The sequence below is a fragment of the Callorhinchus milii genome, unplaced genomic scaffold (genome assembly GCF_018977255.1).
Source record: "Callorhinchus milii isolate IMCB2004 unplaced genomic scaffold, IMCB_Cmil_1.0 Scaffold94, whole genome shotgun sequence".
NCBI classification, from domain to species: domain Eukaryota; kingdom Metazoa; phylum Chordata; class Chondrichthyes; order Chimaeriformes; family Callorhinchidae; genus Callorhinchus; species Callorhinchus milii.
The window spans coordinates 118,348-187,425 of NW_024704835.1; the positions used below are offsets into that span (position 1 = coordinate 118,348).

At 44.7% G+C, this 69,078-nt stretch overlaps 3 non-coding genes across 3 annotated transcripts; 2 read left to right on the forward strand and 1 right to left on the reverse strand.

Moving 5' to 3' along the window:
* The first annotated feature begins 22,896 nt into the window (after positions 1 to 22,896).
* On the forward strand, positions 22,897 to 22,968 carry trnad-guc. The gene has a single exon. It is a non-coding gene; the product is annotated as a tRNA-Asp (tRNA).
* A 1,918-nt stretch (positions 22,969 to 24,886) lies between these two features.
* On the reverse strand, positions 24,887 to 24,958 carry trnae-cuc. Its single transcript has one exon. It is a non-coding gene; the product is annotated as a tRNA-Glu (tRNA).
* Positions 24,959 to 32,850: 7,892 nt separating this feature from the next.
* trnav-cac lies at positions 32,851 to 32,923 on the forward strand. Its single transcript has one exon. It is a non-coding gene; the product is annotated as a tRNA-Val (tRNA).
* The last annotated feature ends 36,155 nt before the right edge of the window (positions 32,924 to 69,078 follow it).

The following is a 69,078-nucleotide window of genomic DNA, read 5'->3' on the forward strand; positions in this document are numbered from 1 at the left end:
CCACTTACCCATCCTTGAGGAGTTATAAATTCCTGCTGATTCGTGGTCATTATTTTCACGTGCTGCCTGAAACAAAATGAATAACAGTTATTCAGCTCCAACTGGCGTCGCCCATAGCTATCAAACCATACTGTAAAGAATGTTTTTATTGGCACACGCTGCAACTAAAGAGCCATCAAGCGAATGATCAACTTTATCCTGGAGGCTGTTGCCCAACACAACCAAAGAAATTCGCTTCTCTTTTCGATTGTGTCATAACAACTTTAACATCCAAATAGGCAAGTCGGACTTTTCGTATCAAGTTGTTATGCGAATCACGGCTCCTCGAGCAATGTTCAATGTCCCGACAAGAGGCTGGAAACCACAACTTTCCGAGTCAGAGGGGAAAGAGCTATCAGCCGCGTTGGCCTGAAACAATTAACTTACAGCGAATTAATCTAACTGATGAATTGGTTAAAAAGGGCAAAATATTGCAGATGCCGGTTCTGGTATCAACACAAACGTCACTGGGAACACGGTCTCTCAGGCAGCACCCATGCAGAGAGGAAAATAAGTTAACGTTTTAGGTCAATGAGCTTTCGTCAGAACTACAGAACTATATTAAATTGCTTAAACAACTTGCCAGGAACTCCAAAGGCAGCGAGAATGGGGTAGTAAATTCGCATTATCATGTGCATTAGCGCGATTGCCATCCTTGCAGAGAACCGATGGTGTATCCTCTCGGCACAGTTTGGAGCTCACATTAACAAGACGGTGTTTAAGAGCAAAAAATAGAGACTGATTTATGTTAACGGTTAACGCTTCATTGAGCAGATTTATTGCATGATCACGGCTGAGTTTCATCCATGTGGAAAACGTGTACGCTCCGCTGGGATGTGCCACTTACCTCAATTGTTTATTTTTCTACAGTTTGATGTCTCATCCATGCGGAAACCCATGGCCAAACTTTCCACATCAGTGAGACTGCCCTGCGTGGACTGCAATATACCAATATCAATTGTTGTTGCGGAAATATCCAAACAGAATAACAGATCCACATATATCCCCATTTACAGATGGAAATCAACCCGTGTTTCGAAAGGAAGGCACATTCTCTGAAGGAGACACGAATCCTCCTTAACTAATTTTGGGCATATTGAGTACCGGGTGGCAAGTACCAGTTTGGGGACCCGAGCGTGGGCGCTGAAGTACAGTTGGTGATTAACCAGCTTAGGAGAAAACTCTTGCCACAGCGAAAAATACCCTGAACTATTCCACATGACTTCTGCTCATTCCATGCATTTTGTTACAAATTTTTGTTTTATCCCCAAAACAGAAAGGTGTCAATTTGCTGAACGGCAAAACTCTGGCCTCTGTTTCGGAAAGTCGTGGGTCCTCTCCCTCTTTCTGTTGTCGATCGCTCTGTCTGCGTGTTTATGTCTCTCAGTGTGAGTGTCTCTCCCTAATTTGCTCTGTGTATGTCGCTTCCCTGTATCTCTCTCCCTGTGACCCTGTACCTCTCTCTCTCTGATTATCTGAATCTGTTTGTATTTGTCTTCCTCCATCTCTCTATCTGTCTGCGTGTATACGTATGACATATAAATCTGTATTTCTATCCATCTGTGTACTCATCTCCCCGTCTCGCTCTGCCAGTGTCTATATCTCTCTATGACTGTCTGTGTGTATCTCTCTCTCTGACTTTGTCTATCTTCGTCTCTCTCTCTCCCTCTCTCCCTCCCTTTCTGTCTGTCTACGTGTATCTTTCTCTGTCTCTGTCTATCCATGTGTATCTCCCTCTGTCTCTGTATGTCTATATGGAGCTATCCCTGATATATTTTGAATGTAATTGACAGTTCCTGCTGCTGTATCACTCTTGGAATTCACAAGAGTAGGTTAGAGGTGGGAGCGGCTACTGCTGTCCAGTGATTGATTGATTGATTGATTTCTTTCTTCCTTTCTTTAACTAACCAGGTGTTGTTTCTGATCTGTCTTGTTACGTTCAAATTTTATCATTATGTGACTATTGATTGTGAAAATCTGAGAACAAAACTTTGCACTGAAAAAAAACAGCTTCTACAGAAATAGCTTTGGATGTGATTTTGGTTATGATAGAATCATAGAATCATACAGCAAAGAAAGAGGCCATTCGACCTATCATGTTTGCGCTCACTCCAAAAACTCAATCCCACTGTTTTCTCTCCATAGCCCTGCAATCTTGTCCTCCACAAATAATCAATAATCATCTCTTAAAAGTTGTTATTGAATCGACTTCCACTACACTTTTACGTATTGCATTCCAGATTCGAAAATTCTGCTGTGAAAACATTTTTCCTAAACTCCCCTCTGTTTCTGTTCACAACTAACTGAAATCGGTTTCCTCGGGTCACTGACGCATATGCCAGCGAAAACAGTTTTTCCCAGTTTAACCGATCAAATCCTCTCATGATCTTGAAAACTGCTATTAAATCTCTCTTAATTTTCTCTGTTCTATCGAGAATAATCCTACTTTCGCTAACCTCTCCTCATAACTATGGGCCTTCATTCCTGGTACCATCCTGGTAAACCTCCTTTGCACCCTTTCCAATGCTCTAACTTCTTTCCTGAATTGCGGTACCCAGAACTGCAACTGAGGCCTAACCGGCATTTTAGAAATATTCGACCTAAGCTCCTGACTTTTGAATTGTATGCCCCTATTTATAATACCTAGTATCCCGTATGTTTTTTTAACGGCATTATCTACCTGTACTGCCTTCTTCCGAGATTTCGTTATGTGGACACCCAGATCTCCCAGATCATTTGCCCCATTTAAGATTTTACCATCTAGATTATACTGGCTCTCCTCATCTTTCCTACCAAAATGCACCATTTCGCATTTCTCCGCATTAAATCTCATCTGCCACATTTCTGCCCATTTTACCAATCTGTCTAAGTGCTCTTGGAGTCTGGTGCTATCCTCCTCACCATTAACTACTTTTCTTATCTTAGCATCATCTGCAAATTTGGAAATTGTGCTCTCTATATCCAGATCCATATCATTAATGTAGACCAAAAAGAGCAGTTGTCCCAATACCGACCCCTGAGATAGGAAAACACAGCTTCCTCCAAACAGAAAAGCAAACTTTTAATACTACTCTGCTTGAAATCTCCAAGCCAATTCTGTATCCATGTTGCTACAATCCCTTTAATAACGTGGGCTTCCATTTTGCTTACAATTCTCTGAGGCGGCACTTTGTCAAATATCTTTCCAAAATTTAGAAAACTACATCTACTACACTACATTCATGCTCCATCTCAGTCACTTCATCAAAAAATTCTATTAGAATTGTCATACACGAAAAGCCTTTAACAAATCTATGTTGACGGTCTCTTATTAAACCATATTTTTCCAAGTGAGGATCTATATTATCCTGAATTATAGTCTCCAGAAGTTTCCTTACTACTGGTGTAAGGTTTATTGGCCTGTAGTTCTCAGGTTATCCTTCTGCCCCTTTTTTTAAAGGGGAATAACATATGCAACCTTCCATTCATGTGTCATCACTCCAGTTTCCAAAGAGGATTGAAAGATTGTGGCCCTCTAATTCTACCCTTGCTTCCCGTAGTACCCCAGGATGCATCCCCATCCGGACCAGGTAACCTATCTATGTTGAGCACTGACAGCCTATTTAGTACCTCCTCTCCGTTGATTTTTAACATATCCAATTTCTGTTCACACGCCTTCGATATTATGCATTTTTTCCATCGTTTTATTTTGTGAAGACATTTGTAACATACTTATTCAGGACATCAACCATGACCTCTACCTCAACTAGAAGATTTCCACTCGTGTCCTTTATTGGACCCATCCTACCTTTGACTATGCTTTTACTCTTGATATGCTTATAAAATACCTTAGTTACCATACATATTGCCTGCTAATCTTTTCTCATACAAATTCTTCGCCCTTCTTATTTTCTTTTTCACTTCTCCTCTGTATTTCCTATATTGTGTTTATACTATTTATTTTGGATCTGACATTTACCATAAGCCTCCTTGTTCTGTTTTATTTTAATCCCAATTTTCTTCTAAATTTGGAAAAGTGTACCTAGTGAATAAAATAGAATGGGAGTGTAAATGTAAAGTTAGCATTGACTTGTCTCGTATTGGCATTGTTTGACCATATCGCCCTTATTTCAACCTTGATTCTCCCATTAATTCTTGGTCTGATGCTCAACGCCCTGACTGTCCGGCACATACTGATGGCCTTTCGAGACCGCAGTAGATTGTGTGCATACAATAGTGGGGATAAGTATTTAAGCCCAAATGGCAGTGATCCAGAAATGAAGAACAAAATTAAATCCATCATTTATTGTTTGCTATATCGGCAATTTTTTTATTATTATCAAGATGGCATATGTTGTATACTTCTTTAACTGGAGGATGTCAAGCTCAAGCACCAATGACTCAATTTCTGCATATAGTATTTCAAATTGGCTACATACTGGTGTTTTAGAGTTGCCATGCACCCAAGTGTATTTACACTGTTACTCAGATTAAATTCAACGATATTGTGCGTGGAAGCCATGAAATTTCCAATTATCCTAATTGATGAATTATTTAATTAGCAAAACGTTGCCAGAAATGCTGATAATCTGTTGGGTGGATTAAATCCAGGAAATTCTACATTCCCCATCCAATTTGCCTGGACAAGCTCCCTCTGCTCTATCGGTACACGCTTCCAGGTCCGGGTTAGACACATTGAAGCATCCGCCACACTGCCTATCTATACACACAGGTAACGGAAGACACAAAGAACATCTTCATCCACACTGTCTGCCTGCACTCACTGGCCAAGGTTGGAGGTGCAGTAAACCGCTCTCTATAATAAAGCTGTATGGTTTTTGACTTGAAATTAGTAGTTCAATAAATGTGCGAGATATCCAAGGGTTACATTATCGATAAGCCACTTTTTGGAGCAAGTGTTTTCTTCATCTTTTATTACGACTATGTTTTGCAAAATAAACTATAACAGCCATGTAGCTGCAGAAAATGGCCGTCTCAAAGTTGCTGAAGATTAAGTATTATAGCTGTATGGTGCAGCCTGTCAAGCCATGAATCCGCCATTAGAGACAGACAGAAATTCTGGAACGCCGAACAGTCTTTTTCAAAAATATGTCAAATTAATTGTTTGGTTGCTGCTAAAGTAGATTTTGGGGACTCATAATGTAGTTGAATTTCCGGATGAACCGTACTTTCCAAATCAGTATCCGAAGGACACATTGAAGCTGAAATTGCCTCAAGTCTAGCAAAATTGTAGAACATCCGTAGGCTAGGCGTAATTTGTCAACAACAACAACAAGATTCCATTTATAAAGCGCCTTTCACGTCAGGAGGACGTCCCAAGGCGCTGCACAGTTGGGTCATGACCCGAGCATTGGGGAAATGGTCAGGGTGAGGGGAGGGAAGGGTGGGAGCGAGGAGGGGGAAGAGAGTCGAGAGGGGAGCTGAAGGCTCGTTTGTCAAGACAATTTCCTTTACTTAAATAAAGAACTGCTTTCCAAATTAACTGTGACATTTGGATTGTTCAACAATCTTTACAATCTTAAATTGTAAACACAACTTTATCCAAAAGGCAAGAGAATTATAGCCTTATATTTTAGACTTATAGAATTAAACAACTAAACCTCATAGGGTGGTAAAACCCCGATGGCCTCATACAAGGCAGCAATATCTTGTACAAAACTGCAACACAAAAACAGCAACATATTTTTATAGCGAATGTCGGTTGGCGCATTGAAACACGCTGTTTGGGTTGGGAATCAACTGTAATGTTGGGATCATGCCATACGGCAATTGGTGGAAAGCAGTAGGAACATCTATTTGCTTAAATGAGGACATTGATTAAGCAACTTGTAACAAGTAAATTTGGCATATTCGCCAACAATATACAAATTCACTACAATTCACAATATGTTCTGTGAAGTGCATTGAGACATGTAACAACAAAAACAACACGTTCCATTTGTATAGCTCCTTTCACGTTAGGAGGACGTTCCAGGTCACTGGACAACAGTCAGGGATCAGAACTCAAGGTGATGGTTGGGAACAGGGCGGGTGGAGGGATGGTAGTATGGGGGAAAGAGAGTAACTGAAGAAGTGGTTGAGGAGAAGGGCCTTAAAGGAAGCAAAGGAGGTGGCGAGGTGGGGACTGCAGGATCGAGTTTAAGAGTATGGAACAAGAGAAGCTGATGGACCTCACATCAGTTCTGTAGCTGGCTCACCGGGTGTTCAGATTCGCAGTTTTAATACAAAATGATATGTTGAAATAAAGAGCAGGAAAGTTTGAACTATGCGCTAAGAGGAAAAGAACAGTTAATTTGGAAACCTAGCTGCACTTAAGATTGAATAGGTAGAATCGATAGATGGAACTATGTGCAACAGATGGATAATAAGGATAAGGAAGTAGAGTAAAGAAGCAGAACAAAGGGTGGTCGTAACCCGCCCCCGGTGTGGGGAGGGTTACGAAAACAAGATTTGCGGCCCTGCACTACACATCCTGAGATATTTTTGAGACCTTGGTGACCTGGTTATATCGCTCAAGGTTTGACAAATGATTGGATGGAAGGGGGCATTAAAAACCCTGTTGAAACACTTTGGAAAAGAAGAAGGAAGATTGCAGCAGTCTGCCGGCCAGATAGAAGATTGAACGCTGGAAGACCTCGAACTGCTTTGCTTAAGACAGAAGATTGAAAGCTATAAGATTCGAAAGTGCTTTGCTTTAGACAGAAGATTGAAAGCTGGAAAATCTGAAACAACCTACTAGAACTTGGTAGTATGGTTTGATGATTTGTATACAAGTATATAGTCTTATGTAACCTTATATGTGTGAGTAGCAGGCAATTGGCTGAGTGTATTAACCGATTGGGATTCTGAGTATTAAAAGAACCAATATAATCCATTTGAGCGTGCGTCTCTTATTTAGATTTTCTAACAGGTGTTCAAGTAAGCAAATCATTAAAGTGGTGGGGCAGGTAGATGAGGCAGTACAAAAGGCATTTGGTGTACTGAGCTTTATTAGTAGGGCATAAAGTATAAATGTAGGGAGGTTATGTTAATCTATACAAATCACTGGTCAGGCCTCAGTTGGAGTACTGTGTCCAGTTCTGGGCACCTTACCTCAGGAAGGATATTAAGGCACTGGAAAGGGTTCAGAGGAGATTCACGAGAATGATACCAGGAATGGGGAACCTTAGTTATGAGGACAGGCTGGAGAAATTTAGGTCTTTTCCCATTAGAGCAGAGAAGGTTACGCGGGGACCTGATAGAGGTCTTCAAGATCATGAAAGGTTTCGATAGGCGAGATAGGGAAAAGCTGTTTCCGCTGGGAGGTGTTGGTAACTCGTGGTCAGAGTCTGAAGATATCTACCAGAAGATTTTTTTTCACTCAGTGAGTTGTTGGAATTTGGAATGATCTGCCTGAAAGCGCAGTGAAGTCCAATTCGATAACAGTTTTTAAGAGAGAACTGGACAGGTATCTGCGGAAGACGGGTTTGAAAGGTTATGGGGAGAAAGCTGGTGATTGGGGTTAGTGAAAGTGACGCTCAATCAAAGAGCCACACAGACTCGATGGGCTGAATGGCCTCCTTCTGTGCCGTAACATTCTATGAATCTATGAATCTATGAATATCAACTTGTAGCATCATTTTTGTGAATAGCCGAACGCCCTGCCCGATTACCTCTCCGAAAAAAACCTGTGCATTTTTTAAAACATCCTGGTTGACAAGCACAGACATATGCTGCAATATTGTGCATGTCAAAAGAAATGCGGAGCTCAGGATTATATTTCACTCTCTCCCCCTAAAGTACACAGTCATACCACTTCACAGCAAACCCATGGAATGTTTTGAGATATCCTGCCAGCACAAAACAAGAAGTATTACATTATAAGTTATGGATTGTAACATGTAAGCTTTACCGTGAAGGAGTTACTGCAGTTAGATCGCACCAAAGAGAGAGTTTCTAAATGTGTTTCCGTGGTGGGTCACCAAGAACAAGAAGTCTGATACGTTACACGTAATTAGTTATAAATTTTGGGGGATATTTGATTTTCTCAAAACAATTTAACAAGTTGGAAATGTTGCGCTCACTGTCAGTGCAGTGCTGAATCATCTTCCGAAAGGTTATTACTATTTGCTATTAAATATTTGCCTTAAAATTCCTTCCTCTGTAATATGTTTGTTGTTCTAAATGATCGAGGGATTAAGGTACATGGGGATAAGGCGGGCAGATGGAGTCAGTTTAGAAAATCAAACATGAACTTACTGAAAGGCAGGGCAGGCTCGAGGGGCCGAACGGCCTACTCCTGCTTTTGATTCCTATGTTCATATGATCCTATATATAATTGAAATATTGTGAATTTCTGTGGGGAAACGATTCTTTGCTGACCAAAAATATGCAAAGAATCAGACCATTGAACAGTGGTAATGGAGTTTATCCTCTTGGTTGGCGACATTAGATTATAATCACTGAATTGAATAACAAATATTTGGCTTCTGTCTTCACGTCAGAGGACACTGAACACTTGAGCCTAAAGTTAGTAGGGAACTTAAAGTAATGAACATAGAAAAGCAATAGTATTAGAGAAATTGATAGGATTAAAAACCGAGAAATCCACTGGACCTGATTGACTGCATCCTATAGTGTTAAAAGAGGTGGCTGCAGAGACAGTGGATGCTTTGTTTTTGATCCTCCAAAATTCCCTGGATTGTGAAATGTTTCCCATTGATTCGAGGGTCGCAAAAGTAATGCCGCAATTTAAGAAGGGTGGGAGACAAAAAAATGGTGATCTATTGACCAGTTAGTTTGACATCAGTGGTACGGAAAATTCTAGAGTCCTTAATTAGGGATTTCTTCATGGGGTACTTAGAAAATCATAACATTATTAGACAGATTCAACTTGGGTTTACGAAAGGAAAATCTTGTTCAACAAATCTTTTTTAGTTTCTTGAGGATGTACATAGCAGGTTAGATGGGGGAACCAGACGTGGTGTATTTGAGATTTCAAGAAAGCACTTTACAAGGTGCCGCATAAAAGCCTGTGGCATAAGATTAGAGCCCATGCAATTCAATGTCGTATATTAGAACGGATTGGAAATTGACTAACAGGAAGAAAACAAAGAGTGGGGATAAACTTGTCCTCCTCAGATTGGTAGGTTGTGACTAGTGGAATATCACAAGTATCAGCGCGTGGGCCTCAAATATTTAATAATAATAATCCTTGCATTTGATATAGCGCTTTTCACGTCTTCTGGACGTCTCAAAGCACTTCACAGAATAGGTTGTAAAATGAATTGACTGTATATTTCTGTGCGAAATGCGGCAGCCAATTGTGCACAGCATGTAATAATAATAATAATAATTCTTGCATTTGGTATAGCGCTTTCCACGTCAGGAGGATGTCCCAAAGCGCTTCACAGAACACACTGTAAAGTGAATTGGCTGTATATTTGTGGGTGACCGCGGCAGCCAATTGCGCACAGCAATGTCCTACAAACAGTCATAGATTGAAAGTGACCAATTTATTATTGTTTTTGATTTTGGAGGGATTATTATTAGGTGTGTGGAGTAAGGAGACTTGGCCAAGGTTTCGCCCTCTGCCTGGAATTGAACTCAGGTCTCTCGCTTGCAAATCGAGTGCTCTAACCCCTGAGTTACAGGACTCCACGTAGATTGAAATGACAAATTTATAATTTTTTCATGGATTATTATCAGACGTGTGGAGCAACGCACATTGCCCAAGATTTTATCCTGCCAGGAGTCGAATCTGGGTCTCTAAACACTGATCTACAGGCCTCCACCATATCGATGGTTTAGATGAGGAAATAGAACTTAACATATCTAAATTTGTGGACGATACGAAGATAGGTGGGAGAGTAAGCTGTGAGGATGACACACGAAGAATGCAAGGGGAAAATGAACAGGCCAAGTGATTGGGCAAGAAGGGGCAGATGGAGGATATGGGAAGTGTGAAGTTATTCATCTAGGTAGTCAAAACAGACAAGAGGATTATTTTCTAGAGGTGGAGATGAGGTAGTGTTAGTGATCCGAGGGATTTATGTGTCCTTGTACACACGTCACAAAAGGTTAGTGTACATGTACAACAAGCTACTTGAAGGGCTAATGACATGTTGGCGTCGATTGCAAATGCATTAGAGTAAAAGAGCAGGGAAGATTTGCTGCTGTTGTATAAGACCTGGGTGTGACCGCATCTAGAATATTTTGTGCTGCTTTGGTCTCCTTATTTAAGGAAGGACATATTCGCATTCGAGGCGGTGAAGTGAGGATTCACTAGGTTGGTGGCTGCGATAACAGTGTTGACCTATGAGCACAGGTTGAGCAGACTAGGCCTATAGTCTCTAGAATATAGAAGAATTGGATGTGATCTAATGGAAATCTGTTAGATTCTTAAGGGTTTTGACAGGTTAGATACCGTGAAACAGTTTCCCTGTTTGGAGAATCTAAAACTAGGGGTCTTAGCTTCAGGATTAAAGGTCAGCTCTTTAGAACTTAGTTCAGAAAATATTTCTTCACTCAGAGGGTAGTGTATTTGTTGTATTCTCTAAGCCAGATGGCTGTGGATGCACTGACTTGATCATATTCAAGACTGAGGTTGATAGATTTCTAAAGGATAGAGGGTTTAGGGAATACGGGGATATGGCGTGTTATTAGAATTAGGTTAGAAGTTCAGCCATGATCTTATTAAATGGCGGGTGAGGCTTAAACGGCCGATCGGCCTAATCCTGCTCCTACGTATTATGGTCTCAAGAATTTGTAATCAGTTTTATCGTGTGAACTGCATTAACAGAGCAACGCTTGTCACACATTAATCTCATATTGTGAGATAGTGGAATCTTTCCTCAGTTTCAGAATATGAGGATTGAGACTGAAAATCGTAATTACAAACTGTATTTTTAGTTCAATGACGAAAACCAAATTGATGAATACGGATACATATATAATATAGAATGGATTATATACAGGTCGAGCAAAATGTCGTAATACCCTTCAGTGTGAGCATACTATCTGTGAAGAGAGTATTAAGGAATACTCCGTAATACTCTACTTTCCCAATTCTGAAGATTATTGAGGAAAAGGGGATTTCAGAGAGTGTGCATTAGGTTACTGCTTTGAGTTTAACCAGAAAAAACACATAGATTGCCATTGAAGCACTGTCTGCCAAGCTTCCTACGATTTGTCTAGCTGGGACCATCCAAAAATGTGGGGTTTGGGAACTCATTCAGGGACCAGGCAGTATTTTTAAGTGCCTTGGGATATCCTCCTGACATTCAACCCAGCTAAGCAAATACAGTTATACAATATAGTCACACATATTTTGATAAATCTATCAACTTCAATTTCAAGATCTTCGTCCTCACCTTTAAGACCATCCATGTCCTTGCCCCCTCCTACCACTCTGACCTTCTGACTCCCTACCAGTGTGCTCGCTCCCTCCGTTCATCGGGTTCCGCCTGCTCCATGTCTCCAGCCCGACTCGCCATACCATCTGTGGCCCGGCTTTCAGCCTCTCTGCCCCCATACCATGGAAATTCATACCACAGTCCCTTCGCCTCGCTTGCTCCCTTGCAGGAGCAGGGCCTGGCTCAACACCATTCTCTTCGATGGTGCCTTTGGTCTCCTTCCCACTTCTCTGCCTTCCCTCAACTCAACACCACCCCTCTTCCATGCTCGGGTCCCGACACCTGACTGTTCAGCGCTTTAGGACGTCCTCCCGACGTGAAAGGCGCTCTGTAAAAGTCATTTTGTACTTCTTGTTTTTGTTGTTGTTGTATTTCTTCATTTCACTTTATCAACAGTTTTCAATCCACGATTGTTTGCAGGACACTGCAGTGCGCAATTGGCTGCCGCATTTTGGGAAGTTTTGGTCACACTGTGTTAGATACATTTAAATGTAAATATTTTATCACCCATCTTGGTCTTCGAAATAAATCAATAATATAGTTTAACTCGGGTGAGAACGGGAAATTATTTTGGCTACGTTAACAGCATTCTTGGTCTCAATCAGAGGAAGTTGGCTGATGCCCCAATTAATGATCTTTAATCTCACAGTCTAAATTGAGGAAGAATGGTGTGTAAGAATGTATTTGTGATGATTTTTTTGAAGGATTTTCAATTAGTTTAATTTTAAATTATAAACAAGCACTTTTAATCAATTTAGTATAGCGTCCTTAGTTACTAGGGCATACATATCTGTGCATGTGTGTTTAATGACCAAGTTAGGCCCGCAGAGAGGATACATGTGTCAATTAATGTTATAAAAGTTAAACATATATAGTCTTGACTGCGATTTAGCTCAGGTCCTGATAGTTTTCCTTCGATCGATGTCTAGATTACATGTCATGTTTCCATTTAAGAATTGGGTTATGATTTACTTTAGTGTAGATGGGAAAACAAACGCGGCTCAACTGCTTATCTCAAGACAAAGGAACAATAAGATGGCAGATCTCACAACAGGCACTTCAAGAAAATAGTAACAAATGTGGAGGGCACACATATATTAATGTAATATATTGAAGCTAATTCTACAAATTTTATATTCATTAATTTATGTCTTTCAATCAGTGCCGCGATCTTTAAAGGAAAACTTTTTTCCTGAAAATTTAATTTCAATCAATGTATTGATAAAGGTTGTAGGATAGTGCACCTGATACATATTGCTGACGTGTCTGAAGTTGTTTGTTCCACCATCCGTTACCAATGTGATGATCTCACCTGATAGCAATCTCCATGGAGGTTTATACATGCAATAAACATGTGACAGCACTATTTAAATATGATAGAAGGCGCCGCTGTTTTTTACTTCACAGCACAGTTTATCGCTGCCCGGAAAGATGCAGGGAAGAGCCAAACTGCTGAAGATACAAGTCATTTATTATCCTGTACTTGCAGCTATTGGAATTCCTGGTGAGTGGCTATTTGCTGTTTCTTAATATGTGTAGCTCATCATTTCACTGCACAGTATTCATCTCACTGTTAGATATCAGATAATGTAAAATGTGTTAATTTGTTTGCATTTGCAGCTAAATATAATTTGCGTATTGACAGGGATCACAATGCTATTGCTGCATTAACATCGACAGCTCAACTGTCAATTACTTTCAATGCAATTGTAACTGAGAATATCGCCCTACACGTTCCCACTTCTAGTCACGACTTCACTCCTACCGATGTCCTGATTGCGTCCTTATCTGACATTCATGTCCGGATGAGCATCAACTTTTTGCAGCTGAACATTGACAAGAAAGAAACAATCATCTTCGTGTCCCGTCAGTGTTTTCTCAACTTCTTAACTTTCCTGTCGTATTCCCCAGACCCACCTAACCTGTAAGCAAACTTAGCATCAATGCCCATTGATACTTTCTACTCAACATCCAGTCTCTCACCGCGATTTTATTTCTTCAATAAACACATTTTCTGCCTTCGCCTCTAATCTTAATTTAAACGCTACTAAAAATTGCATTCATACATTCATCACCTCCTGTCTCGTTTATTCCTAAGCACACAAACGGAATCTCCCATCCTTCACTTCCATGTCAATACCCACAGCAACCTTCAGTACGCACTTCCCCGTTCTTGCGCCCCCACCCCCACCCCCCTCCCCCCCCACCCCAATCCGCCTTCGATCCCTGATATTTCATGTGCCGCAAAGGTACTCTGGATTCATATGATCTCTCCGGGAATACTGCTGTATTTGTTTGAATTCCAACTGCATCCCAATCAGAAGCAGTGCCGTATTTGTTTCTCTTACAGTTAATTTACTGGCGATTGGGATCCTGTCCCGAGGAAAGTGCGGACTGTCCAAGTGTATGACCCGCTACATGGTGGCCATGGCAGCGGCGGATCTGTCAGTCATTGTCTCTGAAGTAATCCTGAAACAAATCGTTGATATTTATTTCCATACCCCATATTTGTTCTCCACTCCTGTCTGCAGCTTCATTCATGTCACTTCTGCAGCCGCCGTGGACTCTGCTGTGTGGCTAACGGTGGCTTTCACCTTTGATCGCTTTGTGGCCATTTGTTGTCAGAAACTGAAACAAAAATACTGCACTGAGAGAACAGCGTCTGCGGTTATAGGAACTTTAATTGCGTTGCTCTGCTTAGAAAATATTCCCTTGTATTTTACATTCCACTCTCACTTTGAAATTCATCATTTACCCTGGGGCTGCTTTGTCAAAGCAAAATTCGCTATCAGCCCGCGTGGATCGCATTTTATTGGTTTGAACAGATTTTGGTCCCTTTGCTCCCATTCGTGTTGATTTTGCTGCTCAACGCTCTGACCGTCAGACACATTCTTGTGGCCAGTCAAGTCCGCGCCAAATTGCGGGGATTAAGCGTCAGCGCTGATCATCGCAATGATCCGCAAATGGAGAACAGAAAGAAATCCATCATTTTACTATTCACTGTATCACTCAGTTTCATATTGTTGTGGGTGACATCCGTTGCACATTACATACAATATAGAGTTAAAGTGACTTACAAGTCAAGAGGCTTCTTTAACCCTTTGGCAATATTTGAAGAAACAGGATTTATGCTTCAGCTGCTGAGTTCCTGCACAAACACAGCCATCTATGCTGTCACCCAGACTAAATTCAGAGAGGAGCTGAAGAATGCAATTAAATATCCTTTCACAATAATTAGTAAATGTTTTAAACAGTGAAAAGGGAGAAGACTAACTGGAGCTCACGTGACACCAGAAAAACTTCCTGTTCACCCGTATATATATTTGTAAAAGGGTTTATCCTTTAAATCGCCATTCATACAAATATGTGTTTGTGATATTATGGTTCTGATGTGTCGTGATTTTCATCCCTTCATGTTTGTCCTATTTGTTACGATCATAAATTAATTGATGTTTTAATTATTGCTCTAGTTAAGTTAGTTGAAGTTAGTTATTTAAGCCCCAAGTGACATGCCATACCTAAGAATATTATCATAATATTACCTACTGTAACCCCACTATTGTAACCCTGTTTATTGTACCATTGAGAAATTCTTTGTATGATTCACTATATTAAATAAACAAGCTATAAATCATAAAATAACAGTGATATCAGTTCCTCTGATTTCGGGTTGCGACGTTTTATCTATACTACGAAAGACTAAATATTTGTCTGTCTGTCCGCCAAGAAAGCAGTAACCGATTGATGTGGAGACATTACTGATACGTCATGAGAAAGGACTTGCATCGGCTGCTGTCTTTGGCATATTTTTATTGGTGGTTCTCCTATTGTTCATCAGCTGTATTTAAAAAAATTCTTTGACAAAGCCGCAAAAAATGCGGTATGGGTGATATCCTGCATTAACATCGCGACAGAGGAAATCACACTCTTCAAGAGACATATATCTATACTAATAAAGGCAGATTGGCTTTCTCTGTATCTGTCAGGCAAGAACACAATAACCGATTGACGTAGAAACATGATACATGCCGCACAGCTACTTTTGAATAAATATAAATAGATGGTACTTTCTCGCAGAAAAGAGATTTGAACAGCGGTCTTTGATATCAGGTCAGTCAAACTCACAGTTTCTTCAATTTCCGCGGATTGAGTCATCGTCCTGAGGTCCTGTCCCTTTGCTGGTTTTACTGACTTGAACGGAAAGGAAATCAAATATATGGCATGAGCTTTGTTGGGTACTGGAATTAATGAGATGGTTAAAAATCATGAAAATATACCCACACAGATAAAATTCTCAGCACTGCGGCACAGACAAATAAAGAGTACAGTTACCGGCAGCGACGAAACTCACTTTGACAATTCTCGCTGAAATACTGTGATATAAATTGCGCTAGTATTTTGCTTGATTAGAATTACTGTAGTGCCTTCTTTATTTTCTTTAAGAAATGATATAATTTCAAAAACAACTTAACAACATTAAAAACTTGCATTTAAACCGCGCTCCTGACGCAGGGTAGCGCCAAAGAGCGCTTGATAGTGGTGGAGCTCGACTTCGAACTGGGGGCGAGGGGCAGGTGACCATAGGTTGAACAGGAAGGCCCTGGAGCAGCTGGTGAGGACTTTCTGAGGCTGAGTACGACAGCTGCTGGAAAACCTGGGTTCGATTTCCGGCAGAACAAAACAATTGGCAAGTTTCTTTACTCCTCTCGCCTCTGTTTACAAAGAAGTAAGGAGGATCCCGGTGGTCAGTCGTTTGATGGAGCAATTTACCGGGTGTAATATTCCTTCAAACAAGATAACTAATAGTAAATCGGTCGCGCTATCCATTACTAATTGTGGGTCACTGCTGTACGCAATTGGTTGAAGCATTTCGCTCACAAAATGTACAGTAACTGAATTTACAATATATTCTCTGAGAAGTTTTGAGACGGCTCGAATTTGGGATAAGTTGCTGTTTCGAATGCAAGAGTAATTATTAACAATAATATTACTAACTGGCATTGGTGTGGGGTTAGGAATTGAGGCATTTTGGGAAGGGAACGACTACCAACAACACGGCCAAAAAGGTGTCTTGAGACTGATCGTGGACAAGGGGAGGAAGAGATAGAGTCAGATGTTCTGTAGAATTAAGTTGCAGCAAGGTCTACACCTCGCCGGCTGATGTTGGACTGGATAACGCGGAGAAAAGAAACAATCAAATGAAACAAGGCAAGTGGGTGGCCCAGGCCATGTGAGTCGAGGTGTTGGCGTGGATTTTGACTAAAACAATTTAAATATAAGACAGGGATCCAGAACTCTCTCAGCTGGGAATGGGGAGTCAATGGAACATAGCGAGGTTGACCGTCTCTGGTGTCTTGTGTGGAAAGGACACGGGCCTCGGAGTTCTGGGGAATCTGATATTGTACAGGGAATTACTGATTAACCTGTCACACAGAGTGCTTTGTAAAAAAATTAATTGTCCTTGTTTAAATTGGCATCTGCTGCATGATGTACACAAGATAATCAATTAGTTTGAAAATGCGGTTGCTTTAAAAATGTGGAGAAACAATTGACAACATGTTAATCCGGGATTTGAACCTGCAATCTCTGCCATTTTATTCAATTGTTAATCCCCAAACTAAACAAAAAAGGCGGACAATCTATTAGTAACCTGCACATTATCACAAACAATTATTATTTTCACATAGAATCTACAGTCTAAATGTCAAACAGAGATCTGCCATCTCTGTGGTTTGCAAGAAACGCACAGAAAGGCTGGCAAAGCAACAACCTTACTCTCAATTGAGCAGCTGTAACAAATAACGCTACACCATCCAATCTTCCAACTCGGCTCACACGAATGGGGATCGAGTATGATACCAGGACACTAGCACAGTAACAGTTACTCTTTAGCCAATTTGAACACGCGATTTAATACATTGATATTGGTATTCTAGTTTATTTATTGTAAAATATAAGCGTAATAAGACATATAGAAAACATTCCCTGAACAGCGGCTCGTCCGATGTTGTAACCCTTGGACGACTTGCACATTAATTTAGCTGCTAATTCCAAAGCAAGAATCACATGAGTTTACTGTAGAGGAAGCTTTAATGTGTCTCTAACCCTGACCTGGTTACACAGGAAGGCAGTGTGGCTATAGCTTTACTGTATCTCTCACCCTGATCTGGTTATAGAGGCGGGAAGTGTGGATATAGCTTTACTGTGTCTCTAACCCTGACCTGGTTATAGAGGCGGGAAGTGTGGATATAGCTTTACTGTGTCTCTAACCCTGACCTGGTGAAACAGGCGGGCATTGTGTCTCAAACACTGAGCTGGGAGCTTGTACGAATGTTAGAGAGAGTTTTATTCTGCCCTGGTCAGTTGAATGCACAATAATCCCTCAAAAAAAACAATAATAAATTGGTCGTTTTCAATCTACGACTGTTTGTGGGACATTGCTGTGTGCAATTGGCTGCCGCGTTCGCCCACAAACATACAGTCAATTCACTTTACAGTGTATTCTGTGAAGCGCTTTGGGACGTCCTCCCGACGTGAAAAGCGCTATATCAAATGCAAGGATTATTATTATTATTATTATTATAATGTCGCATGTCCTATGTTTGTATTCACCCAACAGATTATCAGCGTTTCTGGCAGAGTTCTGTTCAATAAATCATTTAATAATTCGAATTATTGGAAAACGCAAAGCTTTTTTATGATTCTCTCCGAATTTAATCTGCATAACCTTGTAAATACATGTGTAGAAACACAGAAACTTCGGTAACTATTGGGAACGAAATCAAGAACCAGCCCTGTAGTCCTGAGACAGAAACTTGTTGACGAGGAAACAGACCAAACTTGTAATGTCCTTAATATCAGAATTTCGGAGCACAGTGGCTGAAGTCATGTCCACCTGTGGTGGAGCGGATATACGACGGATGGATAGAAGGCTGGAGCTAGTTGAGCGGATGAGTGGTTGGTGGTTGAGGGTTCAGCAAATTGGATACTTAGGGTGGGGCAAGAGCATAAAGTAACAAACAGCTTTACATTTTCTTACCGTGCTATGACAATTACAGAAGAAGAACCAAGGTTTTTCATGTTCGGGTATTCAGAAAGGCACCGCTGGGATTTGAAACCAGTATCTCCTGTTTACGAGACAGATGCGTTGTCAAATAAGCCACGGCACCGCTGTAGCATATCAGTGTTTTTCATTTAACAACCACATGAATGTGTGTTTGTTTCGGTCACAAGTTTGGTGTCTGGTTCCTTTTCCATGTCTCTAGGTTGCCGCTGCCCCACTGCTCAAATTTTTGTGAGCGGATTGGCTGCATCCGCTGCTGCGAGTTGCTAACTCATGTCCAAAATGCCCACATTCCTATCCCCTGTCCTGCATTATAACCACAGTGTCTCATCACTCAGCAGCCTCACCGCTTCCTTTCACTCCTGGATGTTCCACGGGCTCCCTCTGTCCCACACTGGGAATTTTCCGCCCGGTTCACGTTGACAGTTAAAGTTGACACATATTGTCTGGTGTCCTACAGACAAGGCTTTGACTGCCGTTGCCCTCGTTTCTACCCCAATACGCACGGTTTCCAGCCTTTGGGAGAAACTTCTCTTTGTTTTCTGACACTCAAACTCCCCTTTCATCCAGAAAACTGTTTGTCGCTGCAAAATGTCCGCCGCCTCTCCAACAAAAGCCTCATATTCCAAGACCTGATCGTCGACAAACTCATGTCAATGGGTTGACCAATCACCGCTGATTCTTGATACCCCACTCCTAGTTCGGTGTATAGAGGTCTTAGCCAGAAGTTATCGTGAATATTGCAAACAATTCTGGAGACCGTGAAATAATTTGGCAGCCAAACCCTCAAGTTGATAGAAAGCACAGGAACGAGCTTGATTCACAATGTTTCCGGAATTAGAAACGAAAAATGATTGGACAAAGGCAAAAAATAATCAGACAAACTAGCGATGTTTTGTATTGGGAGAAAACGATAACTCGGAGCGGGCTTCATGGTGTTGGATCAAATGTTGAATGGAATTGAAAACGTATAACCAGATTAGTTTAAGGATTAGTATCTTACAATGTAACAACACATGAACCAATTAATTTGGTCACTGAATGCACTTCTTTACAGTATATTCTGTGAAGCGCTTTGGGCTATCTAGAAGACATGAAAAGCGCTATATCAAATGCAAGGATTATTATTATTATTACTGTTGGTGGGATACTGCTGAGTGCAATTGGCTGCCGCTTTTCGCCCAAACATATATCGTCAATACTGTGAAGTGCTTTGAGACGTCTCAAAGATATGAAATGTAAGGATTACTAAAATATAACAGACTAAAGTAACATGACATGTTTAGGGCTGTAAATTACAGTTTCATGGCAGATATCACGAAGCTTTTCATTATGCAGAGGCAGATCAAATACTTGAACACCTTGTCAGGAAAAGTGGTAGAGAGCAGGTCACAATAATAAATTATAAAGAAGTTTGATGCAAAGAAAGATGAAGGTGGGCTGCGTGTTCTGAGGGGATGTTATCAGTTGCGCATAAGGGACCACTTCATCCAAACTAACATTGCGTTCTTTGTCATTCCGAAGCATTCTCCAAAACCCGCTTTAAGGACGACATTCGGAGCCCCCGAACATCGGTGATTAATCCCGTAGAATAAGTTCTCCTAACCTGAAAAGGATGCCACCAGTTTATTTTTTGTCAGTATATATTGGCTATAAAGTTCCCAAAGTGAGAATACAGAAGTTAAAAGGAGTTCCCTTAGGAAACAAGATTTGTGCATTTTTTTAAAACAAGCGGAAACACTTAATTTTACAGCCGCCGAAATAGCTCAGTTGGGAGAGTGTTAGACGGGAGATTTAAAGGAACTCGGTTCAATCCCTGGTTTCGGCAGCTTTTTTGTTCAGATTGATTGTTACTCACAGTCTGTTGAGACTGGTCCTTTGGGAGACCTTACATTGTGACTCTTCTGCGTATTTCGGTTTAAGTCACACGAACATAATTTATTATTTCCAATGAATTGAAGATCATGAATATTGATAGTTGTGCAGCAACAACAACAACAACAAGATTCCATTTATAGAGCGCCTTTGACGTCGGGAGGACGTCCAAAGGCGCTGTACAGTTGGGTCAAGATCCGAGCAGTGGGGAAATGTTCAGGGTGAGGGGAGGGAAGGGAGGGAGCGAGGAGGGGGTAGAGAGTCGAGAGGGAAGCTGTAGTCTGAAGGTCAGAGAGAAAGGTCTGGAGATCGGCCTTGAAGGAGGAAAGGGAGGAGACAAGGCGAAGGCACTGGGGGATGGAGTTCCAGAGCCTATCAAATCAACAAAGAACCATTCATTTTTATATTGTTAAGTTCTTCCCTTAAAATTTAAGTTATTTGATGCACAAAATGGCTCGTTGTATGAAAGGGGTATGATTATATCAAAGGGGTATGATTCCCACTTTGGGGTTAGCCAATGAATAAATATGGGAGAGGTCCCGGGTTCAAATCCCGGACGAGCCCAAATTTTAGATGAAGGGATGTCAATGTTTCCCACTCTCATTTTACTTGTGGGATAACAAGGTGCCTGTTGAGCAAACAGTCCCAGATCACACAGTGATCAGGGAGTTTCCATTCATTGGCATTAAGATATCAGCTTTGAGTAGCTCAGTTACAGGTGTTGTGATGACTTATCAACTCAGGACCTGCCCGTGACATTAATTGTGTCAATGAAACGCTGTAATTTTCTTCAAAAAATTGTAGACAGAAGTCTCTGTGGCGCAATAGTTTAGATAGTTCTACTGTTAACCGAATGGTTGGTGGTTCAAGCCCACGCTGAGAAGATCGTCTTCTGTAACAAATATATTCTTCTAAAATTCTTTCCTCTCACTTGAAATAATGTCACGAACAACTTCAGAAGCGCTTTTCTTTATATATTGTTTCCATTTCCTGTGTTTTTTTAATCGACATATTGCTGGAACAATTGATAAAATTTCCAAACCACTCGTCGCAGGATATGTGGGAACACTTTTCCCGTCTTTCTCTCGCTCCCATATTCTTTCTGCCTCTCTGCCTTTATGTCTGTTTGTTTCTCTCTCTCTCCTTCTCTCTCTCTCTCTCTTTCTCTCTATCGCTCTCACTCTCTCTCTCTCTCGCTCTCTCCCCCCCTCTCTCTCTATCAATCTGTGTCTCTCTCTCTCTGTCTCTCTCCCACTTTGTCTTTTCCTCTCTATCGCAGTCTTTCTGACTCTCCTCACAAAGATCCAGGAAATGGACACTGGGAATTGTCCAGTCCTCACATCTCCTGTGGCCTCACTCTGTCCAAGGATCCTTGCATTTGACACAATGCCTTATTGTCCCCAAAGTACAGTGTTGTACAGTGACTATGAGTGTTAAACTGCAAAGAGGGGCCTAGTTTAGAGACTATATATGATAGACTGCCCAAAGGAGCCCAGTATCCTGTCTATACCTGCTATACTGCCCACAGGAGGCCAGTGTAGTGACTGTGTGTGTTAGACTGCCCAAAGGAGATCAATGTAGTATCTGTGTCTGTTACACCGCCAGAGGAGGCCAATAAAAAGACTGTGTTAAACTGGCCACAGGAAATCAATGTAGTGACTGTTTGCGACATACTGCCCACAACAAGATATTGCCCACAGAAGGTTAGTGCAGTGACTGTGGGTTTTGTACTGCCCAAGGGAGATTAGTCGAGAGACTGTGCATGTGTTGCACTGCCCATTGGAGGCTACTGTATTGATTGTGTGTGCCATAGTGCCCACAGGAGGCTATTGCTGTAGATGTGTGTTAAGCTTCCCCATTCTCATGCCCTCACCGCAAGTCCTCTCCTGGAGCTCGACATCTAACCCTCCAACTCTATTGCCTTGTGTGAAATGCAAGTTGTTGCTGTTGAAAAATAGAAAGGTTGGCCACTGCTTCACTGTGATTGGCAAACTCTAAGCTGATCATCATTGTAAACAGGAGAATATATTATGTGCAATAAATTGCTTCATCCTGTCACTGTTTTCACTTTATTGTATTCTGTTCGCTATCATTTCAACAACTTGAGATCAAACGGGACCAACTCCTACATATTCAAGTCACCTCATTGGCTTCAACAAGACAGTAACAACGGAATTCACTTGAGTCGCAGGAACAATGTTTTGTCATAGAATAATAGTATCATACAGCACAGAAAGATGCCATTCGTCCCACAATGTCTGCGCCGGCTCCGAAAAGAGCAATTCAACTGAATCCCGCTTCCCACTTTCTCTCCATAGCCCTGCAGTCTGTCCTCCCTAAATAACCATCTACTTCTCTCTGAAAAGTTACTGTTGAATCGGCTTTCACGAGCCTTTCAGGTAATACATTGCAGAACCGAATAACTCGTTGGGTGATAATTTCCATACAATAGTTGGCACACCCTCTCTCTCTAACCTTTCATCACTTGTGTACAGGGTGGAATTAAAGTACATGCTTCCATGTGAATCCTCGTTAGTATAGTGGTTAGTATCCCCGCCTGTCACGCGGGAGACCGGGGTTCAATTCCCCGACGGGGAGATCATTTTAGTGTTTGTTACCAAATTAATCCACGTTGTTATTCTTTTGTGTCAATCAGAAAATATTGGGGGTAGAAGGTTCTTTTGAACCAAGTGTCTTTTCTCCCAGAAACTACACAATCCATACCCTTTGCACTATATTCAGCGAAGCGTTTTTAGAAGTCTCGAAGTTGCGATAAGACACTGTATCAAATGAAACAATTGTTAATATTCAAACTCACAATAGACTCTTTGAATAATATCCTATGCCAAATGCAGTGATGATTACAAGTGATGTTATGGAAGCTGGAGGTTAGCAGAGACACACACTCTCGATTAAATTTGATGTCCATTCATTGTCACAAACACAGTCCTAGGGATATAGGATTCAGGGATACAGGCATTCCGTAAATAGGGTGACCAAAAAGTCGTGATAAATATTCTATTATCTAGAATAAAAAAGTTCATTTTTTCTTTAATACTTATTATACATGGTAATGGGTTAGCCACACCAAAAACGCAGTCACTTTTTATATCTGAATCTGTATTGCTTTGTCTAACACTGTATCTATTAGTTTCCAAAAAACAGCCACTTTTTGCAGTTGGTTGATATCACCGTTTATGTAGTCAAGTCGCATTGAATACTTGTATTAATACTACCCGTTGCACCGATGATAACAGCAACATTTGTTTTACATTGCCACCTACGACTGCATTGAACGAGTAGATCGATATATTTCCAGATTTTTTCCAGCTCCTCATTTTTTATATGGTAATTATTTGGCATATTTACAGCAAATCACACTGCATGTCAATTCTAATTACTTATTCATGTTGATATCTGGTCTGTTACAGCTGATTGATCTGTCTGCATGTAATCTCATGTATTTGTATCAAATGTAACGATTATTATATTATTATAAATCTAAACCACATATTATTATAACGTTGTTTAATTTTATGACATTCGCTGACTGATGTTGATACGAGTTGAACTTTACATCAATGTCAAATTGTTTACGAATTGTCAGTTAATATGCTTAGCTATATTGTTAAGTTTGATCAGATAGTCTGTTGTTTATTATTATTGTTACGGTAACAATGATCATGGTGGCGAAAATAATAACATATCCATGTACGAATGAACACAAGCAATAAAAGCAGCAACTTTGAGAAGGAAGATTAGTGTCAGTGATAGAAGGTTAGTAAATAAGAACACGGTTCGTAGTCGATGGACGAATCGCTTTTCTGGAATCCCTTTTCTGTAATCCCTTCAATAATATAAATAATGAAAGCAATGGTAGTAATAAATTTGTCACGTTGATCCACAAATGTTTGTGGGCTGTTACTAGTACTACCTGCTGCTTTTCGGCCACAAAACAGCCAGTAAATTCACTTTACTCTATATTGTGGAGTCCTGTAGCTCAGTGGTTAGAGTACTCGCTTTGCAAGCGAGAGACCTGAGTTCAATCCCAGGCAGGTCAGGGGCAAACCTTGGGCAAGTTTCCTTACTCCACACTCCTAATAATAGTGGTTTAATCTCCCGGACACACACTTGCTCAGGAGAAATTTTATACTGAGCAGTTCAGTTGAAGTGCGGTAACAAATCAAATTTTAACTAAATTAATTTGCTCTGAAACCAATACCGGATATTATATGTGCGTATTGCCGTGATTTGTGTCTTTAATAAAGGAAACGATTATCGGCTGTTTTGATTTGAAGAAAACAGATCATTTGCCCAAAAAATATATAGTCAACTTACTTTAGACTATATGGTGTGAAGAGTTTTTGGACGTCTCGAAGTCGCTATATGGGGCTATATCAAATGCAAGTATTATTATTATTGGTGCTGTGAAGCGCAGCTACGATTGCAGACCATATCTGCTTGTTTTTATACACAGGCAAATGTCGGTACCAATCGAAAAAACAAAATGAAATGCTTCCCTGACCGGGAATCGAACCCGGGCCGCGGCGGTGAGAGCGCCAAATCCTAACCACTAGACCATCAGGGAACATACTGGAAAACAATAATCCTCGCACATAAAAAAGAGAGATCCAAAAGAAATTTGAGCCGTCGTTGAAACGGACGCAAATAATCCAGGGACTGAGCAACTTTCATTGCTTCTCATCATCAACAAAAGAAAAACAACAGCAAATTATATTTATAGAGCGCCTTTCACGTCTGGAGGATATCTCAAAGATCATTTTCTCATGAGAAAAAGGGGAATATTGAAACGCGTTTTTTAAAATAATTCAAAGGGACGAGAAGAAAATATATATGAAACTACTAAGAGTAGGAAATGTAGCTCTTGGTAGAGAAATATTGATAAACAATAGCACATTAGGCATCCAACGTAACTCAGGGTTCATCTTCCAGTTGTTCAACCTTTAATTCATAGGGGTGACTTGTTGACGAGAGGGATTCAGGAATATGGGGAAAGGGCGGGTAATTTGAATTAGATTAGGGAATCAGCCTAATAAATGGCGGTGCAGCTAAGGGGCCGAAGGTCTAGTACTGCTCCTTCATCTTAAAAGAAGATAAACCGAGGATCTGCGCCTGTTCAAGTCGACGGGAAAGATCTCATGGCACCGTTTGAAAAGAAGAAAGTGGTTTCTCCTTGTTACCTGGCAAAGATCCTCCAAACAAAATTATTCAATCACTTCATATATTTTGGGGCCAATTGATAGCCTCGTTTTCTTAAGAAATACTTCCTCAGAACACTTGGCAATGACGATATGAATCATATTTGCATTTGATATAGCCTCTCATAACGTTTCCGAGACGTCTGACAGAATACAACGTATTGTTCCTCACCATTATTTAGTTCAAATTTGAAGTAAAGTGAAAGGCCTTTTACATGTTATGTGCAAAATACGGAAGCCAATTGCGCACAACTGTATACTAAAGTCACTGATTATTACTTTTATTTGGAAGAAATTGTTACCCCTGGAAAAGTGATCCACCAATGACCAAACAAACAACCAGGTTCCTACTTAAGTAAACAGGTGTGTCGAGAAGGAAACTTGCTAAAGTCCCGTCCTGCTGGGAATCCAATCCACTTCATTCACTGGAGTGCTCCAAGTGACAGAGCTCCACGGTAATAACTACAATAACATTAGTACAGCGTCTTCCGCGTCAGGAGGACAGTCAGGGATCAGTAGCTGGTAGTTGGGTTTACAGTAAATCACTTGAAGGACTTTGCAAAGCACACATGGCGGGTGGGGGGTGGGGGGTTGGGGGGCGGGTAGGGTGTGCGGGGATTTGAGGGTTGATGGGGGTTGCGGTGTGCGGTGAGAGAGAGGGAGAGAGCGAAAAGAACAACACACTGTGTATTCGGTGCTTTGCAGCTGCAATAATTATACACGGACATGTGGTCACGATGTGCGAGACAAATATACTTACTCACATCCATCTCCTTATAGGTAAATTTTCTTCCCGAAGGAACACAAAAAAAGAAAATACTTTCCTCGTCAGGGCCCCGCGAGCACTGAGCAGGTTATTGGCTGTTGGTTTGAACAATTCTCCTTCCATCGCGCTCTGTGTCGGACAAAACCCTTCGAGCGCTGAGCCACATGACTGAGAGGCTGAGAGAACAAAATGTCAACGCACATTACAGCAATGTCGTGAATATCTGGACTGGTTATTTTTATTGTTGTGATGTTAGACTCCATTTTACTATAATAATAAATATTGTTGTTAATCCTCGCGTCTGTTACGGCGCCCTACCACATGATCAACGTACCTTTAAAGCGTTTTATCAAGATTTTACTGTCAAATACGTCTTCCGAAAGTAGCTGTACAAATGTAATATTGTTGTTGTTCTAAGCGAAGCAAAGTTTATGAAAAAACTTTTCATAACAGGAGTGACACATAGTGACCCCCGGCTCCTGTCATATAGAGACCCCCGGCTCCTATTACACAGTGACCCCCGGCTCCTGTCACATAGTGACCCCAGGCTCCTGTCACATAGTGACTGCGGCTCCTTCACATGTTGACCCCCGGCTCCTCTCATATAGCAACACCCGACTCCTGCCACATATTAACCCCCGGCTCGTGCCACATAGTGACCCCCGGCTCCTGCTACATAAGACCCCCGGCTCCTGCCACATAGTGACCCCCGGCTCCTGTCACATAGTGACCCCCGGCTACGGCCACATAGTGACCTCCGGCTCCTGTCATTGCATGCAGTGACCTGCGACTGGTGGACTGAAAGAGGCGAGAGAGCCATTGACAGAGGGAATGAGCGAGAGAGAGAGAGAGAGAGAGAGAGAGAGAGAGCGTACATAGGAGAGTGTAAGTGGTGTGAGAGAGAGAGACAGATTAATTTCACAGCAAGAGGGGAGAGAGAATAATATGACTTTCAGAGGAGAAGGAGAGACAGTGATTTTGAGAGAGTGTGTGTGTTTGTGAGAACGAGAGAGAAAGGCAAAGTGTGAGAGAGAGGCAATGGGATGTCAGCGAGGATCAGGTCTGCATCCAAAACTCACAGCCGTGATGAGGAATGGGGGAATCGGAGGATGAGGGGCGAGTCGTCAACTCCTTCTTATTGAGGTGACGGCAGAAGTCAAACTGCTGGACAGAGATGACAGTCATCTGGATGTTGAATGAGATGAACCGACGTGGCAGCGCCGCCGTGGCTTAAGGGCTAAAGCGCCTATCTGGTAAAGAGGAGATCCCGGGTACAAATCCCAGCGGTGTCGCCCTGAATTCCCGAACATCACACATGTTGGTTATTGCTGCCATGACTGTCACAGCGCGATGTACATTGCGGTTTATAAATTGCAAATTTATACTGATATCGGAGATACGACAATTGTCATTAGTGTCCTTTCGTTGAATCTATCATTCGCTGTATTAAAGTTGACCGGTTGTTAGTTTAATTACCATTTGTTATTCAGACTCCGATTTGGATTATTGTGGGTTTTAGAGCCTATTTAGCTCTGTGAACCGGTTTGACGCATTCAGGTGAGTTATATCAATGTAAAAATGTTGCTGTTATCTCCTTTAAGCGGAAGTTTTCCATTGCTTTATGCACAAGGGCATTTGGCTGTTTTATGTCTAAGACGCAACCGACCAGCAGTGATCTTCTGGTGAATAAAGAATTGGACCAATCTGTGAGGGGATGTCATCTGGTGAAGGAAGAAAATGGTCAAGAGGATTTAAATTGTGTGTGACATTTATTGACAGAAATGTTATGCTCCTACAATATTACCACTGAGCAGTGTTCAGGTGGTGGAGGGAATGCAGCTATTCGCAGATGCTTTAAATGCTCAACAAGAGGTGTCTGGTACAAATCCAACGAATCCCATTCAGTTGGGAGCGACAATTTTGCAAATAAACCTTTTCGTGACTGTGGTTATATTTTCACTGGACAACCATGTGACTCGAGAATAACTTTTCCTCCAATATTGCAAAAGAGAAAAAAAAAACTCAATTTAATAAACGAAATTTGTGGGCATAATGGGCAGCTAAACAAGGAAATGGCGTTATTAGCCACACAGAACAGCAACACGGCTGTTGTAGCTGATTGTACGGGCAGCAACACATATGTCAAAGAGAACACGAATTACTACTTTACAATACACAACCACCATAAGATAACCGTCCCTCGGGATTTGTGCCAAAACACCACGGCAAGACGCGAACCTGCGATCTTCTGATTGCCCACAAGTTCACCGAAGTCAGACGGTTATCCATTAGGCCTTGTGTCTGCATTATGCACAGAAATGTTAGTAATAACTGAAGTACTACTTCCAGTCATTGTGTTTAACTTTATTTGATCATTTCCTTTTCTGCTACGGTCAAGAAAAACAGAAATCTACAAGGAAACTAAAGTGTTTTTAATTTGCAATTGCAACATCTTCGCACCTTTTTCTATAACACATACAACAATTGGCAATTATATCCCTCCAGCCACTTAGATTTCTGCCAAATTAAGGAAGTGTAAAAATCTTTATTCAGAGAAATTGGTGGTTTGAGAGAGTTATGATATTTTCCTCCAATGTCTCTCAGTGTTTAAGCAGTGATGCTCGCAATATAAATGCAAGTGGGTGTAAGCGGCAAATGTGAGGACAGGCACTGCATCTCCAATGTTAACATTTAATTTTATCAATTGGAAGATTCCCCTTTATTTTTTAACCACTCACGTATTGTGTTTATATTTTCTGCTTTACAACCCAGTGTGTTGTGTGAAATAATCTGGCGAACTCGTGGCGTAACTGTAGCGCGTCCGACTGCAGATCAGAGGCTGGTGTTCAAAATCAAGTCGAAGTCAATGTCTTAATTCACGTTAATACGGAAACAATGGAGTGGATTGTCTCATCCACTCAATTCAAGGTTTTAACAAAGAAAAGCAACGTCATACGGCAGTTGTGTTTCTCATTGTAAAACAAAATAGGTGAAAATATTTTGAAAACATTTACACTTTTATATTTCTTTCATGTTTTGAATAGTAAATAGAGTTTATCTCTACTCAACCTCAGCGTTACCTTCCAGAATCGTGTCCTAGTTATATTTTAAGATAAACAATAAAAATGATTCAGAGCACGAATTGTTAATAATTTGTGAAGAAGATTTCCCCTCAACGTGTCCCATCTGATGTACTGATCTAAAATCACTTTTACTTATAATTACGTGAAGGAAAACTTTCAGTGAGGTCAACATTGCATTGGGCGAGTCTCCACCTCGCCTCTTCCACAGGTTATCACAATTCACAGTTATTATAAATGTGGAAACATTCCTACAAACAGTGGCACAACTATAATAACAGGGAGCAATATGCGTAGTCGGCAGGTATCCAACCTGCGCGGGAAGTTTCCCAATGGATTTCTAGTGCATCGCCTTCACCACTCGGCCACGACGGCTGAATAATTAGCCAGGAACTGATTTGGAGAAAACCTTGCCTGCACCGCATTCCTTTGTTGTTATTCCCCTGATTATAATTGTCATTTAATTTGATTTCTTGCATTTCATATAGTGGGACAGTATGTTATCGCATTGTCGAGACAACTCCAAGAACTTCAAAATATTTTTATATGAACTGACAGGTGACAAAAATACAGTGTGTTTCTGCGGAATTTCTGCACTAATTTGCCCATAACAAATAGCCGTGCCTTGAATGTCTAATTTTCTCCAATGAATTTTTGGCAACAACATAAAAATTAGCCTTGATTCACTTAACCGCCCACTATATGGTATGTTCATTTGTCGGGGTTGTGATGTTAGCTGGTTATCATCCAGCAGTTCCGTCGTCACACTCTGCAGTCCTCAATCAGTTTCTTCCAGCCAAACCTGTCCAAACAGTCCCTGGAATTAAATAAACAGGCTCTGTTCCTTGGTAAACCATTCCAAACACAGGAATTGCCATGTGAAGTACAATGATTGGAAGGCTCCAACTTGCTATCAGAGTGATGATGGGTTTCTGACTCCAGACTTATTTCATTGTAGGTCATCTGTTACAATATTTTTCTTTCAAAATTTTGATCCATGCATTCTAATGTGGATGAAGGAGGGTGAGTGAAGAAATATGATTGGCGAATTGCTGAAATGTTGAACTGTCACCTCAATTGTTTTATCAGCGCAGAAGAACTTAGTAGAAGTAATCTAGTTTTTCTTTAGAGAAAATGTATACATTCCATTCACGTTTCAGTATATTCTGTAAAGCGCTTGGAGACGTCTAGAAGACACGATAAGGCGTTTTATCAAAGCATTATTATTATTATTATTATTATTGATTAAATGCAAAGAGAGACAATTTCGAATACAGATGCATTGTGCACTCAGATAACGTTAAAACATTTTAAAAAATTGTCAAAAGGAAAATCGATGGGGATTGCGGTGACTCGGATTCGGACCGAGGTTACTGCGGCCATAACACAGAGTACTGACCACTATAGGATCACAGCTGAACACCTGCCTCCACATACAGTGCAGTTGCGCACATGTATAAGAAACGATGTGCAATGATGTTTATATAATTAACATGTTATTCGCTGCTGCTCTGGATGTGTATTCTCTTATTCCTGTACAACAGAACGTTTAATATAAATTAACGAGGTGAATAATTGAGACAATCTGAAATTTATTGTAGAAAATATTGTTCCAACATTTAAAATCAATTATCATCTCTTAGATAGTAAGAACAGCAAAAGCTGTGCAGACAATAATTGTACATAATTTATCAATGAGAGAGCAGTGGGTTTGTGATTTTTGGCCTGAATCGATTCTTACCTGAATTTCTAACCTAACCAGTTGGTGATCTCCGACCTCTCAGCGCCTCGATGGCTGAGGTTGTGGATTGTTTGAGTAGAGTAGGTCCCGAGCGTAACTGATGTTGTCACTGAAGCAAAACAAAACTACAAACGATTACGAAGTTGTTCATGATATTATTTAAATTGCGAAGAAGAATATGTTCCTTCCAGAAGAGGACCGACCCGGGGTGGGTTTGAACTACCAATCGTTCGGTTAACAGCCGATTGCGCTAACCCATTGCGCCACAGCTACTTCTGTGCACATTTTTGCAAGAAAAGTAGAGCTTTTTATTCCACAGTTGCTGTCACAGCCAAACTCTGCGCCGACAAGAATTGACAACACGTGTAAATTAGTTATTCAAAGGTTAAATCTGAATGAAAATAGATGGAAACACTGACCACTGTGTGATGAGGGATGGTTTGCCATCAGCTCCTTGTTCTGCCGCAAAACACATTTAAATGATGTGCACATGTCTTGAAAACTTGATTTAGATCAAATCAGCACCTCAGTTCGGTCCAATATTTTTTGGAGAATAGTTTCAAATTCAGTTAGAAATATGAGTTACGTGATGGGAGGTAACCATCCGTTATTTTATTCACGTGAGCTGCAACGCTTTACAAGGAAATATTGTAAAATTGAATTTGTTGATCGGTTGTGGGGTGTTTTTTCTCAAAATATTCCAAAATACTCCTCATTTCGTTCACTGCTGAAGGGGACCGCTTTTTACTTTTTCTTGTAATTGAACGATTCTACCCCCTTGCATATGCGTGAATTGGGAATTTAGGGACAAATTACTTGTCAGAAGATATTTACCTCTTGTCAAGGAAAGGGATTGCTGGAGCTGAAGGAGTGAAGCTAATTTATGATGGAATAAAAGTAATCGAACGGCCATTATTACTACCACAGTCTCAGGGTATTGCCTCGTGGCCAGAAATCGCCGTCTGCTGGTTAATCATTGGAAGATGGAGTCATCGCGGTACCTTCTACACACAGCTCTTTCTGCTCAGAAAACACATCTGACGCGGTCGATGTAAAAGACGGACACGATCGTGAGCCTTTGATAGCGGAGGGATTGGAATCCACGTCCCCAAAGAGACTGTAACTTAAATCCAGCGCCTGAGAGCGCTCGGCCGCGCTATCCCGGGTTGGCCCTTGTCTGCAAAACTCACCAACTAATGTCGAGCGCACTACTTATGTTAATAGTTTGTTTACTGCTATGATGGAGAAGTGGGCTCAATCTGTTGAACTTTGTGGAGTAAAACAGCATAATCTTTATAAGCCAATCAGTAATTTCAAGTCTCGCTGAACTGATATTCAATCAAAGCTCTTTGGGTATTTCATGGACTGTTTGACCTATTGCAACGCCTTTCAAACAACTTTTCAGAAATTAAACTTGTTTGTTGGATCAGGTGCAATTGATTTGAAAACTTTCAACACGCAGTCACTTGCATCACGGCTGCAAGAACTTGAGCTCTTCTCACCTCATGTTTCCGAGTTTATAAACCAATTTTCCAAAGCGCATTCGGAAGATCCAATTTTATTTCAGCTGTTGCATCACATCCCCGAATTGCAGGAGTTTTGTGAATGATTCGAGAGTTCCGTGGAAATGTATCTGAGTTTTATTCATGTCTCAACAGTAAGGAATTCACGGAAGTTTCCGTAGTGTAGCGGTTATCACGTTCGCCTCACACGCGAAAGGTCCCAGGTTCGAAACCTGGCGGGAACATTTATTTATATTTTATTATAAAATATCACTCTTTAGTATTGATGAACACGCAATCATTCAATTGAATTCTTTTGAGCCGCATAATATACAGACACTATGAAAATAATTACCATTTTGTAAAGCTGGAAAAAGATAAAGATTTCAGGCAACAAAACAAATAAAACGTTATTTCAACGGATGAATTGAATGAACTCCGTTGTAGATGTAACAGAAACATGTGAAGATTTCGTTCCCGTTGACCTCCACTTCTCGAATCATTGCCGAATCGAATCCATTAAAATGAAGGAAATAAACTGACAAAGCTACCAATTGGGCTCAATATATTCACCTGTTAGCATAAAATATCACTTCAGAGTTTGGCAATCACAGTCAGGTGTGGACAATTTTTTTTATATGAATCAAAAACAACTTGCATTTCACACAAGACAGTACAGAGTGAAAGGGTTAACCTGCAACTCCCAAGAAAGTAGGAGATGAGGCTGGGAAAGGAGGGCGATTTGGTATCACAGTGGAGATAGGAGACATGTGGAGATTGATTGAGGTACAGTAACCGAGGCAGCTTTCCAGAAACTGGTGCCTTGTGATCGAATGTCAACACCGTTAGTGACAATGAAAGGGCGCGTTTCGCACCGAAGGTCAGTGTGAGCTCAGAGCAGGAGGTGGGCAGATACACACAGGGAAGGTCAGTGTTAGCTCAGTGCAGGAGGTGGGCAGATACACAGAGGGAAGGTCAGTGTTAGCTCAGTGCAGGAGGGGGGCTGAGACACACAAGGAAGGTCAGTGTTAGCTCAGTGCAGGAGGCGGGCAGAGACACACATAGAAGGTCAGTGTTAGCTCAGTGCAGGAAGGGGGCAGAGACATACACGGAAGGTCAGTATTATCTCTGTGCAGGACGGGGGCAGAGACACACAGGGAAGGTCAGTCTCAGCTCAGTGCAGCAGGTGGGCAGATACACAGAGGGAAGGTCAGTGTTAGCTCAGTGCAGGAGGGGGGCAGAGGCACATAGGGAAGGTCAGTGTTAGCTCAGTGCAGGAGGGGGGCAGAGACACATAGGGAAGGTCAGTGTTAGCTCAGTGCAGGAGGTGGACAGAGACACAGAGGGAAGGTCAGTGTTAGCTCAGTGCAGGAGGGGGGCTGAGACACACAAGGAAGGTCAGTGTTGGCTCAGTGCAGGAGGTGGGCAGAGACACACTGGGAAGGTCAGTGTTAGCTCAGTGCAAGAGGGGGCAGACACACACAGGGAAGGTCAGTGTTAGCTCAGTGCAGGAGTGGGGCAGAGACACACAGGGAAGGTCAGTGTTAGCTCAGTGCAGGAGGAGGGCAGAGACACACATAGAAGGTCAGTGTTAGCTCAGTGCAGGAGGGGGGCGGAGACATACAAGGAAGGTCAGTATTATCTCTGTGCAGGACGGGGGCAGAGACACACAGGGAAGGTCAGTGTCAGCTCAGTGCAGGAGGTGGGCAGATACACAGAGGGAAGGTCAGTGTTAGCTCAGTGCAGGAGGGGGGCAGAGACACATAGGGAAGGTCAGTGTTAGCTCAGTGCAGGAGGTGGACAGAGACACAAAGTGAAGGTCAGTGTTAGCTCAGTGCAAGAGGGGTGCAGAGACACACAGCGAAGCTCAGTGTTAGCTCAGTGCAGGAGGGGGGCAGAGAAATACAAGGAAGGTCATTATTAGCTCAGTGCAGGAGGTGGGCAGATACACAGAGGGAAGGTCAGTGTTAGCTCAGTGCAGGAGGGGGGCCCGAGACACACATGGAAGGTCAGTGTTAGCTCAGTGCAGGAGGTGGGCAGAGACCCACGGGGAAGGTCAGTGTTAGCTCAGTGCACAAGGATCTCCTGTTTACTAGACAGGTGCTTTACCATCTAAGCCACGGCGCCATAGCTTCATTTCCAATTATTTTATTTAAATCCAGTTGAATGTTCAATATTTTTATTTGTCAGTGATGCACATCCTCACCTTCTGTCTTCAAAGACAAAGTTGGGGCAGTTTATTGGCTGCTCGTTTGCGACTGGGAGTCGGGGTCAGCTTGGATTTGTTGATTAATCTTTCCAAGGTCGCTATTAGAAGAAAAGGTTCTTCACTCAGTTTGATTCACTGACAAAAAAGGAAAGTAACCACGTGTTTGTTGTTTTACGATTGCCTCACATTTTGTTGCGTGATAATAAAATTATATCAGAGTTCCTCACCACAGGTCTGAGCCATTTCAAGTGAAGTTCGATTCACAAACGAACCGGAGTTCATTATTCTACTAAAACAAACCTTGTGACCAGTACGGGCATCGAACCCACGACCTTAGCGTTATTACCACCGCACTCTAACCAACTGAGTTAACCGGCCTCAGTTACCAATCACATGATTTTTATTGATAAAACTGTGCAACAGCAGCTTACGGTGATATAGCGCCGCTAAACCGGAGCAGTACTTTAGAGCGCTTGTCAGTTTGACAGCGGCACCGAGGTGCGGGAAAGGGGACTGAGGCCATCTGTCCGGCTGCTCACTGTCCCGCAGTTATTCGGCACAAGTCTCAGTTCTGTCAAGAAGCCAGAAACTTGAGGCCCCTGATTTCCCTCACTCTAGTTGGTTGTTTTCTCCCGTGAGTGCTATAATTCTGAGAGTATCACTGTTCCTGTGTCGCACCTATTCTCTCTGCAATGTCAGAGACAGGAGATTTCACAATATTTTTTCTTCGGTGGTTTATCTTTTACAGTTATCGAGGCTGATGTGTTGCTGACAAAGCCGCTTTCTATAACCGGGCAAACCGGGCAGGTCCTGAGACTGACCTGCGAACACAGCGGGTTTGATCTCAGCAGCAACCACATGAGCTGCCATCTTGTCTAATAAATCCAATAGAGTGTTTCGATCAGATAACGGAGAGGGAGGGTAAAGTGATCGCAGTTGATGTAGTTTATATGGGCTTTCAAACGGTATTTGACAAAGTGCCGCATGAAATACTTGTAAGAAAGATAGAAGCCCGTGGTATAAAAGCGACGGTGGCAGCGGATCAGAACGGTCCGGGAGACAGAAAGCAGAGAGTTGTGGTGAACGGCTGCTTTTCTGACTGGAGGGAAGTGTACAGTAGTGTCCCCCAGGGATCGGTATTAGGACCACAGCTCTTCTTAGCAAACATAAATGACCTGGGCATAGCAAATATAATTTCCAAGTTTGCGGAGGACATAAAGTTAGGTAGGGTGGGAAAGTCAAAAGGATAGTAGCCAACTGCAAAAAGTCAAGACAGAATGGTACAATGGGCGACACATGGCAGATGACTTTCATTGTGGAGAAATGAGAGGTAATGCATTTTGGTAGAAACAATGACGGGAGACAATATAGGTTATGTACTACAATCTTAAGGTGGATGAAAGAACAGAGAGAGCTGGGGGTTCAGGTAAATAAATCCTTGAAGGTGGTAGAAAGGATAGAGAGAGCTGTAAAAAAGGGCATATGGGATACTAGGCTTTATAAATAGGGGGATAGAGTACAAGTATCAGGAGGTTATGATTAACCTATATAAAACACTGGTTAGGCCTCAGTTAGAATATTGCACCCAGTTCTGGGTACCACTATACAGGAACGATGTTAAGGCATTGGAAAGTTTACTGAGTAGATTTACGAGGTTGGTACCAGGAATGCGGGACCTTGATTATGAGTAAAGGCTGGAGAGGCCGGGATTATTCTCATTGGAGCAGAGAAGGTTAAGCGGAGACCTAATAGAGATCTTCAAAATCATGAGGGGATTTGATAGATTAGAAAGGGAAAAACTGTTTCCACTGGTGGGTGTGTCGGTGACTCGAGGTCAAAGATTCAAAATAGCCTCTAAAAGAAGCAGAGGGGAAGTGAGAAGACATTTTTTCACATAGCGAGTTGTTCGAATCTGGAACACGTTGCTCCCTCCTACCTCTCTGACCTACTATCCCCCTACCTAACAGCCCGTACCCTCCGTTCCACTGGCTCCGGTCTTCTCCACATCCCCTCCCCAACCTCCCTACCATCGGTGGTCGGGCCTTCAGCCTCTCAGCCCCCAGGCTCTGGAACTCTATCCCCCAGTGCCTTCGCCGCTTCCTCCCTTTCCTCCTTCAAGGCCGGTCTCAAGACCTTTCTCTTTGACCGTGCCTTCAGCTCCCCTCTCGACTCTCTACCCCCTCCTCACTCCCTCCCTTCCCTTCCCTCACCCTGACCATTTCCCCCCTCCTCGCTCCCTCCCTTCCCTCCCCTCACCCTGACCATTTCCCCCCTGCTCAGATCCTGATCCAACTGTACAGTGCCTTGGGACGTGAAAGGCGCTCTATAAATGGAATCTTGTTGTTGTTGTTATTGAAAGGGCAGTCGAGGCCGATTCGATAACTACTTTAGAAACATGTTAGATGGGTATTTGAGAAGGATGAGTTTGCGGGGTTATAGAGATAGGGCTGGGGAGTGGGATTGACATTGCTCTATTCAAAGGGCCAGCACGAACTCGATGGGTCGAATGGCCTCTTTTTGTGCAGTGCGTTTCTATGATTCTATCATTCTATTATTCTATGAAACGGTTAGTAAAGACTGAGGACCGTCTGTTCGTCGCAAAAACATTCAAAAGGGGAGATATAAGCGACGGGAATCTATCAGTAGCCTGGCATTGACGGCCAGAAGCTTTAAATAGCAAATCTGCATATCACCAATAGTCAAATTGTAGCGTCATTTCTGGCATAAGCCATGGAGTTATGTTCCAAATAGTGCCATTGAGGCGGATTCATGTCGCTTCGTGGTTACAGCTGTCGACTCAAAAACGGGAGTCCTGGGTTCATTTACCAACATGGCGAAAAGCTGTGCAAATTCCTTTCTCGACATGCATCAGGTTATCAAGAAGTGTGTAGGAATCTCCTCTTTTTGTCTGTAGGCGGATTGCTTTTTAGAGGGTTATTATTCATTCAAAAAATATAATAGATTGGTAATTGAAAAAAACGATTATTTGTGGGACACTGCTGCGAGGAATTAGCTGTCGCTTTTCACCAACAAAATATACAATCAATTTATTTCACAGTACATTCTGTGAAGCGCGTTGACACGTCTCGAATATACGATAAGGCACTGTATTATGCTAAGATCATTATTATTATCATCGTATCTAATAAGCAATAAGAAACTTTAACTGCCGCAAATCAATGGTAACACAAATTAAATAGCTTAATTTCATACATGGCCCAGAAAAATTTTCTCCAAGGAAAATAGAACAGTGATATGGTTTGATTTGAGAAGTGTATGCAGCGAAGATCTTACAGGTGGCTGCCAGAAACAGCCAAACTCGACGAGAAGCTGTTCTCACAGTGCTGGACAACAGATTTCTGAGGCAAGCCCCCCATCATTACTCCAGAGTTGAACTGTGGTAATTCTCCACAATATGTGGTTTCTCCAGTAAGAGACAGATGTACAGAGGATCTTCACTCATTTCAGTGTTCAAGACAAGGTCACGGTCACCCAGCAGTTTGGATGAATGCACCAATGACGTTGTGGATGGCACCGAGGAGGAAGGAATTGGAGTTTCTTTTCCAGGCTTTCCTTACAACAATCCTGGTTCGCATGATCCATTCATTTACCCAGCAAGTGTATACCACATGAAACTCTTGGCCTGAAAAGGCGGTGAAAGCAGATTCAATAATAACTTCTTAAAGTGAATTGGATATATGTTTGCATAGGAAAAAAAATCCAGTTCTATGGGAAAGAATGGAGGAGTGTGAAAGACTGGGAAACTCTTTTAAACAGCTGGTATAGGTATGATCGTCCGGATGGCATATTACATTGTTGAATGATTCTATGATACTTTTGCTTGGACACTGTTCTGTTCTGAATTCAGAGAGGGGTTAAAGGCAATCCGGTTATTTGCGTCTCTTTTCAAGGAGCAATGTTCCAGTTCAGTTTATCCGTGGGTTGTATACGATCTGGGTGTACCTTATACGACACACTTCTGTCTTGTAACTTTGAGCTCCAAGGTTTGCCACAGAGAGGATTCCTCCAGCACATTTGCAAAGTCAAGGACACGCAATGAGGAGGATTTGAGGTAAAAGGGAAATGGCTGCAATGCGGTGGAGCTCAAAACTACACTGACTTTTTACTCAGCATCCTGCATGTCGAGTCCATTTCACAGTGGGGAAAACCATAACAGCATGGCTTCCTGCTATGTGGCATAGAACTTGGACCTTCAGAATAGCAGGTTGGTGGGCAGATCACAAGAGTCCCTGTAGAACCATTGTGATCTGCCCGCTATCTTGCTATTCCGAAGACCGATGCCCATCAGATAGCTGCTGGAAAGTATAACCAGCAATCGTATTCGTGAACCTATGTATGTATACCCAGGCCTTGGTATAAATCTTGATTGGTTTGGTCAGATATAAGCATTGCTGATAAAACTCTGCAGATAAAACTATTGGGACGATCGCTCAGTGGGAAGTCAAGTGTGCCACTATGGGCAGGAAGATGGTGGGAATTTTTTCTTCAGTTTCATGGTTAACTGTGTTGCCCAACAGCAGTTCCTTTGTTTTCTCTCTTTGCTCGTCTTCAGGTCACACCTGAACTTTCTGTGTCAATGCCTATATTCAACTCCCGTTTCTCCACGACTCAGCGTCGAACTCTGCAAATGTGAAGGGCTTTGATACAGTGCTCTGTGATGGACACAGTAAAAACAAAATGTTGTTGTGGCGCTACATCTCGTGGAAAGGAACACCCAATGGATCTGCAGCCCGAGGATAAATATTCAATGGCGGGAAAAGGGACCCTGGAGCAGTAGAAATCTCCAACAATAAATAACAATACATTCAGCTACAAAAGTCTCAATAAAGGATTTGAATTGTAATAATATATTGATATTAACCCTTGCCATCAATATAGTTCATCATCAGGTCTTCAGCGTCAGAAACGCACACAATATAAATTATAAAATGCCATTAATGTGCATTTTTGGGTGAAACATAAGAACATAAGAAACGCTACAAGAAATAAAGACCAGGGACCATTGAGTTAGACTTCCAACTTCCTGGATTTGGCATGCACGTGTGTCCCGATCTTCCTCTGTATTACATCCCAACATATTATTTCATGAAATAAAAGTATCTAATCTGTTTTTCACTTAGATCTTCAAGAGAGAACTTCCTCTAAGTTTTACTGATCATGGAAACGGTTTTTCTGTAGATTTGAAACACAGCAGCCAGTTGGGGCACAGCAATATCAGAGAAACATTATCAAGTGGCATTAAGTGTAGTTGGGGATTGCTGCCCAGGACACTGGAAGACATTCGTTGCTCTGTTTTAGGTGAGAGTCCTATCACTGTGCCAGGTGAAACTTTTGCAGCTGATACAGCCATTCAGAATCAGATGTATAGAATGTAAGGCAGTAATGCTGGAATTGTATGGAGTAGTATTCTCTGTGGCAAGAATTTCAACTTTAGATGGTAAAATTTCAACAGTATCCTCGGTGCCCACACTGGGGTCCCAAATCCTTTGTTTTTCACTTCCTTACACAATACTCTCTGTAAATAGTTCAGCTACTTTTGAGCCCCTATGCAAAGAGTTTCCCATCTATTCCCTGCTGGGGAATTTCATTTGTGGGTGGAGACACATGTGTATCTCATAGTTGATTTAGATAATTTAACAACAATTTGCATTTACGCATGGTAGAGTCTGGAATATCGTTCGCAAGGATTTCATAATGCATGACACAACCAACTGCTGACAACTAAATCAATAAACTAAATTGCATAACTCATGTTTTCCACACGGCAGAAACTCATCCGTGATCATGTGGTAAAATTGCATAACCAAGTGCTTAAATAAGACTCCGTGTTATGATCTTCACTGTAATCTTTTTAGCGAGAACGACTGCCTGTACCAGCAGAGGAATATTTATTTTCTCCATGAAGATGACACCTCCGTTACTTTTTAGAATAGAAGCCATTTACTACCCGATTCTCGCTGCGGTTGGAGTTCCTGGCAAGTGATTTAACCAATTGTTTATTTAGCTGAATATGCAGTAAAATGTACAGCCTAATCAAGTTAGCTATCTCCCCACTGAAAACGGAAGTTGCTGGTTTACCTTTTTAGCGACACAGACGAACGACTCACACTCAAATAAATTGCTGGAGAATATGTTCCATTGTTGGAAGAGCGGTACTTAGAATAAGAACTTGATAAGAAATGACCGCTTGACCCCTTAGGTATCTCTGGCAATTTCATGTGGAGGTTGGATGCATGGAAATCTCCGTTTGGTTTGGTTGCTGCTAAGCATGTTGATGGGTTTTTACATGCAGCTTTATGGCAGATAAAGTTTAATGTGGAGAAATGCGAAGTGAAGCATTTCGGGTGGAAGAATGAGGAGAGGCAATGTCAGTTGATGGTAGAATCTTAAAGCGGGTGACGGAAAAGATAGAACCGGAGGTTCACAGAAGTAAACATATTTGAAGGTGGCAGAGCAGGTTGATGAAGCTGTTAAATAAGCAAATGTGATACTAAGGATTATAAAGTAGGGCATAGAATACAAACGTCAACAAGTTATGATGAACATTTGAAAACCACCGGTTACGCCTCAGGTAGAGTACTGACTTCAGTTGTGGACACGACACTTTAGGAAGGATAACAAGGTACTGGAGAGGGTGCAAATGAGTTTTAAAGGAAGGTTACAGGAATGGTGGACTTCAGTTATCAGGAGAGGCTACAGAAGCTCGGCTTATGCCCCTCTGTAGCAGAGAATATTAACAGCAGATTTAATAGAAGTTTAAAATTATGAGTGGATTCGATAGGGTCAAAAAGGAGAACTATTTTCTCTCGCTGGTGTGTCGGTATCCCGAGGACGCCTTTAAAATAGTTGATAAAGAAGCAGAAGGAAGTTGAGGAGATATTTTTCATAGAGCGAGTTGTTCATATCTAGACTTTACCTGAAAGAGTGGTGTAAGTCCATTCAATCACAACTTTTAATAGAGAATCATATAATGATTTGGGGAGGACACATTTGCACTTCTATAGGGAGACGGAGGAGGAGTGGGAGTGGTTTGGAAGCTCTTTTTTAAAGAGCCGCAAAGACGCGATGCCGAACGGCCTCCTTCTGTGTTGTATATTCTATGATTATATGATGCGTCGTTCACAGGGCTGACCACAAAAACTATGTCTGGATCCCACTCTCTTTCTCTCTGTGAATGTGCCTCTCACACTCTTTATCTTTATAGTGCTTTAGCTGTCTGTGCGAATATCTCTCTCTGGTTGAGTGTTTGTGATTCTCTCCCTAACTTTGTGTATCTCTCTCTGTCACCGTATATCTCTCCCTCGCTTTCGCTCTCCAACCCCCACCCCCTTCCTCTCTCTTTCGCTCTTGTTCTCTCTCTCTCTCTCTCTCCCCCCACCCATCTCTCCCTTTCTCCCGCCCTCTCTCCCTCTCCCTCTCACACTTTACTTTTCTATCTCTCTCTCTTTCTCTCTCTCATCTGGGTATTTATCTTTGCCTGTTTTTATGTCCCTCTACAACTGTTTCTGTGAGTGCTCATGTGTATCTCTCTCTATCTGTGTGAGTGCCTCACTAAGTCTCTGTGTATCTCTCACTGTCCCAGTGTTTCTCTCCCGCTGTCTGTGAAAACCCCTCTCTCAGTGTATCTGTGTTTGTTTCTGTCTCTCGGTCTCTTTGTCTTCCTATACCTCTTCCTCTGTCAGTGTACGTTTATCTCTCGCTCTGTGCCGTCCTGTATTTCGCTGTCCTTTTGTATCTATGTATTACTCCCTTTCTGTCAGTGTGTTTGTGTGTGTGCCTCTGCCTACTTGTATCTCTGTATCTCTCATCCTCTGTATGCTGGCCTTGACCCTGCACCCCACCCACCACCCAGCCCCCATACTCCCCTCCCCACCACCTTATCCCCTTATCTCTCTCTCTGTGCGCATTTCCCTCTCTGCCTCTCTGTATCATGTTTCTTTCTTTGTCTGTATCATATGTCTCTCACTGACTGTGTTTTTTTCTATTTTCTTCCCTGTGTGTATCTTTTGCCTATTTTCTCTCTCTCTCTTTCTCTCTCTCTCCCTCTCTCTCTCTCTCATTCTGTGTGTGTGTGTGTTTCTCTCTGCCTCACTCACAGGCAGTGCACATTTCTCTCTGTATCTCTATATCTGTATCCTGGTCTGGATCATGATGGAAAGCAGCTTTTGCATAATCTCTCTTGGAATTCACTCAATTGGGATTTGAAGTGGGAGAGGGGACGGTGTCGCCAGCAGAAAGTCCACAGGTTTAGCTTGATGAACACTATGGCAACTGCACTATCGGATCATTCTGGCTGACCATCTTCTCTCTCTCCCTGTAGCTAACCTTGTGGCGATTCTGATCCTGTCTCGAGGGACGTGCGGTCTCTCAAAATGTATCTCTCGCTATCTGGTGGCCATGTCAGTGGCTGATCTGATGGTGGTTATTGTCGCTGTGATTTTCAATCGCACTGTTCCTGCTTATTTCGCCAATCCGTTTGTGTACATCACTCATGTGTGCCGAGCGCTAATTGCACTGGATGGTGCAACACGGGCATTTTCTGTCTGGTTAACTGTGGCTTTCACCTTTGATCGATATGTCGCCATCTGTTCCCAAAAACTGAAAACAAAGTATTGCACCGAAAAAGCAGCCCTTAGAGTGGTAACGGTATTGTCTATGTTCTTCGTTGTGCAAAACATTCCCTGCTATATTATATTTGAACCTGAGATAATATTTAACAATACACAGTAGGGATGTGAATATAAAATAAGCTATCACACTTCCCTCCCATGGATAGTGTTTGACACACTCCAAGTTATTTTAACTCCGTTTCTCCCATTTATTCTGATTTTGCTGCTCAATGCCCTGACTGTGAGCCACATACTGATGGCCAGTCGAGCCCGCAGGAGATTGCGGGGACACAGTGATGGGGACAGGGATAGAGGAGCGAGTGACAGTGATCCAGAGATGAGGAACAGAAGGAAATCCATCATTTTACTATTTGCTGTTTCCGCAAATTTTATATTATTATGGATGACATTTGTTTTATTTTTTTATATACTGGAGGATGACAAAAACATATTACGCCACGGGACCTAATGATCCTTTGTTTATTATTTGGCGAACTGGCTTTATGCTGCAGCTGTTGAGCTCCTGTACAAACACTTGTATTTACACACTTACCCTGACTAAATTCAGAGAGGAGACTAAGAAAGCGGTGACATTTCCTTGTATTATAATGGTCAGATTATTTCACTGACAAACTTCGCGAGTGGTATATGTGTCTGTGTGATTGAACAGAAACATTGATAGGGTTCATCCTGTCTGTGTTTGACAGTGTTGCTTTCTGCATTGTGTTTGAGTGTGTCTGTGTCAGTGCAAGTGGTCTGCTCTGTGTTTGTGCCTCTGTGTGGCGGTGTGAGTGTAAGAGGGTACTGTGGGATGTTGCTTAAAGAAGCAATTAAAATATATCATTTCACAAATGTCTGCCGAAAATTCCACCTTGCAAGTGTCTGCACACCTCACCTACGAGCTTTAAAATGATGCTCTCCATAACGAAGTTAAAAAGCATTGGTCCTAATAGCGACACTTGGAGGAAGCCACAACATGGGCGAACTCTGCTCCCTTCCTCCCAGGAAAGAAGCGACTCGCTGAGTGTTGACTTCTGAGCCAAAAGAAGGCATCACCATGAACGTGGTTATCCACAGCACTATATTAGAATCAGCCCAGAGATGACGCTTCAAAGCGCAACCTTCTGAGTCAGTGCTGCTGACTGATGCAGGTGGGCACCAAAAATAACAAATATATGATTGCGCCAGTTTTCGAACTTGCGACCTTTTACGTGTTAGTTGAATGTGATAACCGCTACACTATAGAAACCGAATTAAAGCCGCCTGCTAGATCCACCCTGACCTGAATATGTGGCTTATTTTTTAATTCAACCCAGACTTGTGGAATCATAGAATTTTACTGAAGAAACGAGTAGTAGGAGTTACCGGCTTTCTGCCGTTTAAACAGAGGCGTGTAGATTATGGAAACGTGCCCAATATTTCATCCTGTCGGGAATTGAACACAGGTTTGACACTTGCGAGGTGTACCGTGTATCTCACCCCTGAGCTGCAAGACTTCATGGGTTGGAATGCAATGTGCAATGGTCTCCGACCGGAGAAAATCACCCACCGGGTCGGAGGAAGCTTGTGTCCAATAGTTGTACAAGAGTCTTGTCAAGTATAGAGTCTATGTATTGCGTAGTTGAATGGATATCCTGATATCACAAACTCCAGTCAAGTTACTTTCCAATTTGATCTGGAGGATTATTAGCCAAGACACCTTGAGACACTTACTTCTCCTTTTGAATCAAGTAAGAGTATGGAATATTGTTAAAAAAAATGATAGACATACACAGATACACATAGAGACACAGAGAAGCACACATATAGATTCAGAGACGGAGAGAAACACACAGGGATAAAAGCATATAAATAGACGCCCATGCACAGTGATATAAACAACAACAACAAGATTTCATTTATAGAGCGCCTTTCAGGTCGGGAGGACGTCCCAAGGCGCTGGACAGTTGGGTCAGGACCCGAGCAGTGGGGAGATGGTCAGGGTGAGGGGAGGGAAGGGAGGGAGCGAGGGGAGGGGACATGGTCAGGGTGAGGGGAGGAAGGGAGCGAGGAGAGGGTAGAGAGTCTAGGGGAGCTAAAGGCACGGTCAAAGAGAAAGGTCTTGAGACCGGCCTTGAACACAATTGTAAAGCGCCTTTCACGTCGGGAGGACGGTCCAAGGTGCTGTACATACGGAGCAGGACAGTTGGGTAGTGTTAGGAATAGGATGAGTGAGGACAGTGGGGTAGGAGGATAGCTGAAGGCATTATCAAAAATTAAGGAGTCGAGTCGTGCCTTGAAGGAGACAAGAGAGGGAGCGAGACGAAGGGATTGCGAATTGGATTTACAAAGAGTGGGGGCAAAGGGGTTGAAAGTGCGGCGTTCGATGCTACGCACACAGAGAGACACATACAGAGATATGTACACACTCAGAAACAAACAGAGTTACACCAATAAACGCACACAGTCCCACACACTGACTCGCACAGACAGAGACACACATACGCACAGGTACATAGGTTGGAGCAGGAAATATAAAGTGATTGCCTGGATTTTGGAATAGAGCTCGATGGACATTAGGGATTTGCGTCCAGTAAATTCTCATGTTATGTTGTTATTAATATCTGAGGCTCTACCTCCCAATAGGCATATTCTCAGCGGCTCACATTTTCCCGCCATCATTCACACCACGCTGGAGGAAAGCATAAAGTTTATCAGCGAATTTGTGGGTAAAATTGTGGAGATGAGACCTGTTCTCAGCGTTGTAGAATCACAGCTGTCCCTCTCAAAGCCCAGGTAAACACTCATATTCCCGGGTCTGTACGTCAGTAGTAGGAGGGTACAAGGTGAGGTCAGATATTTCTGTTTATCCCTGTTTTCCAGCCACACAATACAGTGTCCATTCTCTGCAGCCAAAGGTCTCTGTCTTACTGATGGACTCTCGGGCCGTTCCCTCATCTCAATCAACATTGTTGGCCAAATACAGCTCCAGTGATACAGACCTGATGTGAAGCCCTCGGTTCCCAGGACACAGACACAGGAACTAAGGTCTTTCTGGGATTCAGAGAGGGTCGGCCGCTTGTCTCCGTTGTAAAGTTTTACGAGTGGTCGGTAAACACTGTGACGCCGGAGGCCTTGGTACAATTTTTATATTTTATTAACACAATGTTAGATCAGTAAGTTAACGCCAATTTCACATGGAAATGTATATAACACAAATTGTATAGTCCCTCTGCATTCTATGGACCAAGAATTACATTAGTGGAACACACACATCAGAATTGTCTTTACTATTTATCAGAAGTAATAATTGAATAAAGATTACTCGAAAACTAAAATAATTCGTGAAGGAACAGCAAATGATCAATATTTCTTGAAACAGTGGTACATAATCAATAACGATACAACATTAGATAATTAACGGCTTGAATGACCCACTAAGTCCCCCAATGAAACCCGTTAAACGGCAGCGGCTGACCGTGGACCACTGGTCTCTCCCCACCTGGTATGGACTGATACCGGTTACAGGATGATCTGGTCTGCTTTCTCTGTCTCTCTCATCTCGGTATATCTGGGTATATCTCTCTGCACCTGTTTCTGTGTGTGCTTATGTGTATCACTCTCATCTCTGTGTGAGTGCCACACTGCGTCTCTGTGTATCTCTCACTTTCCCAATGTTTCTCTCCTCTGTCTGTGAAAACCTCTCTCTCAGTGTATCTGTTTATTTCTGTCTCTCGGTCTCTTTGCCTTCCTATATCTTCCTATATCTCTTCCTCTGTCAGTTCGCGTGTATCTTTCTCCCTGTGTCTGCGGATATCTCTCTCTCCGAGACAACTTCACTCAGGTTTTGCTCCTATTCCAATAATCTCCAGCAGCAGCGGCTCAATTAGCAGTTAACTCCGGATCATTGTCCCAAAACCCCTAACCCTTGATCGGTGCTCTTGTCATTCAATTCACTCTTTAGGGAATGCTCTTCACTCAGCATTCCTACCTCTTCCATTCTGAAACATGCTTCTCCTTTCATTTAACGGTTTTCCAAAGAATATATTTTATACAGTCCCATCACTGTAGGGCCGTAACTTTTTTCAGATCTGCTTATCTTATGCACATGGTGTTCATTTTACCGTAACACATTGTGATGTGCTTTCACGCATTCCGTTGCCCCTTTTGTCGCTTCTCCTGAACCCTAATTTTCTCTTACCAGTCTCCCTGATCTGGCCATGAGACTGTTTTCTGACAAGATTCTCTGTCCTGGAAAACGTAACTTTGTCTATCTCCTTTGAAAGCTTTAAGAACAGCTTCCATTACCCTGCTGACAGTTAGGGCGCATTTTTCTGCTTATTTCAGGGGTTTCATAGGTCATTGAAAAGCCTATGTTCCTTAATAAACGACAGCGAGTACATTACACATAATCAGAAGAATCAACGTTTTCAGTCCTGTCCAAACATAACATAATCATCCAAAAGGCTTCAGCTTCCCGTAACCACAGCTATGACACCAGTCTCTCCTCAACCTCAGAAACTCTGAGCTCCAGAAGTCGGTCTCACATTCTTCATATGTGGTTGTCCATAAGAGGGGAAGTTACCTCGAGTTCCCACATGACACACAATCTACATCCAACATCGCAGCAGACGTTTAGGTAAAAATGTATATACTCAGCTCCTTCCCTCTGCACCGATTTTCCACTGTCATCAAATTTCTTCGCCAAGTTTCGCTCTGTTCCAACTTCACTCTGCTCACAGTTCACTCCATTAGGATCTCTGCTGGAGATTTTCTTCGTGTTGATTTTTCCATGTGCGTTCTCCCGCATGATGAGCACTCATTGATTTTAGTCATCATCCTCTCACATGGCACTTTGTCAAAGCCCGACTGGAAACAGAAATGCATTACATCCACTACATTTCACTTGTGCTGCTGCTTCACAAGTAATTCGCTAAGATTACTCAGCAAGACATTATGTTTTTGAACATCCATCATGGCTAATGCTAACAATATTCCCCTTCCCCAGATACAAAAAAAATATTCAATCGCAGGGCAGGGCAGGGGCAGAGGTACATTGAAACACTCGCCAAGAATTAAACATATCTCTCAACAGTAGGAATGTTGCATAATACCAACAACAACACTATTTATATTTCAATCTTTGTTCTTGTTTTTTTTGTCTTGTGCAGTGTTAGTTCTGGAGATGACGGAGATAGAATCTGCAGGTTAGTGACATGCGCTCAAGTCATGCGCATACTTTCCGGCATCTCCTATCGTTGATGAGCTATATATAATTTAAAAAGTAACTTAGCCCCAAAAAGTGAAGCGCAACAACAACAACAACTTGGATTTATACAGCACCATGTTGGGGAGTGCAGAGGATTGCAGGGACTTGAATACGGGGTGTGGATCTTGAAATCGATCCTCTCTGGGATAGGCAGCCAGTGCAGTCTGGGAAGGACTGGGGGGATCGGGAAGCAGAATTTCGTGCGGATAAGAATGCGGGCGGCAGCGTTTTGGATGAGTTGGATATAATGGATGGTAGTGGATGGGAGACCGTCGAGGAGGGCTTTGGAGAAGTCCAGCCAAGAGGCGCAACGGTTGGACCAGGGTTTCAGCGGCTTCTGGGCAGAGGTATTTGCAGAGACCGGCGATGAGTCGTAGGTGGAAGAAAGCGGTGCTGGTGAGGAACCGGATGTGGGTGAAGAAGGATAATTGGTGATCGAAGCTGACGACTCATTTGCTTATGGATTCGTAGAGTTTTAGGAGGAGGTCGGGCAGGTGTAGGAGGTGAGAGCCGTGAGATTTTAGAAGTTGACCAGAGCCAAAGAGTATGGCTTCCGGCCTGTTAACGTTCAGCTGAAGGAAATGTGCGCTCATCCAGCCACTGAGATCTGACAGGCAGCTGACAGAACATCAGGGGACTGGGTGTCGCAAAGTGAGGTGGAAAAGTAGAGGTGGGTGTCATCTGCATACATGTGGAAATGTACCCCGTGTCTGCGGATGATATGCCCAAGAGCGAGCATGTAGATCAGAAAGAGGAGGGGGCCAAGGTTGGATTATTGGGGTACTCCGCAGGTGACCGTGTGAGAGCGGGAGGAGAAGCTGTTTATGCAGATGTACTGCTGGCGGTTTGTGAGGTAGGACTTGAACCAGGCGAATGCGGTCCCGCTGAGGTGGATGACGGAGAAGCGGTGGTGAAGGAGGATGGCGTGATCGACTTTGTTGAAAGCGACGGAGAGGTCCAGGAGGACAAAGAGACAGAGGGAGCCATGGTCACAGATAGAGAGGATGTCATTTGAGGCTTTCACAAAACCATTCTCTGTTCTGTGGGCGGAATCCGGACTGGAGGGATTCGAAGAGGGAGTGAGTGGAGACGTGTGCGCGACGTTGATTGGTAACAACTCATTCTAGGACTTTGGCAAGGAAGGGCAGGTTTGAAATAGAGCGGTCGTGGCTCGGGCTGGAGGGATTAAGAGAAGGATTTTTGTGGAGGTTGGTGATACCAGCAGTTTTGAGGGAGGCAGGGACTGATCCGGAGTAGAGTGCCTGGTTAATGACATCAGCCAGTAGTGGGCAGAGGAGGGGGAGCTGGTTGACTAGCAAGTTGCTGCGGAGGCAATCGAGGTAGGATGTGATGGGTTTCATTGAAGTGGTGATGGGTGAGAGGGAGGAAGGAGAGATGGGGAGGAAGGAATGTAGGATGGGGTGCGTGAGGGGGACGGACACGGTCTTGTAGTGGGTGACAAGAGGCAGGAGGATGAGGCTGTCTGGTGGACATTATTTACTATAGTTGAAAAGAATTCCATGACCTCCCCGCACTTGGCATTTGTTGTGAATATTGAGGATACCTGAGGGGGCGCACGGAGGAGGTAGTGGGTGGTGGAAAAAATTACTTTGGGATTTTTTTTTGCCTCCAAGATGATGTTGGAGAAGAAGGCCGTTTTCACACTCGTCAAACAACAGCGATAGCTGTGGAGATGCTCAAGCCATAGTTGGTGGTGAACTATCAGGCCAGTTTCTTGCCATCTGCGCTCGAGTAGCCGGGTTTGATTAACCCGGTGGGATGAGGGGGGGGGGGGGACGTGCTTTCCTACCTTTGATGAATTATGACCTAAAGAAGGTCATCACACTTGTATTGCTAGCTTAAGGTGTACAAACTGTGTTTATGGCATGTTGATTGCTTTGTGAGTGGATGTCACTGAAATTTACATTCAATATTGGTAGCTTTAATCATGTAAAATACTTATATACTGATGGTGGGATTTGGCAATATACAAATATTTGTAAAAAAAAGTTATACATATGTATATCTCGGTCTCCCATCTCAGCTGATGTTCCCAGGCGGCAGTGTCCAGCGCTATTGGTATTAAAGAAGAAGTCGCTCTTTAAATGTTCCTATATTTCTGGAAGCAAATGTTGTATTTCTGGATACGAAACAGAACGTGTCCTAAGGCAGTTGGGAATCTTTTTCAATTTAGGCATCCAACTCTCAGCAGACAAAAGGTTTTGCCACCCGAGAATACATTAGGAGGGTACGGGGGTCTTCTAGAAACTGCACAAACGATTGTCAGGCCTCAGATTGATTATTATGTGCAGTTTTGCCTTCACATTTTTGGAAGGATATTAAGACTCTGGAGACTTCACAGTTCAATTCGATACCGTATTTCCTGCAATAAGGAAATATAGATATAAGGAAAGTTTGATAAGCTGAGCTTATTTATTCGGAGCTTGGAGGTGGGGATTTGCAATGGCTTGACAGATTTATTGGTCCGGGAGATGTTAAGGGGATATCCTATTATCCAGGTGGTTAACGCTGTGCTGATAAACAGACTACTTGCACATAAAAGAGAATGGTTTATTGGAAACCACTGTTTAGATTTGTATTCTCTTTTAAACTTAAGGTTGCCATTTTATTTGTTGCTAAATGTGGTGTTATATTTTGTACCGCACAGAAACACGAGTTTTTCATTAAAATGTTGCGCACACTCATTTCAGCAGGTTTGAAGCAAAATAAATGAGTTGATTCAGAAAACTGAATTTTCCAGTTTCCACGTTCTTATGCTAATTGGTATATCTATGGGCAGTGATAATAATCATCTTTATGTTTAATATAATGCCTTAGCACGTCCTAAAGACGTCTCAAAATGCTACACAGAATATACTGTAAACTGAATGTACTATATACTTTGTGGGCGAAACAAAAAATTGTTTGTTTAATGATTGGATTAATATCGCTATTTATAGTTTGTGATTTATCCTTGGAGGTTTCCCATTGGAATATTTATATCCCTGTATGTATCTTTCAGCTCAGTCTGAATCCTGTACTCGAAGAACACACATGTGAAACAGAAAATATGGGGCATTAAACAATTTTAGACATAGAAATAATTTACTTAATATTCTTATAATATTCTTGCAACAATTGGAGACCCTGGTAAGTGATATTAGTTAATTATTGCTTATATGAGTCAATTAGTACATAAGCATTCTACTCCTTCAGCAATATTTATGTACCACTTTCACTTTTTCTGCTTTTTTTACTAACTTGGAGCATTCTTCAGGACTCTATGCTGTTCATTATTACACGTTTCTGTCAACATATTTTCTCCTTAAACTCTGGCATGATGAACCTCCGTGGCCTTTCCCTGAACATTACTGAGCCGCTAGAAAACTTGGCGTCTCGTTCAACCTTCAGCTGCCTCTACACCACACATCTGGTCTCTGACCAAGATTGCCTTCCTCCACCTTCGTGCCGTTGCGCACCTCAGACCGTATCTCATCCATAAGGCAACCTCTACCCTCGTCCACACCCTTTTGACCACTCTGCCTCATCTGATCCAATGCCCTCCTTGCCCTTCTCCCCAGCTCCTTTTACCACAAAGAAAAAATTATTTCTCACCCACACTAATCTCCATGCTATATCATATCTGTCCTGGTCAGGTTCCTCTAGCTCCCTAATAACACAGTGGTCACCAGGCTCCCGGTCACAGGATGAATCGATCTCAAAACCCTCTAACTTATGTACAAATCCCTTCATATATATCAACATAAATCCAAGTTGTTGTTGTTCATGCCCTGGCACTTCCTTACCTTTCAAACTTGCTTCCTCCACCTCCACTAATTGCTGCCTCCGTTGATTGACTCTTGCCTCCTGCTTCTCTCTGATCCCGAAATTCTGGAGCACTCTTACGTTAACCCTCCACGTTGCCCCTTCCTCCCATATCTTCCGAAACTGCCGGTTTGGCTTTGCACAGTGCATTACCTGGTACTTTGCTGTACGCCCCTTGTGATAGTTGTCAATAAACCGATATACTGCATAGCAAAACCCAACTATTATACTTTAGCAACGTGAGAATTTTTACTTGGACCAACGTGTTTTAACCCCTTCAGCAGTATCCGTTTTGATTGCCCTCAGCAATGCTCTGACTGTCAGACACATGTTAATAGCCGGCAGGGCCCGCAAGACAATCCGGAGGGAAAACAGTTGTGAGGAACAGAATGATCCGGAGATGGAGAAATGGAGAAAATCCATAATTTTGCTCTTCGCCATATGTACTATTGTGGATGATCAGAGTAGTGTCGTTACTAAATGGCCAATTTCCAACTATCTTTATCAATAGGAAGAGACCAGCGCTCAGTGTAGAATACAGCAGATTGGATTCCTGCTGCAGCCACTGAGTTCCTGTACAAACACTGGTATCTACGTGTTGACTCAGAGCAAATTTAGAGAGCAACTGAAAGCTATGGTTAAATATCCCTTTACTTTTTGTTCAATACGTTAATACAAAGCTCACCGGAAGTCGTAACATTTAGCTTTTTCCTTCCTAAATGCCTCTGTTTACCAGCAGTAAGTATGAATCCACTTGTTAGGCGATTGGCGAATCGCATTTTGGGATTCATAATCCTATGAAAAATATATATTAAAACCATAATAATAATTTGGACACTCGATCCACAACTCTTTGAGGGACGTTGCTGTGCATTATTGGCTGCCGCAGTTCACCTACAAAATACACAGTTAATTAACTTTACAATATACTTTGTGAAGCGCTTTCAGCCTTCTCAAAGTCGTCATTCGGTGCTATTTCAAATGGAAGCTTTATTATTCATATTATTAAATCTCTTCTTTATCGAAAACAGGGCCTGACCTAACAACTGATTCAATAACCTTTAATCAGTTATCAATAGGAATCTTTCCAGCACCAAACCTGCACTGGATGGTAACAGCTACTGAAGTCAGGAGTATTTGTAAATGATATGTTTCCTTCCTTCCAATGCAAAATAATACCTCTCAGCGCCAGTGACCGCAGCGACTGACCAACAAGTGCTCATCCGTCCTTGATGTCGGCAAAGCAACAGAGAAACGGCCTTTGGCAAAATCCTCGGAATTTGGCAAAAAGCTCAGGATTTGGCTAAATTCTCTTTGACCATCGAAATATTTCCAACGATTAACTGCGGAATCCCAATACACTCCGAAACTCTGGAATAGTCTGACAGTCCACCGCGTTCCCACCACCGCCCCCCGTACCCACCAGCACCCACACCCCCAGCGCACCAGCACCCGACCCCCCCAGCACACACACCCCCAGCACCCACTCCACCCCCCAGCCCCCAGCCCACCCTCCCCAGCACCCACACCACCCCTCCCCTTCCACCAGCACTCACCCCACCTCACCAACACCCACCCCAACAGCAACCCCACCCCTCCCACCCCCACACCCCAATAGCACCACCCCTACAGCACCCCCCCTTCTTCCACCCCTCCCAGCACCCACCCCACCCCCACCCCAGCTCCCACCCCCCCACCCCACCCCCACCCCAGCTCCCACCCCCCACTCCACCCCCTCCACCGTTCGCACAGTGATGCTCTGTACAATACAGATCAGACCATTCAGATCGAAGGGACTCCTTATTGGGCAGATTTTTAATCTGTACTTCCCCAACTTTCTCTCCCCCTCTCTCATACCTTCAGAGTATCCGCTCTCACCTTTAGTTACTGAAGTACCCAAAAGCTCTCTCTCTCTCACACACTCTCTCTCTCACACACTCTCTCTCACATTCTCTCTCACACTCTCTCTGTTACTAACGCCGCAACCGTCAGCCTCGCGCCCAGAGACGTCACTGGCCCCGCCCCAACCGCCAGCCTCGCGCCCAGAGACGTCACTGGCCCCGCCCTTATCCAGCCCCGCCCTGACTCCGCCCCGTCACTGGCACCGCCTGTATCCCTAACCGCCAGCCTCGCGCCCAGAGACGTCACTGGCCCCGCCCCAACCGCCAGCCTCGCGCCCAGAGACGTCACTGGCCCCGCCCCAACCGCCAGCTTCGCGCCCAGAGAGGTCACTGGCCCCGCCCCAACCACCAGCCTCGCGCCCAGAGACGCCGCTGCGCAGGCGCCGAGTTAAAAAAAAAACCGTTAGCCCCGCGCTCGAGCGTCCGTGAGGAGCGGCCTCACCCCACCCACACAGTGAGTCACAGCCCCACACACACACCCTCACACACACCCACACACACCGTGAGTCACAGCCCCACACACACACCCTCACACACCGTGAGTCACAGCCCAACACACACACCCTCACACACCGTGAGTCACAGCCCCACACACACACCCTCACACACCGTGAGTCACAGCCCCACACACACACCCTCACACACCCCACACACACACCCTCACACACCCCAACACACCCCACACACACCCTCAAACCCCCACTTACACACCCTCACACACACCTCCACACACACCCTCACACACACACCCTCACACCCCACACACACGCTCACACACACCCTCACAACCCCACATACACACCCTCACGCACACCCTCACACACACACACCTTCATATACCCTCACACACCCTCACATACTCCCCCAGATACACACACCCTCAAACACACACATACACACAGACATCCTCACACACACCCCCATACACACCCTCACACATACCCCCAGACAAACCCTCACACACACCCCCATACACACCCCCATACCCCCCATACACACACCCCCACACACACGCTCACCCCCCCCCACAACACCCTCATACACACCCTCACAAAATCTCACAACCCCCACACACATACCCTCACAGACGCTCACACCCCCCCACACACATACTCTCACACACACCCACACACCTGCAACCCCCCCTCACACCCCCCACCTCCACAACCCCATACCCCCCCACACACACACCCTCACACACACATAAGAGGGGGCAGTGGGTGAGGGTCTGGGCAGCCTGAGGGGGGTTAGTGGGTGAGGGTCTGGGCAGCCTGAGGGGGGTTAGTGGGTGAGGGTCTGGGCAGCCTGAGGGGGCAGTGGGTGAGGGTCTGGGCAGCCTGAGGGGTGTTAGTGGGTGAGGGTCTGGACAGCCTGAGGGGGTTTAGTGGCTGAGGGTCTGGGCAGCCTGAGGGGGTTTAGTGGGTGAGGGTCTGGGCAGCCTGAGGGGGTTTAGTGGGTGAGGGTCTGGGCAGCCTGAGGGGGTTAGTGGGTGAGGGTCTGGGCAGCCTGAGGGAGGTTAGTGGCTGAGGGTCTGGGCAGCCTGAGGGGGGTAGTGGCGGAGACCGGTCACGGAGCGGATGTGTGGGAGAAAGGACCGTTCAGGGTCAAACAAGATTCCTGACGGGCTCCGTGATACCTTAACCCCCCCCCCCCCCATTTTACCCTCCACCTTACCCCCTCCCACACTTTGCACGCCCACATTAACCCCTGCTTTACCCCCACCTTAACCCCCCCTCCACTGGCTTACCCCAGCCCTTACACCACACCCCACTTCACCACATTACCCCCCACCTTACACCCCCCCAACTTACCTCCCACCCGCCCCGGCCGCCTTATCCCCCAACTTCCCCTCCTTACCCTTACACACCCACCGCCTTATCACCCACCTTCCCCCCCGCCTTTCCCCACCTCACCCTACTACCGTCCCCCTGACTTTTCCACCTCTTACCCCCTGCCTTACCCCCACCCTACTCTTCTGCCTTTGCCCACCTGACCACCTTACCCAACGTATCCACCCCCCAGTTTACAACCCCATCTTTAGCGCCTGCCATACACTCCCTGCCTTACCCCCACCTTAATGCCCACCTTAACCCCCACTGCCAAACCCCCACTATCTTACCCAGTCCACCCTACCCTCTGGTTTATACCCTTACAAAGCCGCCTTACCTCCTCCCCGCCTTTAACCCCACCACACTCATCCACCTAACCACCCTTAGCCACCCCCCCCCTGCTTTACACCCCCAAATACCCCATCACAATCACTTTTCTCCTGACTTTAAACACTGCCTTATGCCTTACGCATCCCCTTACCTCCCGTGTCAACCCCGTCCCCCACTTTACCCACTGCCCACCTTATCCCCCGCCTTAACTCCCCGCTTTAAAATCCACATTAACCCGCATTATCCCCCCGCCTTACACCCCACCTTAACCCCCCCAACTTAGCCCCACCTTACACCCCAATCACCCCCATCACCACCTCACTTCAACCCCCACATTACCACCCCATCTTACCCCCACCCCAACTTAACCCCGCCTCAGCCCCCACCTAAAACCACCACTTTAGCCTGCAACTTACACCCCACCTTACAACCCCAGCTTACCCCCCCCAACTTAGTTCCACCTTACACCCCATTAACCCTCACGTCAGCCCCTACCTTACCTCCCCACTTTACCCCCACCTTGTCACCCCAACTTACCCCCACCTACCACCCCTTCTTACGCCCACTTCAACTTAACGCACCTCAGCCCCCACCTGACACCACCACTTTAACCCGCAACTTAACCCCACATTAACCCATCACCTTAACTCCCAACTTACTCCCAACTTACCCCACCACCTTAACCCCCACCTTACCGCCCATCTTCTCTCCCACCAAACCCCCCGCCATAGCTCACCTTAGCCCCCACCTTAGCCCCCACCTTAGCCCCCACCTTAGCCCCCTCCTTACCACTCGCCATAGCCCCCCTTCTTATACCCCCATTTTACGCCCGAACCTTAGCCCCCAACATAGCCGCCGCCAGCTTAACCACCCTTACCCCCAGCTTACCAGTCCAACTTAGCCCCTACCTTGCCACCCCTCCTTACCCTGCACCTTACCCACCCACTGCATCCCTCACCTTTCCCCCCACCTTACACCCCATCTTACCACCCAACTTACCCCCCAATTTAGCCCCCACAATAACCCCCCACAATGAACCCCCACCTTACCCCACCAACGTTAACACCCCCACTTAACTCGCCGCCTTACTCCCCCGCCTTACTCTCCACCTTACATCCCCATCCTAACCCTCATCTTACACCCCCACCCCTGATAGAGAGAGAGAGACAGAGAGTCTGAGACAGACACACACACAAATTCACACACACAAAGTCGCGCACACACCCACACAGAGATGCACACACACACAGACACACACAGAAACAGTGAGAACTCTATATAGTCTATATGCAGACTATATTGAGGCACTCACTGTTAATATCAAGTTATATTGAAGTGTTCACTGTTAATATCAGATTATATCAGATTATATTGAGGTGATCACTCTTAATATCAGACTATATTGAGGTGCTCACTGTTAATATCAGAGTATATTGTGGGCTCACTATTAATATCAGACTATATTGAGGGCTCACTGTTAATAATAGACTATATTGAGGCACTCACTGTTAATATCAAGTTATATTCAAGTGTTCACTGTTAATATCAGATTATATTGAGGTGATCACTGTTAATATCAGACTATATTGAGGGCTTCACTGTTAATATCAGACTATATTGAGGGCTCACTGTTGATATCAGACTATATTGAGGTGCTCACTATTAATATCAGTCAACATTGTTAACACCAGACAGTAAACACCAACGCAGCCAATAAACACAAGACAGTGAACAGCAGCCATAGCCACTAAACACCAGACAGTACACACCAGCTCACAGCCACTAAACGTATAGCCATCATTGCTTATATAACTATATTGACACACACAGACTCACACTCAGACACAGACAGTGACACACACACATATGCAAATACATAGAAACACAACTCGATCACAGACACAGCCACGAAGCACCAGATGGCAGTCACTGGGCACAATTTAGCAGCCAACAAACATCTTCCGCAACACAGCCACTGAACTCCAACCACAGCCAATAAACAACAGCTATGCAACACCTATCAATAAACCCAGCCAACAGGCAGAAAACACACACTCGTTTGCACGCACACTTTCTCACTTGCACTCTCTCGCGCAATCTCCCTCTCGCGTGAACATTCTCTTGTGCATACACTCTCTCGCGTAGTCTTTCTGCCTTTGGTGCATGTTGATGCACACTCACTCTTGAGAATTCTCTATCGCATGCAATCTCTCACGTGAACACTCACGGACACACTCTTGCACGCACACTCTCGTGCAGTCTTTCTCTCTTCAGGGTACACTTTCGATCTTGCACTCTCTCACGCGCAGTCTTGTGCGAAAACTCTCTTGCGCACACTCTCTCGCACGCACACACTCTCGCAGTCTCTCTCGTGCACTCCCTCGCGAACACTCTCGTGCGAAAACTCTGCAACTCACCACTCTCGCTTGCACACTCTCACGCAGTCTCTCTCTTGTGCACACTCTATTGTGCACAATCTCACAGTCTCTTGCACGCACACTCACTCACACTCTCTTGCACAACCATTCTCTTGCATGCACACTTCTCTCGTGTAGTCTTTCTCCCTTTGGCGCACACTCTCTCACGTGTACACACTTGAGAAGTCTCTATCACACGCAATCTGTCGCATCAACATTTTCTCATGCACATACTCTTTTGCACGCACACTCTCATGCAGTCTTTCTCCGGCGCACCCTCTTTCAAGCTCACACTGTCTCGTGCAAAATCTCTCTCTCGTGAATACTCTCTTGCAGTCTTTCTCTCTTCGGCGTACTCTCTCTCTCGAGCTCACACTCTCTCGCACGCACTCTTTCACACGAACACTTGCACAAAATCTATCGCAAGCTCTCTTCCGCACAGTCTCTCTCGCTCTTTGGCGCACACTCTCCCTCACAGTCTTTCTCACTTTGGCGCACACTCACGCGTGCACACTCTTGAGAAGTGGAGTCCTGTAGCTCAGTGGTTAGAGCACACGCTTTGCAAACGAGAGACCTGAGTCCAATTCCAGGCAGAGGGCGAAACCTCGGGCAAGTTTTCTTACTCCACACAGAGCCTAATAATAATCCCTCCAAAACCAAAACCAATCATAAATTGGTCATTTTCAATCTACGACTGAACATTGCACTGTGGGACATTGCAGTGCACAATTGGCTGCCGCGTTCGCCCACAAATATACAGTCAATTCACTTTACAGTGTGTTCTGTAAAGCGCTTTGGGACGTCCTCCCGACGTGAAAAGCGCTATATCAAATGCAAGGATTATTATTATTATTAAGTCTGTATCACATGCAATCTCTCGTGTGAGCACTCTCGCACACACTCTTGCACGTACACTTCTCGCACAGTCTTTCTTCGGCGCACTCTCTTTCGATTTTGCACTCTCTCACACGCACTCTGGCGCAAAAACTCTCTTGTGCACACTCTCACATCCATACGCTCTCGCAGTCTCTCTCGTGCAGTCACTAACAAAAACTCTTGTGTCAAAACTCTCTCGCTCGCGCAGTCTCTCTCTTGCGCACACTCTATCGCGGCAAATCTCACACACTTTTTTGCATGCACACTCTCTCACCCAGTCTGTCTTCGGTGCACACTCTTTCGAGCTCACACTGTCTTGCACACACAATCTCATGAGCATACTCTTGCGCAGTCTCTCTCTCACGCACAATCTATCGCGCGCATTCTTTCGTGCAGTCTCTCTCTCTTCGGTGCACTCTTGCACGCAATCTCTCTCGCGCACTCTCTTATGCGAACATTCTCTCGCACACGCACTCTCTCGCACACACACTCTCTTGCACAATCTTTCTCTTCAGCATAATCTCTCTCTTGCACACACTCTATCATTCATTATCTCTCGCACGCACTCTTGCACGCGAACACTCTCTCATGCGCACAATCTCTCGCACACTCTTTCGCGCAGTCTTTCTCTCTTCAGAATACACTGTTTCGAGCTCACTCTCTTTTGCGTAAAATCTCTTGCGCAGTCTTTCTTTTTCGGCGTACACTCTCTTGAGCTCGCCGTCTCTCGCGTGCACTCTCTCTTGTGCACACTCTCTCTCAAGTGAAATCTCTTCGGCAAACTCACTGTCTCGCAGTGTCTCTCACTCCGGCGCACTCTCTTGCACGTGCACTCTCCCGAACAAAATCTCTCTCATGCAGTCTCTCTCTCCGAAGCGCACACTCTCTCGCACACACACTCTCACACGCACATCCTCTCTCGCGTGCAATATCTCCAATGCATCCTTGCATTTTGATATAGCGCTTTTCACGACTTCTCGACATCCCAAAGCGCTTCACAGAATATACTGTAAAGTGAATTGACTGTACATTTGTGGGCGAACGGCGGCAGCCAATTGCGCACAGCAATGTCCCACAAACAGTCGGGGATTGAAAATGACCAATTTCATTATTGTTTTGTTTTTTTTGGAGGGATTATTATCCACTCAAACAATGAGTGTGTGAGCATACACTCTCGCACTCATTCTTTCGCAATGCCTTCTCTCGCTCACACACCTGTGTGCAAACTCTCATGCACGCACTCTCTCGCTCAGTCTCTCTCTCCATGGCATACACTCATTTGAGCGCACATTCTCATAGTCTCTCCCTCCCGCACATTCTCTCTCACTCTCACTTTTTCACGTGTACACTGTCTCGGGTGAGTATTCTCTCGCACTCTCTCGGGTGAACACCATCTCACACGCACACCCTCTCGGCCAATCTCTATCCCTTCAGCGCACACTCTCTCACGTGCACATTTTTTGGGTGAACATTTTCTCGCATGAACTCTCTCACGTACCCTCTTTCACGTGCAATCTCTCTCACTTGCAATTTCTCACACACTCTCTTTCACATCAACATTTTTTTGCGCTCCACTGTTTTGCATGTACACTCTCACGCAGTCCTTCTCTCTTCGGCGCACACTCTCTCACACGCACTCTCTCGCAAGAAAACTCTCTCGCACGTACACTCTGTCTGAAGCATATTCTCTCTCGCGAACAATGTCTTGCGCTCACAATCTTCACGTGAAATCTCTCTCGCGTATACACACTTGCGCCCAGTCACACTTTCGAGCAAACAGTCTCTTGCAAGCACTCTTTCTCGCAAGCACTCTCATTCATGCGCGCTCTCTCTCTCGCACAGTCTCTATCACACACACTATAATTCGAGCACTCTCTCACGCGAGCAATCGAGTACACACTCTCGCACAGTCTATCTCTTGTGCACACTTTCTAACACACGCACTCTATCGCACGCAATCTCTCGTGGGAACACTATCTCGTGCAACAATCTCTCTCACACGTAAAATCTCTCAGCCACTTTTTCTCTCTATGGCGTACAATCTATCGAGCTCACACACTCTTGGTGCACTCTTTTGCGCACACTCTCTCTCGCCTGGAATCTCGTGTACACTTTCTCACACAAACACTCTCTCGTGCACACATTCTCGCATGCACACTCTAGTGCAGTCTTTCTTCGGTGCACACTATCTCATTCGCAAATTATCGCGCAGTCTCTTACGTCAGTCTCTCTCGCAAACACTTTCTCGCGCACTCTCTGGTGCAAAAACTCTCGCTCGAACTTTCTCGCAAGTACACTCTCGTCCATTATACCTCTTGTGTGCACTTTCTATTGCCAGCACTTTGTCGCGTGTAATTTCTCTCGGAAACGATCTCTCGTGCACACAATCGCTCGGACGTACCTTTCTCGCGCAGTCTCTCTCGCTTCGACATACACCCTCTGGTGTGCAATTTCACTGTCAATATTGGACAATATAGAGGTATCACTGTGTCTGTTTGTGTGTCCGTGTGTGTGTGTCTGTGTGTGTGTCTATCAGTTTCACTCTCTCTGTCGCTCTCTCACAGGATACACTGTAAAGTTTAGTGACTGTGTGTGTTGGCTATATAGAGGTTCTCACTCTTAATATCAGACGATATGAAGTCTCACTGTTTATATGAGCATCTGTGTGTGTGTGTGTGTCAGCCCGGCTCAGTGTATGTATGTGTAGGTGTTTCACTGTTCTGTATGTGTCTGTATCTATGAGTGTCCATGTATGTGTGTGTGTGTCTGTGTCTGATGTGTGCGTCTGTGTATGTGCATCTTTGTGTGTGACTGACACTGTGTGTGTGTGTGTGTGAGTGTGTGTGTCTCTCTGTGTTTTTAGTGTTTGGGTGTGTGTGTCTTTGTGTGTGTCTTTCTCTGTCTGTCTGTCTGTCTTGTCTCTCGCTCTCATGGGTTACACTGTAAAGTGTAGTGACTATGTGTTTTGTCTATATAGAGGTTTTCACTCTTAATATCAGACTTAATATCAGACTTCGCCCACAAATATACAGTCAATTCACTTTACAGCACATTCTGTGAATTGCTTTGAGATGTCGAGAAGATGTGAAAAGCACGATATCAAATGGAAGGATTATTGTTATTACTGTTATTATTATATGAGGTCTCACTGTATGTGTGAGTATCGCTGTGTATCTATGTGTGTGTGTGCGTCTGTGTGTGTGTCTGTGTGTGTGTGTGTGTGTGTGTGTGTTTGTGAGTGTGTGTCAGTCCGGCTCAGTGTATGTATATGTGGGTGTCTCACTGTTTCTATGTGTCTCCCTGTCTATGTGTGTCCATGTGTATGTGTCTGTGTATGTTTATCTGTGTATCTGTGTGTGTGCGTCTGTGTATTTGTGTATGTATGTTTGTGTGTCTCTGTGTGTGTCTGATTGCGTGTCTGGGTGTCTGTGTATGGGTCTGTATCTGTGTGGGTGTTTCTGTCTGTCTCATATTGTGTGTGTGCGTCTGTGGGTGTGCACATCAGTGTGTGTGTGTGCAACTGTAGGTGTGTGTATCTGTGAGTGTGTGTTTCTCTGTCTCACTATTTCTGTCCCTCTCTCACAGGATCAATTATAAAGTGTAGTGACTGTGTACTTTGTCTATATAGAGGTTCTTCACTGTTAATACCAGACTATGTAGAGGTGTCACTGTGTCTTTGCCTGTGTGAGTGTGTGTATCCTTCCGTCGTCTCTCTGGCTCTCTTCTCACAGGATACACAGTAAACTGTAGTGACTGTGTTTTGTCTATACAGAGATTCTCACTGTTTCTGTGTGTGTGTGTGTGTGTATATCTGTTTTTGTGTGAGTATCTTCGTGTCAGCCCGGCTGAGTGTATGTTTGTGATGGTGTTAATGTTTGTGTGTGTCTGCGTCTTTGTGTGTCTGTGAGTGTCTACGTGTGTATGTGTTTGTGTGCATATGTGTGTTTGTATATCTTTGTGTCTGTGTGTGTGCATCGTTGTGTATTTCTGTGTGTGTTTGTGTGTTTCTGTGTATCTGTCTCACACTGTCTCCCTCTCCAACAGGATACACTGTAAAGTGTAGTGACTGTGTTTTGTCTATTTAGAGGATTTCTCTGATAACATGAGGCGATACAGAGGTGTCTGTGTGTGTCCATCTTTACTGTGCGCCTTTTCCTGTGTGTCTGTGTGTGTGTATGTGCTTCTCTGTGTCTATCTGTGTGTGTATGTCTGTGTGTGTGTGTATGAGTCCGGCTCAGTGTTTGTGTGTGTCTGTGTGTGTCTCTGTATACATGTCTGTGTGGGTGTTTGTGTGTGTCTGTCTCTTACTCTCGTCTCTCTCTCTAACAGGATGCCCTGTAAAGTGTAGTGACTGTGTGCTTTGTCTATATAGAGATTCTCACTGTTAATATCAGACTATACAGAGGTGTCACTGTGTGTGTGTTTGTCTGCTGTTGTGTATGTGGGTGTAGTGACTGTGCGGTTTGTTATATAGAGGTTCTCAATGTTAATATCAGACTATATAGAGGTGACACTGTGAGTGTGCGTCTGTGTGTGTGTGCGACTGTGGGTGTGCGCATCTTTGTGTGTGTGTGCCTGTGGATGTGTCTGTGTGTTGCTGTCTGTCTCACTATTTCTGTCTCTCTCTCACAGGATCAATTATAAAGTGTAGTGACTGTGTACTTTGTCTACATGGAGGTTCTCACTGTTAGACTATATAGAGGTGTCACTGTGTCTGCACCTTTCTGAGTGTGCGTGTCTATGTGTGGGTGTATGTTTTTTGTGTGTATGTGTATCTGTGCAAGTCAGTGTGTGTCTGTTTGTGTTTCTGCATGTGGGTATGCCTGTGCCTGTGTGTTTATGTGTCCGTCTGCCTCTCTCACAGGATAAACTGTAAAATAGTGACTATGTGTTTTGTCTATATAGAGGTTCTCACTCTTCATATAGACTATATAGAGTTCTCACTGTTTCTGTGTGTGTCTGTGTGTGTGTGCATCTCTGTGTGGGTGTGTGCGCGACTTTGTGTGTGTGAATTTGTGTGTGTGTCTGTCTCAGACTCTCTGTCTCTCTCTCTCTATCAGGGGTGGGGGTGTAAGATGAGGGTTAGGATGGGGATGTAAGGTGGAGAGTAAGGCGGGGAGTAAGGCGGGAGTTAAGTGGGGGTGTTAACGTTGGTGGGGTAAGGTGGGGGTTCATTGTGGGGGTTATTGTGGGGGCTAAATTGGGGGTAAGTTGGGTGGTAAGATGGGGTGTAAGGTGGGGGAAAGGTGAGGGATGCAGTGGGTGGGTAAGGTGCAGGGTAAGGAGGGGTGGCAAGGTAGGGGCTAAGTTGGACTGGTAAGCTGGGGGTAAGGGTGGTTAAGCTGGCGGCGGCTATGTTGGGGGCTAAGGTTCGGGCGTAAAATGGGGGTATAAGAAGGGGGCTATGGCGAGTGGTAAGGAGGGGGCTAAGGTGGGGGCTAAGGTGGGGGCTAAGGTGGGGGCTAAGGTGGGGAGGTGGCTATGGCGGGGGGTTTGGTGGGAGAGAAGATGGGCGGTAAGGTGGGGTTCAAGGTGGTGGGGTAAGTTGGGAGTAAGTTGGGAGTTAAGGTGATGGGTTAATGTGGGGTTAAGTTGCGGGTTAAAGTGGTGGTGTCAGGTGGGGGCTGAGGTGCGGTTAAGTTGAAGTGGGCGTAAGAAGGGGTGGTAGGTGGGGGTAAGTTGGGGTGACAAGGTGGGGGTAAAGTGGGGAGGTAAGGTAGGGGCTGAAGTGAGGGTTAATGGGGTGTAAGGTGGAACTAAGTTGGGGGGGTAAGCTGGGTTGTAAGGTGGGGTGTAAGTTGCAGGCTAAAGTGGTGGTTTTAGGTGGGGGCTGAGGCGGGGTTAAGTTGGGGTGGGGGTAAGATGGGGTGGTAATGTGGGGGTTGAAGTGAGGTGGTGATGGGGGTGATTGGGGTGTAAGGTGGGGCTAAGTTGGGGGCTGAAGGTGGGGTGTAAGGCGGGGGGATAATGCGGGTTAATGTAGGATTTTAAAGCGGGGAGTTAAGGCGGGGGATAAGGTGGGCAGTGGGTAAAGTGGGGGACGGGGTTGACACGGGAGGTAAGGGAGATGCGTAAGGCATAAGGCAGTTGTTTAAAGTCAGGAGAAAAGTGATTGTGATGGGGTAATTTGGGGGTGTAAAGCAGGGAGGGGGGGTGGCTAAGAGGTGGTTAAGGTGGATGAGTGTGGTGGGGTTAAAGGCGGGGAGGAGGTAAGGCGGCTTTGTAAGGGTATAAACCAGAGGGTAGGGTGGACTGGGTAAGATAGTGGGGGTTTGGCAGTGGGGTTAAGGTGGGCATTAAGGTGGGGGTAAGGCAGGGAGTGTATGGCAGGCGCTAAAGATGGGGTTGTAAACTGGGGGGTGGATACGGTGGGTAAGGTGGTCAGGTGGGCGAAGGCGAAAGAGTAGGGTGGGGGTAAGGCAGGGGGTAAGAGGTGGAAAAGTCAGGGGACGGTAGTAGGGTGAGGTGGGGAAAGGCGGGGGGAAGGTGGGTGATAAGGCGGTGGGTGTGTAAGGGTAAGGGGGGAAGTTGGGGGATAAGGCGGCCGGGGAGGGTGGGAGGTAAGTTGGGGGGTGTAAGGTGGGGGTAATGTGGTGAAGTGGGGTGTGGTGTAAGGGCTGGGGTAAGCCAGTGGAGGGGGGTTAAGGTGGGGTAAAGCAGGGGTTAATGTGGGCGTGCAAAGTGTGGGAGGGGGTAAGGTGGAGGGTAAAATGGGGGGGGGGGGGTTAAGGTATCACGGAGCCCGTCAGGAATCTTGTTTGACCCTGAACGGTCCTTTCTCCCACACATCCGCTCCGTGACCGGTCTCCGCCACTACCCCCCTCAGGCTGCCCAGACCCTCACCCACTGCCCCCCTCAGGCTGCCCAGACCCTCAGCCCACACACCCCCCTCAGGCTGCCCAGACCCTCACCCACTAACCCCCTCAGGCTGCCCAGACCCTCACCACTAACCCCCTCAGGCTGCCCAGACCCTCACCCACTGCCCCCTCAGGCTGCCCAGACCCTCACCCACTGCCCCCTCAGGCTGCCCAGACCCTCACCCACTAACCCCCTCAGGCTGCCCAGACCCTCACCCTACTACCCCCCTCAGGCTGCCCAGACCCTCACCCAATCTGCCCAGCCCTCTTCTCCGTCGTGTGTGTGAGGGTGTGTGTGTGGGGGGCGGTATGGGGTTGTGGAGGTGGGGGGTGTGAGGGGGGGTTGCGGGTGTGTGGGTGTGTGTGGGAGTATGTGTGTGGGGGGGTGTGAGCGTCTGTGAGGGTATGTGTGTGGGGGTTGTGAGATTTTGTGAGGGTGTGTATGAGGGTGTTGTGCGGGGGGGGTGTGAGCGTGTGTGTGTGTGGGGGTGTGTGTATGGGGGTATGGGGGTGTGTATTGGGGTGTGTGTGAGGGTTTGTCTGGGGGTATGTGTGAGGGTGTGTATGGGGGTGTGTGTGAGGATGTGTGTGTGTATGTGTGTGTGTGAGGGTGTGTGTATCTGGGGGAGTATGTGAGGGTGTGTGTGAGGGTATATGAGGGTGTGTGTGTGAGGGTGTGTGTGAGAGTGTGTGTGGGGTGTGAGGGTGTGTGTGAGAGTGTGTGTGGGGTGTGAGGGTGTGTGTGGAGGTGTGTGTGGAGGTGTGTGTGAGGGTGTGTAAGTGGGGGTTTGAGGGTGTGTGTGTGGGGTGTGTGAGGGTGTGTGTGAGGGTGTGTGTGTGGAGGGTGTGTGTGTGTGGGTGTGTGTAGGGATGGGTGTGTGTGGGGCTGTGACTCACGGTGTGTGTGGGTGTGTGAGGGTGTGTGTTTGGGGCTGTGACTCACGGTGTGTGTGGTGTGTGTGTGTGTGGGGCTGTGACTCACGGTGTGTGTTTGTGAGGGTGTGTGTGTGTGGCTGTGACTCACGGTGTGTTGGTGTGTGTGTGGGTGTGTGTCTGGGGCTGTGACTCACGGTGTGTGTGGGTGTATGTGAGGGTGTGTGTGAGGGTGTGTGTGTGGGGCTGTGACTCACGGTGTGTGTGGGTGTGTGTGAGGGTGTGTGTGTGGGGCTGTGACTCACGGTGTGTGTGGGTGTGTGTGGGCTGTGACTCACGGTGTGTGTGGTGTGTGTGAGGGTGTGTGTGTGGGGCTGTGACTCACTGTGTGTGTGAGGTGAGGGAGTGTGTGGGGGCTGGTGACTCACGTGTGTGTGGGTGTATGTGAGGGTGTGTGTGAGGGTGTGTGTGTGGGGCTGTGACTCACGGTGTGTGTGGGTGTGTGTGAGGGGTGTGTGGTTGGGCTGTGACTCACGGTGTGTGAGGGTGTGTGTGTGGGGCTGTGACTCACGGTGTGTGTGGGTGTGTGTGAGGGTGTGTGGTGGGGCTGTGACTCACGGTGTGTGTGTGTGTGAGGGTGTGTGTGGGGCTGTGACTCACTGTGTGGGGTGAGTGAGGGTGTGTGTGTGTGGCTGTGACTCACGGTGTGTGTGGGGTGTGTGAGGGTGTGTGTGTGGGGCTGTGACTCACGGTGTGTGTGGGTGTGTGTGAGGGTGTGTGTGTGGGGCTGTGACTCACGGTGTGTGTGGGTGTGTGTGAGGGGGGGTTGTGGGGCTGTGACTCACGGTGTGTGTGAGGTGTGTGTGTGGGGCTGTGACTCACGGTGTGTGGGTGTGTGTGAGGGTGTGTGTGTGGGGCTGTGACTCACTGTGTGGGTGCGGTGGGGCCGCTCCTCACGGACGCTCGAGCGCGGGGTAACGGTTTTTTTTACTCGGCGCCTGCGCAGCGGCGTCTCGGGCGCGTAGGCGCGAGCTGGCGGTTGGGGCGGGGCCAGTGACGTCTCTGGGCGCGAGGCTGGCGGTTGGGGCGGGGCCAGTGACGTCTCTGGGCGCGAGGCTGGCGGTTGGGGCGGGGCCAGTGACGTCTCTGGCGCGAGGCTGGCGGTTAGGGCGTAGTGACAGAGAGTAGTGAGAAGAGAGAGTGTGAGAGAGAATGTGAGAGAGAGTGTGTGAGAGAGAGAGTGTGTGAGAGAGAGAGAGCTTTTGGGTACTTCAGTAACTAAAGGTGAGAGCGGATACTCTGAAGGTATGAGAGAGGGGGAGAGAAAGTTGGGGAAGTACAGATTAAAAATCTGCCCAATAAGGAGTCCCTTCGATCTGAATGGTCTGATCTGTATTGTACAGAG